Genomic DNA, 72,089 nt, shown 5'->3' with positions numbered 1-72,089 from the left:
CTTTTGTACCTTCACATAGAGATGTTCTCTTTATTGTGCTTTGTCCTTAGTCTTAGTTATTTAAGACCTATGTTCAAGACAGTGTATGGAAATATTTTGCACAAGAGAGGGTTCTACAACTAGTGATCCTTTTTAAGTCATTGTTATTATATATCAAGTAGATCACAAATTGCATAAATATATCATGAATTCTCCTTTTAACTTAGTGCATATCAAGAGAGATATTGATTGAAATTATATGAGGCACTAAGAAACATAAGGGTTAATTGAAGTTATTCAATGATCAAACAAACAACATATGCGATCAAAAGAACAACATAGGTGTTGGAGACTTGTTCTCAAATGCTATGAGTTAAGAACAAGGCAACACAGAAAATGTTAAACATTAAAGTCCTTCATCCTTCGAAGCATTATTTCCCTTGAGAGATAATGATTTTCGGACGAAGGTTATGAAAGACGTACCTTCATAAATATGACATATAAATAATGAAGAAGGAGACATATGAAATACAAAAGATAATATAAACAGTTTTGTATTACTATCAACTCATTTCTATTTAATTATTATGAAAAACTAGAAATGATAATGAATTACAAATGTACCTTCTGCTTGAAAGAAGGTAAAAGTACAAGCGTGACGCAAAAGCAAATGCCAAGTCAGCCTAAACAGTATGGGAGTACTGTTCATCTATTTATAGGCACGGGACGCAGCTCATGTAAAATTACACCCATGCCCTTTACATTTGCTAATAACTCTATAGTAATCCATCGAGGTCTAAATAGCCTTTTCATCTTTAAGTCGGTTTCCTTTTCTGCTATCGTGTCGAAGCTCTCCTGTGCATAGCTTCGGCTCTGCACCATCCTTCGTATTCCTTGTACTTCTTCATATTGTGGTTTCGATCCATGTCCGAAGGTACCTGTTTATGTATTATACTCCAGAAATATTGTTAAATCATGTTTTTGAGGACCTTCGGAAGCCGAAGGCTCCCAACAGTAGCCCCTCGCAATATTAATTTGTTAGAATGATAAATTCAGATTGCGATATGGACAAAGGCCCTCAGCCGAAGGTCCGAAAAAACACCTTCCCTTTGCTAGAATAGCAACAGTCAATGACAAGCGAGGCCCTCTTGTTTTCAACGTACTAGGCATATAAATAAGAGCACACCACGAGCTCATTTGGCACGCTTTTTGCCATCTACTCTTGCTTGCTCAATTTTTAGCTCTTGCGCACCAACACTTGCTTGGTTTTTTAAATTTTTTAAGCTTCGGCCTTGAGAACACTTTTTTCAACATTTCTGAAGATGTCTGAAGATAAAAAAAGTTGTTGCCGAAACGAAGCTGAGCCTTTCTGAGGAGAAGAATCTTGGGTTTCTTGAATAAATAGCAAAGACAAATATAGAGAAGATCACTAGGGAGATTTTAGAAGGTTTATCTGAAGACACCGGTGATAGTGACAGTTATGATGTGGAAAGTGGGGGCGAGGACTCCGAAGATCGACCGTGGCGACCAAGTCACGCAGTCTTCGGAAAATCAATTATTAAGCAGAGTCATCTTGACAATATGAGGGGGAGATATTTTCGAGATATGTCTCTGGTGAGGGCTGACAATGGAGACAAGACTGCGCCTACTCCCAAAGAGAATGAAGTCATGATCTTCCGAAGCTTTTCCAAAGCTAGGCTTTGGTTCCCCTTAAGCGGATTTGTGGTTGAAGTTTTAAAGATATTCCAAATCTTTCTTCACCAAATTACTCCCGAAGCAATCATAAGAATGGGAATCTTTGTCTTGGCCGTGAGAAGCCAGGGCTTGGAGCCAAATGCAAAAAGTTTCTGCAGTATGCACGAACTGTTATACGAGACGAAGCCCTGGGGTAAGGAACAGTATCATAACAATTTTGGCTGCTATAGCTTCGTTGCCCGTTCTGGCTCAAGCTCCCCAGTGTCGACTTTTCGGAAGACATGGCCCGGAGAATGGACGAAGGAATGGTTCTATGTGAAAAATGATTTAAAGGCACGAGAAGACATTAAAGAGATAATCATGCGCCCTATCTGGCAGCGCTTCGGCCTTCGGAAGCCGAAGGTAGAGATTGATGAGGCAGCAGAAGGATGTCGAAGAGCCTTCAGCACAGTTTGCTCTTTCATCGGGACAAGGGATCTAATCCAGGAGCATATAGCTTTTAGAGTATGGCCACTTGTAGAAAAGTGGGAAATGCCGAAGGAGACTGTCTGTTGGGGGCCTTCGGCTTACGAAGGTCCTCAAAAACAGGATTTAACAGTATTTCTGGAGTATAATGTGTGAACAGGTATCTTCGGACTCGAGTCGGTATCACAGTAGGAGAAGCTCAAAATAATACGAAGGTTGATACAGCGCCGAAGATGTGAGCGGAAAAGCTTCGGCGTGGTAGCAGAAAATGAAACCGACTTAAAGATGAAAAGGCTATTCAGACCTCGGTGGATTACTATAGAATTATTACCAAATGTAAAGGGCACGAATGTAATTTTGTATGGGCTGTGTCCCGTGCCTATAAATAGGTGAACAGTACTCCCGTACTGTTCACACGGATTTGGCATTTGCTTTTTGCGTCACACCTGTACTTTCATCTCCTTCCAAGCTGAAGGTACATTTGTAATCCGATGTCATTTCTGTTTCTTCATAATAATAATGCAAAAATAAGTTGATAATAATATATAATTGTCTATGTTATCCTTCATATTCCTTATGATTCATTCTTCGTTATCGTATACTGTGTTTATAAAGGTACATCTTTTATAACCTTCGTCTGAAAATCATTATACCCTAAGGGAAATAATGCTTCGAAGGACGAAGGACTTTACCGATTAACATTTTCTGTGTTGCCTTGTTCTTAACTCATAGCATTTGAGAACAAGTCCCCAACATTGGTGCCCACCTCCGGTGAACTCACTTCTACTCTTTGAGTTTTTGAACACCTTCGGCGATCATAAACCTTCGCTATGGCGCCGAAGAAAGCTTCACAACTGGGGCTGCAGCTCTGCAACCGCTGGACCACAATCAGGAGACTGTCTCCCTTCGGGAGGCCCGAAGCCAGAAAAGGAAGGCTGTTAGCCCGACACCGCCAGAGGATGAGATAGACCAAGAAATCAGAGACATGGAGATGCTTCATCAACAGGTGCAGAGGAAGAAGGAAAAGATGGCCAAGCTAGCTGAACTGCAAAGGCAGATAGACGAAGCCTCTGAAGAAGTTCGTCATCTTACTTAGGATGAGCAACACCGAAGGCCTCAGCACCAAGACCTTCATCAGGAGGGTTTCCTCAACGAAGATGACTGGTATGACAATTTCCATCATGGGAATTTTGTTTTTGATGATGCTTCTCCTCTGTCCGCTGAGCTGCAGGCTACACCTTGGCCTCCGTCCTACAAGCCACCTCAGCTTCCCATATTCGATGGCCACTCAGACCCGAAGCAGTTTTTGATGAGCTACGAAGCAACAGTATCTTCGTATGGTGGCAATGCTGCAGTCATGGCCAAATCTTTTGTTATGGCTGTCAGGAGTGTTGCTCAAACCTGGTATTCCTCCCTTCGACCAGGAACGATCACTTCATGGCAAAAGCTAAAGGACTTGTTGTTAACCAGCTTCCAAGGGTTTCAGACGAAGCCGGTCACTGCTCAAGCTCTATTCCAGTGCACCCAGGATCACGAAGAATACCTTCAGGCGTACGTCCGGAGGTTCTTGCGTTTGAGGGCACAGGCACCAACAGTGCCCAACGAAATTGTCATTGAGGCCATGATCAAGGGGCTTCGGCCAGGACCTTCAGCTCAGTACTTCGCTAGGAAGCCTCCTCAAACTTTGGAGAAGCTGCTCCAGAAGATGGACGAGTATATTCGGGCCGATAATGATTTTCGTCAAAGAAGGGAGGAGGCTTTCAGGTTTTCTGAAATGACCAGGGGCTTCGGAGGAAGATTCTATCCGAGGCACATTAGGTCAATCCATAACTCTACTCAAAATGATGATAGGGGGAGCCAGCAGCAAAGGCCACAGTGCTCCTCACAGGCTTCGGGGCAACATCAAGGCTCCTTCCGACCACCAGCTCCAAGAGGCAGAGGCGCCAGGGGCTTCGGCGGAAGATTTGGAGATCAACCAAGAAGAATTTTTTGCTTGTTCTGTGGTGAGAACAAGGGCCATACCACCAGGATGTGCCATGTTACCATCCAGAAGCAAAAGGAAATAGCCGAAGCTGCGGCACAACAGGCTCAGCCGAAGCAGGTCATGCACACTGCTTCGTATCATTCGCCTTACATCCCAGAATATGTAGGCAACCACCCTGCAGTTTCTGTTGCTTCGGCGAGTCAACCTCAAGCTTCCTAGCAACAGCCTCCGCCTCCACCACCGCTGCAACAAGGCCAACAGCCAGAAGGGAGCCAATATGCTCCACACCAAAGGGACTTCAAAGAACAGTCCGAAGCTCGCACAGTCAACAGCACTGTGCCAGAGTCGAAGCACATCTATTGACAAATATCCTACCTTGATAGCAGCCTTTTTCATTCAGTTTTGTTTCTGTGCAATAAAGGACATTTTTCAAATTTCATGTAATAGTTTCGTTGTTTGCCACAAGGAAAATATATTTTCTTCACAGGCTTAAGTCGTTGAAGCTTAAAGATTTGCGATAACAAGGAAGACCTTCGAATTATCAAAAAATTCTTCGAAGCAACAAAAAGTCGTTCTAAGGAACGCAGAGTAAGTTTGCTGAAGTCACAAAAAGCCGTTCCAAAGGCAGCGCAGTGTAAGTTTTCTGCTCCAAAGTCGTTTCAAAGGGAATGCAGAGCTTACAGCGAAAAGTCAACGCTGATACCGCCTAAGTAAAAGGCGAAGCGCGAAAAGTCAACGCGAATACCGCTGAAAGTAAAAGGCGAAGAAGCTCCTAAGGGAGGCTTACAGCGAAAAATAAACGCTGATTCCGCTGAAGTAAAAGGGGAAGAAGCTCCTAAGGGAGGCTTATAGCAAAAAGTCAACGCTGATTCAAAAAGATTATGTGTTTTATCGCAGGGATGTGTGTGTATCTTCGGAATAAACACCATCTTACATAACATAACATCATTGCATCATTTCGCATAGCATAAGCATCATACATCATGCTGCATATGGCACAAGAGGGGGACACAATATCGATCTTCAGAAGAATGTTTTGAAAAAGGGGAAAATCATGCTAAGTCGCAAGGAGATACACTATTGATCTTCGGAAATGTAGCTTCGGAAAATATCTTCACGAAGCTTGGATATTATTCATCAGAACACTACAGATATTGTTGTGACAAATAAAAATTCTTCTTCACGAAGCATGAAAAGAAGGGAAGGTGTTTTTTCGTCAAAGACTCAAAAACGGTACGCATGTAAAATTTCATGCATCGTAAAGAATTGAACAATAAAAACAGGTATATTACATTCAGGGTTACAAGATGTTTCACATGTTACATTTCAGAAGTTTTTACAATAGTACTTAATCTTCTCTCAGAACAACTTCCGCAGCGTCGTTCAGGAGCCGATTAACAACTTCATCCATGATAGCTTCAGCCATCTTTTTAATTTCGTCGTCTCCTTTCGGGTGAGGGCCCGGAGACGCTTTAGTAGGATCTGAAGGAGGACAGGATACGGCTACATTGCTATTACAAATTGCGAACGAAGTTTAAAACCAAAAATTACAACACAATAAAAACCATTAGTTAATACCTATTTGCCCTTCGGGCTCTGCGCTCTTCTCAGCAGCCTCAGCCACTTCTCTAGCATCATGAATTCCCTTCTCGCTTTTTTGGATAATTTCTCGAGCCATTTCTCGACCACCATTATCCCAGACATCGGTGAAAAATTTTCCACCAACCATGCTAGCTTCGGCTGAAGGATCTTTCGCATCTTCGAAGGACAAGGTAGCTTCGGATTGCGCTAAAATCTTTACATGCTCGCAGCCCTTTTTCTCCAAAATGGTGGCAATCCCCCTAGCACCCGAGAAAGCACATATGTCTCCGCGGCTATTTAAAATTTCCTCGAAGGCCTCGGCTTCGTGATTAATCCATTCGATGGGACCTTCGGGGTTGCCTCTTGTAAAGTTTTCTTCGCTCGAGAATGCGCCGACGCTGGCGAAGCTAGCTTTCAACTTCTTAACACACTCCATAGATTTGTTATAGCTTCTTTTCTTGGACGAGCGAAGCTCTTCAACAGTTCCCTCTAAATGATTTGCCCATTGGTCGCTAAGTTCTCGCTTCGTTTCTTCAAGTATGCGTTCCTCTTTGGCTCTAGCCAGTTGTTTTCGAAGATCTTCAATTTCACGCTTCTGAGCCTCAGCTTGACCTTTAAAAGTAGCTTCGTCTTCTTTTATTCTATTTATCAATGAATGTAATATTTTATCTTTTTCGAGACCTTCGTTCCTCAGTTCAATTACTTCGGAACGAAGGTTGCTCAGGGCTATAGCGCACCCTTCGTCTTCGGCATCTTTTTGGGCCCTGAGGGCATTGCTAAGTATAAGGCCCTGCAAAGAAAAATGTTTGTGCGTCAATAGATTTAAGCAAACGAAAAGTTTTGGTCTCAACAAAAAATACAAAGATCTCATTTTTTGCACCTTTAAGCTATTGTATGCCAGGCTGTCGGCCAGTTCGTTTTTCGACAGCACTGAGAGCCCGTCTTCTAGTGTTGGGAATCCGAAGCTCTTGCTCATCTCCCGACAGACAGAAATCTCCTTGTTGTCAGGGAGACAATACAAAAAGTCTTCTTCTCCACTGCCGTTGAATATTAATGCCCCCTTTGGATACTTCAGTTTTTGGGCGTAAAACTGAGCCTCTTGCTTCTCTTTTTCTGATAATTTTTTCCCCGAAGCATGACGAACAATATAATCAAGGACTTTGGGGGATGCTTCGGGGGCAACAGCACTGATTTCTTCAACAAGAATTGGCTCCGTTATTTTTTCTTCCTCGGTTTCCAAGGATTTTACCTTCGTAGGCGCTGAGGGCCCAGCTTCAGCTTCAGTTTCTTGCTCTGGGGCCTTAGTATCAGAAATTTCAGTTTTCGCTTCGGAAGTTGCAATAGTCTTCTTCGGAGTTGTGCTTGAGGACTTAATTGTTTTCAGAACATCTAACACATTAACCATTCTCTTTCTTTTCGGAGTCACCGCTGGCCCCTTTTGATTTTTTATTGTCTCAACATTTGCTGAAGGACTTAAAACTTCTGATATTTTTGATCCCTCGGATGGTCCTTTTACTTCTTCCATTTTTTCTGTCGATGGCGCTTCGGCCATCTCTTTGGTTTCTGGTAACAAAATCTTTGGTTCTTCCAATTCTATTCTTGTTGGCGCTTCGGCCATTTCTGCGACTTCTGGCAGCAAGGTTGGCTTGGTTGGCTTTTCAGCTTCGGTGGCCGAAGAGGTCTCTCCGGTGAACTCAGGCACCGAGGCTGGTTCAATATAGCGTGGCCGATGTGTGAGGACCTTTATCCTTTTTCTTTTCGGTGCTGGCTCACTAGGAGCAGTTGCAGCTTCTTCTTTCGCAGAGGTTGTGCTTTTTCTTTTCTGCCCTCGAATGGGATAACGATAGTCAGGGTAGACGAACCCGATTGCGTCAAACACCCGGTTCAGTCTTTTCTTTTTTCGGCCTTCGAAGGCTGCTGACAATGCAGTATCTTCGGCCTTCGAGTAAGCCCCAAGTAGTTCATCACTTAAATTTTCAATGCTTTTTAGCCAGTCATCATCTGGCTCAACGAATTTATCTCCGAACTTGAAAGTATACTTCAGCCTGATAAGTCCACCTTCGTCAGCCTCCTTTATGGTCTCTTGCGGCATTTCCCATTTTTCCGCGAGCGGCCATACTCTGAAGGCAATATGCTCTTGTACCAAATCTCTCGTTCCAATAAAAGAACAAATAACACCGAAGGCTCTCTGGCATTCTTCGGCAGTTTCATTCATTTCAACCTTCGGCCTCCGCAGGCCGAAGCTTTGCCATATAGGGCGCATAATTATACCTTTGATATCTTCCCGTACTTTCAGGTCATTATTCACATAAAACCATTCTGTCATCCAGTCGTCGGGCCATCTCTTCCGAAAGGTTGGCACGGGACAGCTTGACCCAGACCGAGAAACGAAGCTGTAGCAGCCAAAATTATTGTGATACTGTTCCTTACCCCAAGGTTTTGTCTCGTATGATAATTCGTGTATATTGCAGAAACTTTTCGCATCAGGTTCCAGACCTTGGCTTCTCATGGCCCACACGAAGATATTCAGCCTTATGATTGCTTCGGGGGTAAGTTGGTGAAGATAGACTTCGAATATTTTCAGCACCTCTACGACAAAGTTGCTCAGGGGAAATCTAAGTCCAGCTTTCAAAAAGCTTCGGTACACTACGACTTCATTTTCTTCAGGGTTCGGACAAGTCTTTTCTCCTTCGTCGGCCCTCACAACGGACAAGTCCCGGAAATACCTTCCTCTCATGTTGGCAAGATGATTTTCTTTGATACTTGATTTGCCGAAAACCGCATGGCTTGGTCGCCAAGGGCGATCTTCGGAGTCTTCACCACCACTATCCACATCATAACTGTCGTTGTCATCAGTATCTTCAGACAAACCTTCTAAAATCTCTTTGGTAATTTTTTCTGTATTGGTCTTCGACATTGCTATAAGAAACCCCAGATTCTTCTCTTCAGAGAGACTCAGCTTCATCTCGGCAGCAGCCTTCTTATCTTCAGACATCTTCGGAAACACTAAAAAACTGTTTTCAATACCGAAGCTTCAAAACTTAAAAAGCTAAGCAAATCTTGGTGCGCAAGAGCTAAAAATTGAATGAGCGAGAGCAGATGGCAAGAGAGCGTGCCAAATGAGCTTGCGGTATGATCTTATTTATACGCCCAGTGCGTTGAAAATTGAAAGACCCCGCCTGTCAGTGAATGTTGCTATTCTAGCAAACGGAAGGTGTTTTTTCGGACCTTTGGCTTAAAGCCTTCGTCCATGTCGCAATCTAAATTTATTATTTTAACAAATTAATATTGCGAGGGGCTACTATTGGGGGCCTTCGGCTTACGAAGGTCCTCAAAAACAGGATTTAACAGTATTTCTGGAGTATAATGTGTGAACAGGTATCTTCGGACTCGAGTCGGTATCACAGTAGGAGAAGCTCAAAATAATACGAAGGTTGATACAGCGCCGAAGATGTGAGCGGGAAAGCTTCGGCGTGGTAGCAGAAAATGAAACCGACTTAAATATGAAAAGGCTATTCAGACCTCGGTGGATTACTATAGAATTATTACCAAATGTAAAGGGCACGAATGTAATTTTGTATGGGCTGTGTCTCGTGCCTATAAATAGGTGAACAGTACTCCCGTACTGTTCACACGGATTTGGCATTTGCTTTTTGCGTCACACCTGTACTTTCATCTCCTTCCAAGCTGAAGGTACATTTGTAATCCGATGTCATTTCTGTTTCTTCATAATAATAATGCAAAAATAAGTTGATAATAATATATAATTGTCTATGTTATCCTTCATATTCCTTATGATTCATTCTTCGTCATCGTATACTGTGTTTATAAAGGTACATCTTTTATAACCTTCGTCCGAAAATCATTATACCCTAAGGGAAATAATGCTTCGAAGGACGAAGGACTTTACCGATTAACATTTTCTGTGTTGCCTTGTTCTTAACTCATAGCATTTGAGAACAAGTCCCCAACACTGTCACTAAGACTGGCGAAGGATAGCTAGTTTGGTTAAAGTACACCTTCAGATATGAAGGTAAGTTTGTTGAGCCGGATGATGACTGGTTAAAATGTATCAAAGCTACAAGTGATGAATTGGTTGGGTCGTACTCCAAAGCAGAAGATAACGCATTATCTACAGCCTTCGGGAACCGAAAAAAGAAGAGGTTAAACAGAGTGTTTGATGCTATAGGATTTATGTACCCTGACTACCGGTACCCACTACGGGGTCAGAAAAGAAAAGGTGCGGCTCCTGTGAAAGATGTTGCTTCGGCTGCCTCTGGTGAGGCTACGCAGAAGAGGAAAAAAGTGAAGGTTCTCACTCACCGACCGCGCTACACTGAAACGGCCACAGTGCCCGAATTTGGCGGTGAGACCTCTTTGGCTACTGAAGCCAAAGAAACTGTGCTTATGCAAAAGACTAAAGAGCCGGCTGCAACGCCGAAGGCACCATTGGCCAAATTGGGTGAGCCGAAGGTCGATAGTGTTAAAGAGACAGAGGTCGAGAGAACAAATATATTAGAAGTTACAAGTCCTTCGACAGAAGTGACAGTGCCGAAGGCACAAAAAGATCTTACAGTTACCCCCAAGAGGAAAAGGATGGTCAACGTACTAGATGTGTTGGAAACGATAAAAACTTCAAGCTCTACTCCGAAGAAGAGTGTCGAAGCTTCAAAAACACAAATTGAGGCAAAACTATCCTAAACCGAAGCTGCCAAGAGCCAGGTCGAGACCGAAGCTGAGCCTTCAGAGCCCGTCAAGGAGAAATCCTTGGAAATTGGAGAAGAAACGGAAAAAGAAGCTGCAGAACAAATTCTATCTAAAAAACTGTCATTCCTATTCCCGAAGCATCTTCCAAAGCTCTCGATTATATTGTACGACATGCTTCGGGAAAAAGGTTATCTGCAGAAGAAAAGCGAGAAGCTCAATATTATGCCCAGAGACTGAAATATCCAAAAGGGGTGTTGATATTCAACGGCAGCGGAGAAGAAGACTTCTTGTATTGTCTCCCAGACAGCAAGGAGATTTCTGTCTGCCGGGAGATGAGCAAAAGATTCGGGTTCCCGACACTAGAAGACGGGCTTTCGGTGCTATCAAAAGATGAATTGGCCGACAGCTTAGCATATAATAGTTTAAAGGTACGAGAATAAACTTTTTGTACTCTAAAAACAAAAGATTTTTTATTTGCTTATACTTAATACCGCACTCCTTCTACAGGGCCTAATTCTTAGCAATGCCCTCAGGGCTCAGAAAAGTGCCGAAGGTGAAGGATGCACTATAGCTTTGAACAACCTTCGTTCCGAGGTAATTGAACTAAGGAACGAGGGTCTTGAAAAAGATAAGATACTGAGCTCATTGGTGAACAAGATAAAAGAAGACGAAGCTACATCAAAATCCCAAGCCGAAGTCTAGAAATGTGAAATTGAGGATCTTCGGAAGCAGCTGGCAGAAGCAAAATTAAAATGTGCAATTGCCGAAGCTGACCGAAACGCCAGTGATTACTGGAAAAATTATTGGGAGAAAACAGCTGTAGAACTTCGGTCTTCAAAAGAAAGATGTTACGAAAAATCCATAGAATGTGTGAGAAAAAATAAGACTAGCTTCGCCAGCGTTGGCGCATAATCCAGCGAGGACAACTTCGTAAGAGGCGATCCTGAGGGCCCAATTGAATGGATCGACAGCGAAGCTGATGCCTTCGAGGAAATTTTAAGTGGCCGTGGAGACGTCTGCTCCTTCTCTGGCGCGAGGGGAGTTGCAGCTATCTTGGAGAAGATAGGTTGCGAACATGTAAAATCTTTGGCGCAAAACGAAGCTGCCTTATCTATTGAAGATACAAAAGACCCCTCAGCCAAAGCAAGCTTAGTTGGTGGAAAGTTTTTCACCGACATCTAGGAAAATGGCGGCTGAGGGATGGCCCACGAAATTATAAAGAAAAGTGAAAAAGATACACACGATGCTAGAGAAGCAGCAAAGACAGCTGAAAAGACTGCAGAACTTGAAAGGCGGATAGGTATTGCCTAATTGCTTTTGACTTTATGCTTTATTTTTGTGACTTTGGACTTATTTATGTTTTATATCGCAGCCGAACTATCTCCTCCCCCGGAGCCCTTCGAGTCACTGGCTGACCCCGAAGCAAAAAAGGAAGATGAAATTACTAAGATGGCTGAAGCTATTATGGACAAAGCTATTACTCAACTACTAAATGAAGCTGTGGAAGCAGTTTTAAAAGAAGAATAGTTGTTATTGTAAAAACATTTGGAGTGTAATATTTTCTGAACAAAGTGTGTAATATTTTATAGTTTTGAATGTAATATATAAGCTGTTTGTAATTCAATTCTTTACGATGCATGAAACTTTATGTACATACCGTTTTTGAGCCTTCGGCGAAAAAACACCTTCCCTTCTTTTCATGCTTCGTGAAGAATATCCATATTCCGTAAAAACATTATGCTTTGTAAGCAATAGACCTCCTTTGATATTAGAGTTGATGAAGCTGTAATTCTTCAAAACTTATTTTGTGCCTTGGCACAACTTCTTCGAAACAATTTCCGAAGATCAACATTGTATCCCCTTCTTGTGCCATTGATGCAATATGATGTATGATGTCATGTTATGCGAATGATGTGATGATGTTATGCTATGCAAAATAATATTTGTGCCGAAGATACACACACATTCCCACAGTAGAACACACAATCTCTTTGCCATTTATTTTTCGGCTTCACCGCTTATTTTTCGGTGTATCAGCGTTGACTTTTCGCTGTAAGCCTCCCTTAGGAGCTTCTTCGCCTTCTATTTCGGCGGTATCAGCGTTGCCTTTTCGCTGTAAGCCTCCCTTAGGAGCTTCTTCGCCTTCTATTTTGGCGGTATCAGCGTTGACTTTTCGCTGTAAGCCTCCCTTAGGAGCTTCTTCGCCTTATATTTCGGCGGTATTCGGCTCTGCATTCCCTTTGGAACGACTTTCGATCAGAAAACTTACACTGCGCTCCCTTAAGAACGACTTTTTGTAGCTTCAGGAAACTTACACTATGTTCTGTAGAACGACTTCGGCAATTTTTTGTAGCTTCGGAGATACTTGTGACTTAAGAACGACTCTTTTGTGCTTCGACAACTTTTTGGACTCCATGAGTCTGTGGAGAATATATATCATTATGGCAAGAACGAAGCTATTACAGGAAATTGAAAACAACAAAAGAACTAGGCTCTCAATGATTGTTCCTTATTAAAAAAGAAAATGATAACGAATATAAAAACTGTTTCAGGGGTAGGATATCTCTTAGTAGATGTGCTTTGATTCTGGTACAGTACTATTGACTGTGCGAGCTTCGGACTCCTCCCTGAAGTCTCGCTGCTGATGCGAATGTTGGCTCCCTTCTGGCTGCTGGCCTCGGGAATATGCAGGTTGTAGTGGTGGTGGTGGAGGAGGCTGTTGCCAAGATGCCTGCAGCTGACTGGCCGAAGCAACAGACGCTGCAGGATGGTTACCCACATACTCTGGTATGTAGGGCGAGTGATATGAAGCAGTATGCATGACCTGCTTCGGCTGATTCTGCTGGGCTACAGCTTCTGCTATTTCTTTCTGTTTCTGAATGGTGACATGGCACATCCTTGTAGTATGGCCCTTGTCCTCACCACAGACTAAGCAGTAAATCTTCCTAGGCTGATCCCCAAACCTTCCTCCGAAGCCCCTGGCGCCTCTGCCCCTTGGAGCTGGCGGCCGAAAGTAGCTTTGTTGCTGCCCCGAAGCCTGCAAGGAACACTGTGGCCTCTATTGCTGGCTTCCTCTGTCGTCATTCTGGGCGGAGTGGATTGATCTGACATGCCTTGGATGAATCCTCCCTCCGAAGCCCCTGGTCATTTCGGAGAATCTGTAAGCTTCCTCCCTTCTTTGACGAAAGTCATTATCTACGCGGATGTATTCATCCATCTTCTGAAGCAATTTCTCCAGGGTCTGAGGGGGCTTCCTGGCGAAGTATTGGGCCGTAGGTCATGGCCAAAGCCCCTTGATCATGGCCTCAATGACAATTTCATGGGGCACTGTTGGCGCTTGTGCCTTCAGACGCAAGAACCTTCGGACATACGCCTGAAGGTATTCTTCGTGATCTTGTGTGCACTAGAACAAAACTTGAGCAGTAACTGGCTTCGTCTGAAACTGGTGATCAGCATGTCCTTCAGCTTCTGCCATGATGTGATTGTTCCTGGCCGAAGAGAGGAGTACCAGGTTTGTGCAACATTCTTGACTGCCATGACGAAAGATTTCGCCATGACTGCAGTATTGCCTCCATATGAGGATATGGTAGCTTCGTAGCTCATCAGAAACTGCTTCGGATTTGAGTGTCTGTCATACATGGGGAGCTGGGGTGGCTTGTAAGACGGGGGCCAAGGTGTAGCTTGCAGTTCTGCTGATAGAGGAGAAGCATCATCAAAAGCAAAATTTCCATGATGGAAATCCTCATACCAATCATCCTCATTGAAGAAGCCCTCTTGGTGAAGCTCTCTGTGTTGTGGCCTTCGATTTTGCTCATCTTGAGCAAGATGACGTACTTCTTCAGTGGCTTCGTCAATCTGCCTTTGCAGGTCAGCTAGCCGAGCCATTTTTCCTTCTTCTTCTACACTTGCTGATGAAGCATCTCCATATTCCTGATCTCTTGGTCCAACTCATCCTCCTGGGGCGTTGGACTGGTGGCCTTCCTCTTCTGGCTTCAGGGCTCTCCAAGAGAAAGAGTCTCCTGGTTTGGATCCAGCGGCTGCAGAGCGGCAGCCCCTATCGCTGAAGCTTTCTTCAGTGGCATGACGAAGGTCAATGCTTGTCGAAAGTGGTTGAAAAGAGTTCACCCACGGTGGGCGCCAATGTTGAAGACTTGTTCTCAAATGCTATGAGTTAAGAACAAGGCAACACAGAAAATGTTAAACATTAAAGTCCTTCGTCCTTCGAAGCATTATTTCCCTTGAGAGATAATGATTTTCGGACGAAGGTTATGAAAGACGTACCTTCGTAAATATGACATATAAATAATGAAGAAGGAGACATATGAAATACAAAAGATAATATAAACAGTTTTGTATTACTATCAACTCATTTCTATTTAATTATTATGGAAAAATAGAAATGATAATAAATTACAAATGTACCTTCGGCTTGAAAGAAGGTAAAAGTACAAGTGTGACGCAAAAGCAAATGCCAAGTCAGCCTGAACAGTACGGGAGTACTATTCATCTATTTATAGGCATGGGACGCAGCCCATGTAAAATTACACCCATGCCCTTTACATTTGCTAATAACTCTATAGTAATCCATCGAGGTCTAAATAGCCTTTTCATCTTTAAGTCGGTTTCCTTTTCTGCTATCGTGCCGAAGCTCTCCTGCGTATAGCTTCGGCTCTGCACCATCCTTCGTATTCCTTGTACTTCTTCATAATGTGGTTTCGATCCATGTCCGAAGGTACATGTTTATGTATTATACTCCAGAAACATTGTTAAATCATGTTTTTGAGGACCTTCGGAAGCCGAAGGCCCCCAACAATAGGCATTAGATCATTATACAAGCTTAAAACAGGAGAATCCAGTAAATATGCTACTTTAATAATGAAAGCTACAATCCTTGATAAAGGTGACATTACTTTACCAAGATGGATTGATATGTAGTAGCATACTTTATGAGAAAATTGTTCTCATACATGAGACTATATGAGATTATTAAGATAAAGTGTTAGTCTCAATATAATCAAGATATAGAAATAGGCTCCCCCTAAAGATATGCATCAAGAAATTGAATGAGTTGGATAGATGTACTCACTTTTTAAAGTCAAATAGGGAGAAGCATTATTCATCTTGATCAAGGCTTACAAAATTTGCAATAAACAATTTATGCCTAGTATTCTCACAATGAAAAAGATTTAGAATGCTTACAACCACACCATTGATTGTTTTGAAGATCTCATTATCCAAGTAGGTGTTGTTGCTCTTGATGTCTTCCTTTTTCATTTGAGTGCCCTCCCTTTATAGTTGACTCTTTTTCCTTCCAAACTTATTGAAAATACTCAAGAGAGATGTTAATGGCACAAGGGAGTATATGATGAAGAATGATTTCTTTTAAATAAGGAATATAAACAATTCATCATTCACAAGTCACACAGACATGAAGTAAAATCCTTAACATTAGTGCACATTATCAGAAAAGAGGAATAAGCACCTTTTAAATATCTTGATCAATTATAGGACTTTTACTTCTTCATATTGAATTTATTATCATGACTTAAAAGCATATCAATATGAGAACAGATATAGCAAAGGCATGAATTAGATTCTAATGGACAAGTGCTTTTGAAGAGAATGAGATTGAATGCACATCTGGCTGACTTAAGTCCAATAAAGAATCTATTCTTCACATAGAAAGAATTTAGAGTAAATAACCATTGATGGGAACTATATTTGATTAAGAAGATGAGTTCCCATACCTTTGCTTTTACCTTTCTTCCTTTGGGTGAAGAGTAACCCTTGAGGCTTGCGGCTTGCACTTACTCTCTTGTAGATTTTCATAAGTAAGCTCAAGAGATATGTCATTAGTAACACAAGCACTAGTTTCCCTTTGTGTAATCATTTTGATAAGGAATGGAAAATATATTACTAAAGCATGGAAACTTTTATAATATGAACTAGGTTATTCCATGATGTATGCTTAATTTTGCTTACAAAACAAGCACAGATAATTCTTTAAGATTATGGGAATAAATCTAATTCATAACATGGAGAGCGATAAATATAGAAGAATCATATCCAACTTAAGCAAGAGGCAAAAACAACATAAATCATTAGATTGACTTTACTTTTCATGTTAGATTGTGCATCTCTAAAGGGAAACTTATTCTCTACATGTGAGACTACTTAGGTTATTTAGACAAAACATTAGTCCCACGATTTCCAGATATAAAGAGAGATTCCCTTTAAAAGTGTCCTAAATTCCTTACGTGACACCTTATTCTTTTAAGAACATGGAATATCTCTCTATATCTAGATCATGGAAATAATAGGATGATTAGTGTAAAGCATGCCATGAGATACTTACAACAATTTAAAGCATGTAGATTGCCATGGTATAGAAATGATGAATATACAAATCTACCATACGAGAGGAAATTTCTTCAAAGAATGGTGACATAATTTAAAACATTTGAAGTGCTTTCTTTTTCTATGTGACTACACAAGACACATAAGAAATGATAATTTAAGATACTTGCACTTTAAAAGCATAATTGTTACCATCCTTTGGCTTTCCTCCATGTTGTAGGCCTTGACTTTTCGGCATAGGATTAATTCTTTATTTCCTACAACATCAATATCTTCCCCGAGATGATATGAGTTTTAGATATAATTCAAAATAACTTTGGGTCAATCTTGGATATAGATCCTTGAAGATTGATAGCTTAATAAAAATTGAAATGACTCTCTTAAGCACCCCAAAGCTTCATACCATCTCCTTTTCCTACAAAGCTTGTCAAGCATATTTTGGTACCCATCGCTTGATGGGTCCATTAATGTTAGTCAACAAAGATCTAGGAACCCAAGAGTCCTTTGTGTTAGAATTTGGTAAACTCATTAGCTTTCTAGCACAAGTTGCAATTTTGGGTTGCCTAGTTACATGAGAAATAATTGACAAGCTAGAGGTGGGATAGTTACCAATGGGACAATCCTTGCATTGATGTCCCTTCTTTCGGCATATGTAGCAAAGGCGATCTTTAAGTCTTGAAGATTTCTTCTTTCCTTATTTCTTGCTTGCTACATGGTTAGTTAATATTTTCTTTTCTAACACTATGCCTTTTTGTTTTAAATAGGGACAAGACTTAATTAAGTGTCCCTTCATTGAGCATTTAAAACAAAGTTTATCATCCTTGTTAATAATCAAGCCATTTTTAATATGAGGACATGACCTAATCGAGTGTCCCTTTTCAAAGCATTCACTACACTTTTTACTTCTCTTAGTGTGAAGTGTGGCTTGATCATTACCTTGGATGTTACCTTGTATGGAGGCATGGTTGAGGCTTTTGGAAGAGGTATTGATTTTCTTCTTTTGTTCCCTCCTCTTGGCAATCCTCAAGTCTTTGAAATTTTCTTCAAGGGATTTAGTGCATGCCACGGTTTTTCTCCGTCTCAAGCTTCTTCACCATGTGACCACGATTATCTTGAGAAGGTTGAGCAATGCACTTCCCTTTAAGTTGTGTCAAGCTCATCTTTAGCCTCTCATTCTCTTCTTTGAGCTTTTGATATGTATCATCTTTTGTTCCTGCAAATTCTAGCTCAAAGGAAGATTTGCTTGTCGACGAACAACAAGCTTTAGCACATGGTAATATAGTTTCAATTTGAATACATGTGCATGAGTGAGGTTGTTGGGATTTTAAGTTTTCTATTACAACCTCATGAGCAATGTTTAATATGATATGGTTATCCATAAGATTTTCATTAGAATATAGAAGCATATCATATTTTTCTTGAAAAGCTAGATTTTCATTTTTTTAGCTTTTCCATTTGGTCCTTAAGCAAGGCATTCCAATTTACTAATTGAGTGATATAATGTAAAGAGTTATCTTGCTCAATTGAAATAGTTTCATACCTTTGGACCAAATCAACATGAGAGCACTTTAGCTCCTTATGTTCTTTAGTCAACTCGTCAAAGCATAGCATTTTCATGGAGAGAACATCTTCTAGCATTTGATGAGCTTCGCTTTGCTCTCTCGCTCTTTATAGAAGTTTGAGCATGACCGCCTTATCTTCTAGGCTTAGTTGAGCGTAGAGACGCATGAAGCTTCTTTCATCCTCCTCATCCTCATTTGTGCTTCCGCTTTCATTTTCATTAGCCACACAACATATATGGGAATCGAAATGGGAAGACAAACCTTTTGGAGAGGTGGATTCATCGTTTGGTCTCCAACGTTCATTTTCTTCTTCTTCCTTCAAAGGGTTAGTTTCACAAGAACTAAAGGAAGTTGAAGCATCATATGAACTATCATGTTTGGACTCATTAAATTTGCTTTTAATTCTAGTCCAAATACCATGTGCAGCATGAATAGGTTCATCATATCTAATTATGAAGGCATGATAGTCTTCTTTGCTAAGAGAATTACCTAAGATGTCAAAAGCAAGATAATTTAAGCGTAAACATCTTTGATCTTCCTCGGAAGTATTTTTCCCATTATAACTAGGGGGTATGATACTCTTGTCTAAAATTTGTTCTAATCGTGAGTCTATGGTTCTAAAAGCATTTATCACACTAGTAGACCATGAAGTATAATTAGAACAATCATTAAGTAAAATCTCAAGAGTTACCTCCTTGATTTTCTTCGGAGGTGTCTTCTTGTTCTTTTGGGATCTTCCTCGAGCCATTACTTCGAGTTGTTAGACTCAATATGAAGTGCCTTGGCTCTAATACCAATTGAAAGTCGCCTAGAGGGGGGTGGATAGACGAAACCTGAAAATTGTAACTTTACACCCCAACTAGATCCCTTGATTAGTGGTTAGAACAAGATTCACAATTATCGGAGTATAAAAACTAAGTCCTTTGCTTGCAACGAGTATTGTTATCAAAGAGTGCGGAATTTAATCAATAGCAATACTACTAGTAGAGAATAATGCAAAGGGGGGCTTAGTTAAGAAGAGAATAAATACAAGTTCTTTCTTGCAAGGAGTTGCTTCTCTAAATGAGAAATTACCTTGAAGCAACACAAAATAATATTAGAAAAGAGTAGCGCAAGAGAACTTAGAAAGGGAGAGAACAAACAAATCACAAGCAATAAACATACGAGACACAGGTGATTTGTTTTACCGAGGTTCGGCCCTCGAAGGCCTAGTCCCCATTGAGGAGTCCACTAAGAACGGTTCTCTTTCAACCCTTTCCCTCTCTCAACCGATCCCCAAGATCGGCGAGCTCTTCTTCTTCTCAAGGATCACTTAAGACCCCGCAAGGATCACCACACACTTAGGTGTCTCTTGCTAGCTTTACAAGCCTCCAAAACTTTGGAGGAAGTTCAATGGGAGTCAAAACTCCACGCACAAATGAACGCAAGACGTAGCACACACTATCTCTCAATGAATCTTACAAGGCACTAGAGCTAAACTCACACGAGAGGCTTTCTTTTGCTTGCTCTCTCTTTTGTGGCACTTGTGTGGGTTGTAGTGGTCTAAATCTTGTGTATAGGATGGATCAATGAATAGAAGAGGTTGGGAGGGCTTGGATATGTCAACTATATGACTTGGAATGTTGCTTGGGCTCCCACTCCTTGAAGTGGCCGGTTGGGGTGGTATTTATAGCCACCAACCAAATTGTAGCCGTTGGAGAAGGCTGCTGGCGAAAGGCGCACCGGACAGTCCGGTGCGCCACCGGACAGTGTCCGGTGCGCTGCCACGTCATCTTGTCGTTAGGGCCTAGATCTGGTCGATCGTTGGAGGCTTTGTCCTCATGTGGCACCGGACAGTCCGGTGCCCCTCTGACCTGCTGCTCTGACTTCTGCCGTGGAACTGTGCTGCACTGTTCATCCGTCAGAGTCGACCGTTGCGTGCAGATAGCCGTTGCTCCGCTGGTGCACCGGATAGTCCGGTGGTGCACCGGACAGTCCGGTGAATTATAGCGGAGCTACGCCTGGGAAATCCGAAGCTGAGGAGTTTGAGCTGATTCACCCTGGTGCACCGGACAGTCCGGTGCGCCAGACCAGGGCACACTTCGGTTTCCTTTTTGCTCCTTTCTTTGAGGCCTAACTTGTTCTTTTTATTGGCTTGTGTTGAACCTTTAGCATCAGTAGAATGTATAATCTAGAGCAAACTATTTAGTCCAATTATTTGTGTTGGGCAATTCAACCACCAAAATCATTTAGGAAAAGGTGTGAGCCTATTTTCCTTTCAACCCTGCTAAACTCCTCATAAGACTTTTTATTAGTAGAACCAAATATTATGTCATCGACATATATTTGGCAAACAAAAAGATCACCATCACAAGTCTTTGTGAATAGAGTGGGATCAGCTTTCCCAACCTTGAAAGCATTAGCAAGTAGAAAATCTCTAAGGCATTCATACCATGCTCTTGGGGCTTGCTTAAGTCCATAAAGCGCCTTAGAGAGCTTATACACGTGGTCAGGATACCTGTCATCCTCAAAGCCAAGGGGTTGTTCCACGTATACTTCCTCCTTGATTGGTCCATTTAGGAAAGCGCTCTTCACATCCATTTGGAACAACTTAAAGGAATGGTGAGCGACATAGGATAATAAAATCCGAATTGACTCTAACCTAGCCATAGGAGCAAAAGTCTCCTCAAAGTCCAAACCTGCGACTTGGGCATAACCTTTTGCCACAAGTAGAGCCTTGTTTCTTGTCACCACCTCGTGTTCGTCTTGCTTGTTGCGGAAAACCCACTTGGTTCCCACAACATTTCGCTTTGGACGTGGCACCAGGCTCCAGACTTCATTTCTTTTGAAGTTGTTGAGCTCTTCCTGCATGGCCAACACCCAGTTTGGATCCTGCATGACTTCTTCTACCCTGAAAGGCTCAATAGAAGAAACAAACGAGTAATGCTCATAGAAATTAGCTAATCGTGAGCGAGTTGTTACTCCCTTGCTGATGTCACCCAGAAACTGATCCATTGGGTGATTTCTTTGGAGTGTCACTCGGACTTGAGTTGGAGGGGCCTTTGATGCTTCTTCCTCCACAACCTGTTCTTCCTGTGATCCCCCTTGATCCTGCCCCTCTTCTTGAGGTACCTGTTCATCGCCTTGAGTTGGGGAATGCACCATCGTAGAGGAGGAGGGTTGATCTTGTTCCTGTAGTTCCTATGGTCACACATCACCTATTGCCATAGTTCGCATTGCGGCCGTCGGAACCTCATCTTCATCTACATCATCAAGATCAGCTTGCTCTCTTGGAGAGCCATTAGTCTCATCAAATACAACGTCGCTAGAGACTTCAACTAATCCTGATGATTTGTTGAAGACCCTATACACCTTTGTATTTGAGTCATATCCTAGTAAAAACCCTTCTACTTCTTTGGGAGCAAACTTTGAATGTCTACCTTTCTTTACCAAAATGTAGCATTTGCTCCCAAATACACGAAAATAGGAAACATTAGGTTTGTTACCAGTTAAAAGTTCGTAGGAGGTCTTCTTGAGAAGACGATGCAGATAGAGCCAATTTATGGCATGGCAAGTTGTGTTCACAGCTTCCGACCAAAACCGCTCAGGCGTCTTGTACTCTCCAAGCATCGTTCTCGCCATGTCGATTAGCGTCCTGTTCTTCCTCTCTACCACACCATATTGTTGTGGTGTGTAGGGAGCGAAGAACTCATGCTTGATTCCTTCCTCAAGATATTCTTCAACCTGTAGATTCTTGAACTCGGACCCGTTGTCGCTTCATATCTTCTTTACTTTTAGTTCAAACTCATTGTGAGCTCTCTTAGGAAGCGCTTTAGGGTTCCTTGGGTTTCGGATTTGTCCTACAAAAAGAATACCCAAGTGAAGCGGGAAAAATCATCAACTATAACAAGACCATACTTACTTCCCCCGATGCTGAGATAGGCAACGGGGCCGAAGATATCCATGTGTAGGAGCTCCAGTGGTCTTGATATCGTCATCACATTCTTGTTGTGATGAGTGCTTCCCACCTGTTTCCCTGCTTGGCATGCTGCACAAGGTCTGTCTTTCTCAAAACAGACATCGGTTAGTCCTAACACATGTTCTCCCTTTAGAAGTTTATGAAGGTTCTTCATTCCAACATGTGCTAGACGGCGATGCCAAAGTCAGCCCATATTAGTCTTAGCAATTAAGCATGCATCTAGATCGGCATTCTCTTTCGAAAAATCAACTAAATAGAGTTTGTCGTCTAATACACCCTTAAAGGCTATTGAACCATCACTCCTTCTAAAGACAGATACATCAATATTTGTAAATAAACAATTGTAGCCCATATGACACAATTGACTTACAGATAATAAGTTATACCCAAGCGACTCTACTAAAAACACATTTGATATTGAGTGCTCGTTTGTGATGGCTATCTTTCCCAATCCCAACCTTGCCTTGGTTCCCATCTCCAAAGATAATAGTATCCTGGGAATCCCTATTCTTAACATAGGAGGTGAACATTTTCTTCTCCCCCGTCATGTGATTTGTGCATCCGCTGTCGATAATCCAGCTTGAGCCCCGGATGCATAAACCTACAAGGTAATTAAGCTTGAGTTTTAGGTACCCAACTCTTGTCGGTCCTACAAGGTTAGTTACAATAACTTTTGGAACCCAAATGCAAGTCTTGTCTCCCTTGCATTTAGGTCCCAATTTTCTAGCAACTACTTTGGCATTTTTGCATAACAATACAAAAGAAAAATTACATGTTTGATACATAGTAGTTGGACTTGTGTAAACTTTCCTAAGTGCACGAGAAACAGTATGATTTCGCCTAGGCCTACTCCTCATGAGCATATGTGGAGCTCGATGCAAACATAGCATGTGAATCATGATAAGTAGGTAAAGCAGCATGATTATAATATTTATCATGATGAGAAACTTTCTTGACATGAGCATAAAGATAAGCATGGTTCTTTTGATCATGTGAAGAAGACGAGCTACTAGCCATAGGGGCCTTCCCTTTCTCCTTGTTGAGACCAGAAGTCCTTTGGCTTGATAAGTTCTTGGTTTCCTTTCGAAAACCAAGTCCATCCTTAATTGAGGGGTGTCTACCAACAGTGTAGGCATCCCTAGCAAATTTAAGTTTCTCATAATTATCCATGCAAGTCTTAAGTTGAGCATTAAGACTTACAACCTCATTATTTAACTTAGCAACAATGGAGGTATGTTCATTACAAGCATCAACATCAAAGTCTTTACATCTATTGCAAATAACAACATGCTCTACATATGAACTAGTTTCATTTACTTTCTCTAGCTTAGCATTCAAATCATTATTTAAATTCTTTAATTAAGCTAGAAATAGATTCATGACAGGTAGACAATTCAAAAGACAACAGTTCATTCTTCTTAATTTCTATAGCAAGAGATTTTTGAACACTAATGAATTTGTCATGTTCCTCATACAATATATCTTGTTGCTTTTCTAGCAGTCTATCCTTTTCATTAAGTGCATCAATTAACTCATTTATTTTGTCTACCTTAGTTCTATCTAATCCTTTATACAAATCAGTATAATCTACTTCATCATCAGAAGATTCCTCATCGCTAGAAGAAGAGTACTTAGGGGTATCTCGAATGCGTACCTTCTTCTCCTTTGCCATAAGGCACGTGTGTCGTTCATTGGGGAAGAGTGAAGACTTGTTGAAGGCCGAGGTCGCTAGTCCTTCATCTTCGGAGTCGGATGAGGAGCAGTCGGAGTCCCATTCCTTCCCGATGTGAGCCTCGCCCTTGGCCTTCCTATAGTTCTTTTTCTTTTCCCTATTCCCATGCTTTTCTTGTGCCAGGTCACTATCATTATCGGGGTATTGAGCTATAAAATGATCAGTCTTACCGCATTTGAAGTAGGAGCGTTTTCCCCTTGACTTGTTCTTGTTGGGGTACTCCTTGCGTCCTTTTAGTGCGGTCTTGAAGCGCTTGATGATGAGTTCCATCTCATCCTCATTGAGCCTAGCAGCCTCCACTTGTGCTACCTTACTAGGTAGCGCCTCCCTGCTGCTAGTTGCTTTGAGAGCAACGGGCTGCAGCTCGTAGACGGGAAGTGGATCGTTCAAGGCATCGTCCACATATCGTGCTTCTTTCACCATCATACGTCCGCTTACAAATTTTCCGAGGATTTCCTCGGGTGTCATCTTGGTGTACCTGGGGTTCTCACGAATAAGATTTACAAGATGGGGGGTCAATAACTGTAAATGACCTGAGCATGAGTCGGACGATGTCATGATCTGTCCATCTTGTGCTTCCGTAGCTTCAGATTTTGTTGACAAGGGTCTTGAGCCTGTTGTAGGTCTATGTTGGCTCTTCTCCCCTTATCATTGTGAATCTCCCAAGCTCCCCTTCCACTAGTTCCATTTTTGTAATCATGGTGGCATCATTTCCCTCATGTGATATCTTGAGGGTATCCCAGATTTGCTTAGCGTTGTCCAAGCCGCTGACCTAGTTATATTCATCCCTGCATAAAGATGCTAGCAAAATAGTAGTGGCTTGGGCATTTTTATAAATTTGTTCATTGATGAACACAGGGTTATCAGTACTATCAAAATGCATTCCACTTTCTACAATTTTCCAGATGCTAGGATGGAGGGAGAATAAATGACTACGCATTTTATGACTCCAAAAAGAATAATCCTCTCCATCAAAGTGTGGGGGTTTTCCAAGTGGAATTGATAGTAAATGAGCATTTGAATTGTAAGGGATGAGGGAATAATCAAAAGAGTAGTTCTGATTAACCATTTTCTTTTTCGATGAAGAGTCTTCATCGTCGTCATCCCTTGGTGAAGAAGAGGAGGCATCATTGTCGTAGTAGATAATCTTCTTGATGCACCTCTTCTTTTTCCCGTCCTTCTTCTTATGACTCGAGCATGAGTCAGTGGGCTTGTCGTCTTTCGGCTCGTTGAAGAGGGACTCCTTATCGTTGATCACCATCCCCTTGCCCTTAGGATCCATCTCTTCAAGCGATTAGTCTCTTAGATGAAGAGTACGGCTCCGATACCAATTGAGAGCACCTAGAGGGGGGGTGAATAGGTGATCCTGTAAAATCAAATACTAAATAGACAAAACTTGGTTATGAAGTGTTAGTGTGATTTAAAACCAAGTTGCTAAAGTGTGAACTTTAGAAGAAAACAAATCACAATGAAGATGAACACAAGACACAGTGATTTTTATCCCATGGTTCGGCCAATGCCTACTCCACATTGTGGTGACCTCCTTCGGTCAAGGATTGCACTCAATCCCTCTCAAGTGATCCAATGATCAACTTTGAGTACCACGGTTTCCTTTCTTTGCAGTCTTTTCCCGGTTGCGAGGAATCTCCACAAATTGGAGCCTCTCGCCCTTACAGTCTTTGATCACAAGAGAAGCACAAGAGTAAGAGAGGGAAAGCAACACATGCAAGACTCAATTCGCAGCAAACGCACACACTCAAGCCAAGACGTGAGCACAAAACACGGCGCAGGGAGTTCACAACTCAAATGGTGCTCAAATCTCTAACACACAGTGATCCGAATGCGGGGCGGTGGAGTCTAGGCGTCTAGGAATGATCAGAGAATGCTTGGTGTACTGCTCCATGCGCCTAGGGGTCCCTTTTATAGCCCTAAGGCAGCTAGGAGCCGTTGGAGATCCAATTGGAAGGCAATTCTTGCCTTCTATCGGGTGGTTCACCAGACAGTCCAGTGCACCACCGGACATGAACAGTAGCTGTCCGGTGCCCGATCTCCTTCCTTACTGGGCGAAGCCGACCGTTAGGTCTTCGGTCCCGTTGGCGCACCGGACACTGTCCGGTGTGACCAATCGACCGTTGGCTCGGCCACATGTCTCCCGTTGATCGCGCAGCCGACCGTTGGCCGTGGGCGCCGTTGACTCATCGAACAGTCCGGTGAATTTTAGTTGTGACGCCTTTTCTTTTTCTCGAGAGCGAAGAGTTCATCGCCGGGCCAACCTGGGCACCGGACACTGTCCGATGCACCATCGAGCAGTCTGGTGCAACATAGGTTGGTGCTGGTTTGGCTGAACTCAGCCAATTCTTCTCCAATTCAATTTCTTTTGACTTGGCAAGATTCCTCACACTTAGATAAATATATTAGTACCCAAAAAACAATTTACTAAGTCTGGATACATACCTTGTTCTTTGATTTGCATCTTAGCACTTATGAACCAACATATTTTGTGTTGGGCATCTAATCACCAAAACATTTATAGAAATGGCCCAAGGGCACATTTTACTTTCATCTGTAAATGCATGATATGGCAAACTCCGGATGCATTAATGTTCCAGCAGAGTTTAGGCGCCTTGATTTGAATCTGGCCCCCACAAAACGCAAATCCTTTGTAAAGGGAACAACAAAGGCATAGACTGCCTATTTTCATGAAGCAAGTGTCCAATTCAAGTAATTCACACTTGCACAGTAGTCCCTTGCAGTTAAATTAATTCCTGGCTAGTCATCCATTTTGACATGAACTTGTTCTCTCTTAGGTGTAGGTGTGGGATTATCGACATCCTGGTTGAGATGGATCATTTTCAGAGGGAAAGTCACATCAATCGTGTTGTTGCCCAAGTCGCTACAATGGGTGGGGATCCCTTGCCTGATTATTGTGTTACCTTTTTTATTCTGTGTTTCCTTTCTTTAGGACATCCACAAACAAATCCCGCCCAGGCCAGGCGAGGCGAGCACATGGTACTCCACACTCTTTCCTCTCATCCATGACTTGGTGAATGAGTGTAGCCTCTATATTTAAAGTAGTTCCACTCCACTTGGACTAGCAATATGGGACTATTTGTTCCACCATTCCCTAGCCATACCCATATACATGGGATTTTGAGATTTTTCTAGGATTTAATTGAATTTCACAATTGACCTAACCCATATATCCAACAACCCCCACCATATCTCAAATGCCCATCTGCGGTTTTGCCACTATTCACTACTTTTTAATATACTAGTGTTTTAGGAGAGACTGTTATGTTGAACTTATGCCTAGAACTCCAAGCTACATCAACCCACAACTCGGACAATGGATTATGCCTTGAATTGCAAGTTTATTGTGAATGGGTTTCACTCAAGGCCATAACCAGTACCTGGCTACAATTAGTCCCCTTCTGAGGTGGAGCATATACATCGTACTCCAAGGTCTCTTCATAAGTTTACTAGAGAGCACCCAGATCTCATAGACTATGATGTTAGACAGTCTAACTCATAGGTGTGTTCTTTCAAGAATGTTCTACAGGACAACATCTTTGCTAGTAAAAGCCAATAGAAACACATTAAGGCACAAAGCCAGTCTGCCTTACAACATTTGAGAGTATTGCATCTTTACTTAGAGAGGGTCAAAAGTTACTCTCCTTAGTTCACCAATGGCCTGTTCTTCTCATGACCTAATTCATGGGATCTCTAATCACATAGATTGGGTTTCCACCATGGCAACTTAAACAGGTCTCATACCCATCTCCCTCGATGCGATTTCTATCGTATTACGTGGTAGTCCCTTTGTAAAAGGACCTGCCATATTTTTAATTATTAAAATATAAGTCACACTTATAACTCCAGAGTCAACTTTCTGACAAACTTCAATCGTCTTTTAACATGTCTTGATGACTTCCCATTATCCTTAGAACTTGTCCCTTTACCAATCACTGTCTGATTATCATGGTTCATAAGGATAGCCGATATTGGTTTCTCAACCACCGGTAAGTCCATCAAGAGTTCACGCAACCATTCTGCTTCAACGGTTGTTGTGTCAAGTGCGGCGAGCTTGGCTTCCTTGGTTGACCTTGTCAAGATGGTCTTTTTGCATGACCTCCATGATACAGCGCCTCCACCAATAGTAAAGACATAACCACTGGTGGTATAATGCTCATCAGCATTAGATATCCAGTTCGAATCACTATATCCTTCAAGTACTGCATGCTGAGCAAAATAGTGGATTCCATAGCTTATTGTACCATGCAAGTAGTGCATAACCCACTCAAGTGCATGCCAATGATCAGTCCTGAGGTTTGACATGAACATGCTCAATTTGCTCACAGCAAACGAGGTATCGGGCCTTGTTGCACTAGCAAGATACATGAGTGAACTGATGATCTAAGAATATCTCAATTGGTCTAAACCAATTCTCTTGTTCTTTCGCAGTATCACACTGGGATCATAAGGTGTTGGAGAAGGTTTGTAATTAGACAAGCCAAATCGCTTCAAAACCTTTTCAACATAGTGAGATTGTGAGAGAGTAATCCCACCATCTGCCTTAATCAGCATGATGTTTAGAATCAAATCAGCTTCTCCTAGATCTTTCATATCAAAACTCGTTGATAGAAAAGACTTGACTTCATTGATCACATCAATGTTTTGTGCCAAATATCAATATATCATCAACATATAAGCACGTTATAATTCCTTCGCCCCCACCATAGCGATAATATACACACTTGTCTGATTCATTAATGGCAAAGCCTGCAGACATTAGAGTCGTGTCAAACTTCTCATGTCACTGCTTTAGTGTTTGCTTCATACCACACAAAGATTTCAATAACTTACACACCTTGTTTTCTTGACCCAACAAATCCATCAGGTTGTTCCATATATATTCTCTCGTCCAGCTCCATTAAGAAAAGCTATATTCACATCCATCTGATGGACAAGAAGACCATACGAGACAGCCAAGGCGAGTAGTACTTAAATAGTAGTCATTCTAGCAACAGGTGAGTAAGTATCAAAGAAGTCTTCTCCTTCTTTCTGAGTATAGCCTTTAGCTACAAACCTGGTCTTGTACTTATCGTTTGCACCATCAGGCTTAAACTTCTTTTTAAATACCCATTTACAACCCACGGGTTTATAACCATATAGGGTCGATCAGTGGTCTCCCACATACGGGGTTGGGTCGGGGCGGGGTGGCGTGGGGTGTGCCACGAGGAGTGGGGTAGACCGGTAGGACCAGTTTGGGTGAAGCTTCACCCTAGGTGATAAATAACGTAGTCCTGTATATATATGTATGCATGCATGTATGCATTAGAGTCGGTTACTTATTAAACAAATACGTATTAAACAAATACGTGACGCACATAAATCTTTTAGTCTTTCAGCGGTTTTCTAAACGTCTCTATAAATTTTCATCGGGGCTGGAGGCCGTGCGACGGCAACGTCTGGCTAAGACGCGTACACGGGAGCTGGTGGTTTGTTCTCCTTCCCTTTCGTTCGCTTCCCTGCTCGGACAGATCAAAATTAAGCATGTGATTCAGGGACTATTGAACAGAAGTCAGCTGTAGACTGTAGTTGATGGCGCGCGAAAAGGCACGATGCTCTTCGGGCGATCGCTGTCAAAGCGGCAACTATCGAGTTCAGAATATCATAAGCGAGCAAATGAAGATCGTGAACTTCACCGCCGCCTTTTGCATTCGCACTCCCAAGACCTGTTTAGCAACTCCCTAGATACTGATACAACATACAAATTTAGGGTCACTTTTTTATGTAACGAACTCTTTATGTGTAGTCTTTGCAAATAGTATAGTTTGTTGGTAAAAACTTAAGCAAGACGACTCGACGAGGTTGGGCTTTAATTTTAATGTTTCAATTAAGCATGCAGACCTGAAACTGAAAAGTGGTTGCTCCTTGAAAACATCGGTGGTACCAAGTAAAAGATGTGCAAGTTACCGTATGGTGAGATTGATGAACTTTGTGCAGTTTTCTAGACAAATTTTATGCAACAAATACTGGATAATAAGAAAGGGCCTCTAAAGTCGGTTAGGTGGTCTGAGACTTTGAGTAGCAATCATCAGGTCTGGGTTTGACTCTTCGTGCGAGCTTTCAGACTGTGGTTAAAAAAAATCTTCTCGTCTATTTCACGCCAAAACACAGGTCTAAGGTCCGGTGCCGGTCTCACATGGGCTATGGTGTTGCTGTTTATGGGTGGGGACATGGTTTCAAAGGTTTTCTCGACCTATCTTAGAAAGTCTTCTTCTTAATATAACGTCTGGGGGCTGTCTTACCCCGCAGGTCGAGGTATTTTTAAGAAATACCGGAGAATAATATATGGGCATATCATACGGGTGTAAAAGAAGGAAACTTTGAAGTCATGCATTTTTTTAACAATCAGTTCATTAGTATAATATTTATAATGTTTAACAATCATATGATGGTTGGCTACAAACAGCACGTAGCAAAGACCAAACTCGTTGATAGTTTGTTTTCATTGTCATCTTACAAAATATAAGCAAATTAATTGAATTACTACGGTCTTGATTTTGAATTGGCTACTAAACATCTTAGGGCTATACTAATTTGGGAAGTTCATTTTCCAAAGAATTCCTATTTTTAAGAAAAAACGAACTAATTTCTCTTGTGAAGATAGAAATCCATTGAAAAAATAGATTCCCAAACAAAAAAAAAAAATTGCTCCTCCCCATGGGTTAAACCTCTTTGAGTTGAGGCCGTGCTCAATTCTAGAATCTAGATGGGCAGGTGGAGTGGAGCACATCGATTAGCACGTAATTAAAAGTGGCGACGATGTTGACATTCTAAATTGGCATTCTAGATGGGCAAGTGGAGTGGAGTGCAACCTCGTCACCGTTTCACAGTGGCATATGATCAAGCAACGATATATCCATATGAAGTGCCTGTGATAGATGAAGTCTATATTAGAGAAGCGAAAATTACAGGTCATTGACTCGTTGTCTTGCATTCCTCTCCGTGCCACAGGTATGCAACAGGGTCGGATTTTGATACAGGGCCAAGCCTAGTAGGCCCCACCTCCCTTCGCTATATGGGTATCTTAATTTTAGCCGGGTAAAACACCAAAAAGAGATTAAAAAAACTGAAGCAGGCCACTAATCTACCGTTTAGTCCAACGGAAAGCAAAATGCCAATAGTCTATACCGAAGAAATTCTACAAAGCTGAAAAGGCTTTTGAAGTTAATTACTTCTTTGTTATGGTTGATATGGCAATTACATTATCGAAAAGTAGATTTGAAGAACTTCAGACATTTTAAAAGTATATTTGGATTCTTATTAAGCTCACAAAACCTGGAGTCACCAAATTATGTTGAGCTGGAAGATTGTTGCTCTAAGTTTTCACAGACATTTTCTTTGCATGGTTCATCTGATATTGAGATAAATGATGTAATACTTTAGTCGAGGGTTCTGGAGTTAAGTTTGCTAGAAACATCATGGTTCTTATAGATTTTTTTAGTATGCCAAAAATATGGGTTCTTATCCTAATATATCTACTACTTTTTAGGTCCTATTTATTCTGCATGTGAATGTGGCATCAGCTAAAAAAAGTTTTCAAAACTAAAATTGTTAAATAACTGTTTAAGGTCTACAATGTCTCAAGTACGACTGAACAATTTGAAAACTTTATGTATTGAGAAGTAATTATTAGATGAGGTTGATATCAACTCCATCATTTATGTCTTTGCATAAAAATGTTGGAATAAATGAATAGTTTGATATATTTTTTTTATATTATGTTAGTTTCTACTGATAAAAATTATATGTGTATTAAATAAGTTAAATTATATTTATATAGCAGAGGCCCTCCTCTTTGAGTCGGCTCTAGGTCTCTAAAATATTAGCTCCAACAGTAAAAATTATTGGATAGACATGTCCCTCCCTTTCTGTGTATATGTGACAAATTATCATGGCTCTTTGTAGTCGACCTTTTAGCACATTCGTATAGTGGTTAGCTCTGTACAATTAGTGTAGGACCCCACTTATCTCTTTCACAAAGTTTTTTTGTTTTTGTGTCTATGCATGTTTAGCATAGGCATGCTCCACTCAAGAGCAACTCTGCTCCAAAATTCTAGGTGAAGCACCTCTGCTCCAAAGTCTAGTTTGCCCTGTGGAAGTGGCGAGTAAATACCTTCGAAGTCCATGTCTAGGTTATTTTTTTGAAGAATTTTAGAGTAACAAAAGAGCTACTCCAAAAATCTATATTGTAGCTCTCAAAACACCATGGAGTTGTTGCAACTCTGGAGTATAGGATGTTTGGCTAGCTCTAGCCAACTCTTTGTTGGAGTTTAGGCATGCCAAAACCTCTTAAGCTGGTTGTAAGTTTACCACTCGTTTCTCCTCTCTCCTTTTTTTTCTCTCCTCCACCTCAACATTTATTAGACTTGTTCAAGGGGTGTTTGGTTTCGAGCAACTAAAGTTGAGTACGTACCTGTGAGTTTGTCACACTGAATCTTTAAATGATAAGTACGAATATCAAATATAATCTAATTATAAAACTAGTTACTTAGGTGAAGACTAAAAGACGAGATGAATTTATTAAACCTAATTAAGTCTATATTTAATATTTCCTCCGTCCCAAAGCATAGTTTGTATATATATTTATATTTATTATTATTTATTTAAATATCAATTAAAAAATAAAATAAAATATATTTTAGGATAGAGGAAGTACTAATAATTGATATTTAGGCTGCATGGATTTTAAGAATCCAAATTTTGTGAACCAGAGAATCACCACTAGTGGTGTTTGGATGCTTGGATTGTTGCTTGGATAAAGAGCCAACCCTCCAGTATCTCAAATTATGAAGCTTTCGATAGATTCTCGGATTTTGCGTTGGGTAAAGTGCTCGCTATGAATTCTCAGAATCCCCGGTGAACCAAACGGCCTTTAAACATTTGAGAAAATCTCTTTAATGCCATCAAAATTTATACCGATCTTTTCAATGCCATCTAAAATTATACATTTCCTTCAAAGCCACTGGTTTATATTTCCATCCCTTCAACGCCATTGTTGTTACATGTCGCTGTTAAATGGTGTACGGGTCCACGTGTCATAGCCTGTGTCATAGCCTAGCGACGTGCCTCGCTAGAGCTAGCAATGCAAGATGACGATCGCATGCTGCAACGTATCCATTGCATGCACGAGAGAATGACCAGCTCCAGCTGATCTGAGCTGCCAGGTGCTAATGCCAGCAGGCATGGATCCATCAGACTGCACCAATACGAACCAACCATCATGTAGTATACTTGTACGTACAGTCCCCTCCTGTTCTCTTGTTCGATTCTCAACGTCTGCCACTCGCTGACAAATGCATGAGACGCGCTTCTTCTAGAGCAGATACACTCCCTATCTGATTCGATCCTCTCACACGTCGCGTCGCCGTTGCACGCACACTTCGTTCGATCACGTACGCTCGAGCTCGAGGCTCAGGCAGTTGGCCGCCTTTCGGATTCCATACATGCAGATTGCAGATGCAGGTGTAGGCAGTCTCGCCTCGCGTGTGCCATCCACCACCGGCCACGAGGTTACAACACGTACGCACAGGACCGGTCGGCCCGCATGCTCGCTCGATCGCTCGGACGCACGCACACTCGACGGGAGGGACATGCACAGATGGATGGATGGCGTCGATGATGTGATGGTTCACCATTTCATGCAAGCAAGGTGTTTGACGAGCGGGCTTGCGAACGAACGTGGAAGTACCGGTCTGCCTCGGCTTGGTCCCCGTCGCCGTCGAACAACCTTGGCTCGCTTTGGCCTGGTCCCCGACGTCGAGTTGAGGTCGACAAGACCACCACGCACGCTCTAGGTCGACGGGGGCGCTGGGCGCGGCCCATGCTGCTTCGCCTTGGGCCTTACCGGTCATAGCAAACAGAGATGATGGGAGGGGGTTAGTGCATGCCATGTGGGTCCAGCTACACCAACAAACGGCGTTGGCCGGCTTGTTGACCGCAATGGCACAGAGGGGAACAAAATCTAAAATTGATGGTATAGAAGGAATGCTATAATTTCTAATGACACGTAAAGTATCAGTATAATTTTTAGTGGCATAGAGGGAATTAACTCTAAACATTTGATACGTCACAAACTAACCAAACACCGGGGTAGCAGGTGGCGAAAGGTTCGATTCGGACATCCTGTCCCTGACCGGCCGGCCTGGGCACGTTTGCGTGGGAGACAGGTCCACAGCCGCCACTGGCTGACGACTTCTTTTCCCTCAGCCGTGACGCTTGGTCGGATAAGCAAGCAAGGAAAAATGGAGGCTTGGAAAGATCCACGGCCGACAAATCCCGCGCGTGCAAGTCTTTTTTTTTCTTCATTTTTTTCCCCATTTCTGGAATCTTACCTACGGCAAGCCGATAAACTGCAGAAATACCTTGACAATAGTAGCGTAATAGTGATGGTATTTGGGCATGAATAAATAGTATCCGAATAATAGAACCTTCTAACTAATGCAGTGGTGTCTGGTAACGAACGGCAGCGGCCACACGCAAATGCAGCTCCCCGCGGCCACGTATCGGCGACGGCGGACTAGACAGCAGGACACGACATGAAGCAGAGCATCATCACTTGGCACACGCGGTTGTGAGGAGGCCGATGAGGGCGAAGGAGACGATGACGATGGCCAGCGACGCCGCCCGCGCCAGCTTGCCGAAGCGGCGGGCGAGAGCCATGACCATGACGCCGACGGACACGCTGACGCGGTGTTTGTAGAGGCCGCCACCGAGCGTGGGAAGGAGGACGAAGGCGGCGAGGACAAACAGCCCCACGACCGCGAAGCCCAGGATCCGGGTCGAAGCAGGGGCGGCGCAGAGCACACGCCTGACGAAGGGGATGGCGGCGGCGGCGGCGACGGCGACAAGGGCCGATACCACACCGCTTTTCCCGGCGAGGACGTCGACAGTACGGTAGAGCAGGCCGCCGGCGCCGGGCGCGGTCAGGAAGAGGCACGCGGAGACGAGCAGGGCAGCGCCGAGGGACACGACGAGAGTCAGCAGGGCGAAGAGGTCCGCGCGCGGCGCGTCACCGCCCACGCCCGCGGCGGCTCCGAGTCCGCCGGGCGCCTTGCGGACGAAACGCGCCAGCAGCATGGTGCCGAGAGCGTAGGCCGTGGCCACGGCCATGGCGAGCACGCAGGCGGCGATGTCGAGGAGTGGGCTTCGCGGCCGCCCCGCGACGGCGTCGAGCAGCTGGCGCAGCGCGTCGGGGAATCCCAGCGCCCCGGCGCCGAGAGCCAGGACGATGACCCCCGGAATAGGGCCGGTGCCTGCCATTCGTTCGCGCTGTTCCCCCGTTCGTTCTGCTCACCTGCTGCTCAGTGTGAAGTTTATAGGAATCGGATAGCTTGTTTCCCAGAGACGGCCATCTATTATTTATACAAGATGCAGCCTGCAGGCAGAGGCTGTATGCCACTATGCCTGCCCGGCGGACAGGACATGCCGGCGGTGCGGTGGTCCCCACTTTGCCTTCCAGTCCGTGTCCCAGGAACCGAACGTGCACGATCCACGTGCACCAGTTTTGATCTCCAATTTTCAAAGTACAGGCACGTGTCCAACACGGCAACACCAGCCCACCACCGGAAGTTGTGCGACGATGTATTGCTATTGCTATGTAGAGGCACCACGGTTTAGACTGTCCGTAGCGGTTCCTCTAAATTTCTCTCACAATATCAAATTTTCGCGTTACATCATCACATTTTATCTTATACTTTTTTATTTCCCGCAGAAGTCTTTTCTATATTCTTCCACTATATCTCAATACAATTATAAAATATCATTATCCAACCCTATTCATCATTTATTACCATTTTTTTCTTCACAAATTAAAAAACCACCGCACAAATAAACGGTGAAAGGGGCGGCGGACTCGCTGGCAGCAACGTGTTTCTGTTCACTTCCGACGCCTCGGGGGCTTTGCCCCTGTTTGTTTCGGCTTTTCGCAGCTTCTAGCCACCAAAAGCTAATGCGAACTGCCAAACACTCAGCTTTTCAGCTAGCTTCTATAAAATTCGTTTGGATAAAAACCATTAAAATCAACATAAACATATAATCGGTTGAGTCGTCGCAATAGTAGTAATCCATCACTTTATAGATCCTGAGCCCCATGGACAACTTTATCTTCCTCCGTACGTAATCTTAATGATACTCAAATTCTCTACATAGTCGGATTCTCTCCACAGCTAGATTCTCGGAAAAGCCGAACCAAACAGTTTGCAGGGTACCGTGCTGCGCGCGCAGGGGCGCCCCTGTCAACCACTGCGGTTAGTCTGACTCTCAGGACTAGTTTAGAAATCCTAATTTTCTAAAAGATTTCTATTTTTCCAAGAGAAAATGAATTATTTTTTTTTGAGAAAATAAAAATTTAATATAAAATTAGGGTTTCCAAACTAGCCCTCAGTGTTGACGAAAGGCTCGGTTTTATCTCTTGGCCTTTACCGGCCGCCCCCTAGCCTCGACAGGTTTGTGTGCCAGAGCCACTGGCCGACTGAACGACTGCATTTTCTCCCCCACATTCGCTGGCTTGGAAAGATCTGTCAGGTCGTTGATGGCGAACCAACTTTGCTTGTTTGAGAACAAGAGAAGCCAACCGCAGAATCTCTAAGTTGTTTTTTTAATTTTAGTGTAGACTGTACCTTGTATTTGAAGCGATATGGGAAGAGATCTTTGTTGGTCATCTATTTTAGTTCCTGAAAAAAAAACAGGACAACACTATTTATCTTCCTACCGAGGGATAAGATGAAGTGACGAAGGTTTTTTATTCATGAATAATGTATAGAGGGGAAGATAACGAGATTGGATACGAAGGTGTGGCGGTCAAGCCCTCTCTTTCATTATTGTTCTTTTGTCTACAAGTACTTACATCAGTACCTTCGACTACGACCACAGTAGCACGAAGATGAAAAATACGGCTTCGGAGGTCGACGGTTCTCGGCCCGAAAAATCTAGTCCTCACGCATATGGCATGTACTCCTACTTATAGTGATGGCACAGTGTCAACTTCATATAAAATTATAAACATACACTCAGTTTCTATCAGAGGCGAGCCCCATTAAATTCAAGGGTATTCAAATGAATACCCATTATTTTTGGCAAAATAACTTCAATATATATACATGTATATAGTGTATGCATGAAAAATAAAAAAATGAATCAAATAAATAAAGGAATTCTGTTAATTTAGACTAAAATATCTCCTTCCTACCTTTCATACCTAACTAATCCAATCGTTTGTCGTGGATCATGAAGCCCAATAGAACGACAAAGTCCATGTTAGTACCTCATGACAAAAAAATCCACAAACCCTATTGTAGTCGCACATTGGCAGAGCCACCAGATGCGCCAGCAACCAAGTCGTGGTCACATCTTGCAGCCCCACGTGCCATGAAGACACCAGCACCTCCGTTGAGACATCGTGGCTCCGCGTCGTAGCTAGGTGTCCAGACTTGACTGACTAACTGTCATTGCGTTGCATCTGGCCTCGTTGTTGCGTCGTATGTCGTCCGTCGTCCGAGGCTTCAATCCACCCTCAGGCATCACCGCATGCAAGGACAGACAACTAGGAGCAAGGTCCCATCGTACCAATGTCCAAGCCTACCTAGCTAGTGGCCACCCGACCTGACCTCCCCTGCTTTGCTGCTTGCAGTACTGGGCTACAAATAGGGCATTAGCGATTGGAAAATGCTAAAGAGGACAAGCAGCCAGCTAGCAACTGAGCAAGAACCAAAAAATGCATTTCGATTTAAAATTTTTGAAATAGTTGTATGAAATTTGAGTTTAGTAGACTAGTTATTGAATCAGTTATGACCATAGCGTGTGTGTTTAATTATAGGTTATACATATATATAATTAACTATATATGTCGATAGACATGTTTTAATCTTCCAAAAAAATCATCCTATAAAAAATTTGAATACTCACTCTCTAAATCCTGGGCCCGCCATTGGTTCCTATACACATAAAGTATAAAGTCCCGCGGGGACCTCATCACCCTTTCACTTCACAGATGTGTTAATCAAGCTTCTAGATCCTTCTCATTCACCTTTGCTCAAATTCCGGTATTGCAGAGCCAAAGTTCCCTCCTTCGTCCCTGTGCACACGCCGATCCCATAGAGCTGAAGCTTCGTAGCTTTGCCTTTTGATCACACACTGCTTCCGACGAAGGATAGCTTCATTACCACTTTGTAAACTCACTTGAGAGTGATTTGGTAACACAATGTTTTTAGGATCTTCGGCAAGGACATTCCCCCAACAATAGCCCCTCGCAGGATTAGTTCGTTTTTCTATAACGTGCTCATACCACGAAATAAATGAAGGAATTGTGCTGAAGATCCGAAAAACACTTTCCCCGAGCGCATTATCAAAAACAAGATGCGAAGCGTTCTAATGAAAAGTTATATTTTTCCGGTCCACAAGACAGTGATTAAGTACACGATGTTGCCTTGGCTTCTACGCTCGCTTGTGTATCTAAATCTGACGGTCCCATGTGAACCCACAACATTTATTGCTTTTCCACCTAATTGTTGCTGCTCACTTCTCTGCCTCTGAAGCTTTCTTGCACTTGTTGAGTCCCTGTGAGCTTTGGAAACTCAGATGGCTAGGGTTCGCTCAACTACAAGGTTGGCCACCCCAACTTTATCTGAGGCTACCCAGAGGGACGAAGATGCCCCTGAAATCATGGTGGTTGGGGGCGTCGCCACGATTTCCAAGGTTATGAAGGCATAAAAAGAATTGAAGCAAGGTGAAGTTGCCGAGGATGTAATTGAAAATGCTTTTGGTGCTGAGGAAGAGGAGTTTGAAGGGCAGCCCATGAAGCCAAGTTATATCAACATCAGTCGATCCATCATGAACCCTGATGATTTGAAGGTTATGAAGAAGCTTGGCTACTGAAAGGGAAATAGGCTTACACCTTTTCCTAATTGATTTTGGTGGTTGAATTGCCCAACACAAATAATTGGACTAACTAATTAGCTCTAGATTATGAGTTCTACAGGTGCCAAAGGTTCACAACAAACAAATAAAAAGACCAAGAAAGGGTTCAAATAAAAAGAGCAAAAGACAACCGAAGTGTGCCCTGGTCAGGCGCACCGGACAGTGTCCGGTGCACCAGGGAACCCAACTCTGAACTTGCCACCTTCGGGAATTCTAGGAGCCGCTCCGCTATAATTCACCGGACTGTCCGGTGTAGCACCGGACTATCCGGTGCGCCAGCGGAGTAACGGCTACACAGCGCCAACGGTCGTCTGCAACGAGCAGTTAATGCGCTACAGTGCGCACAGAAATCAGAGCAGAGCCAGAAGGCGCACCGGACAGTGAACAGTGACTGTCCGGTGCACCACCGGACTGTCCGGTGGCCCAGCTGTCAGAAGCTCCAACGGTCAGAATCCAACGGCCGGGTGACGTAGCTGCGCCATGCGACAGCAGCCTCCACCAACGGCTCCTTTGGTGGTTGGGGCTATAAATACCCCCAACCACCCACCATTCATTGCATCCAAGTTTTCAGCCTTCACACCTCATACAAGAGCCATAGCATTCAATACAAGACACAAACAAGAGATCAAATCCTCTCCCAAGTCCAAAGACAATTCCAATCAAATAGTGACTAGTGAGAGAAAGATACTTGTGTTCATTTGAGCTCTTGCGCTTGGATTGCTTTTCTTCTTCCTTCTTTCTTGATTCCAACTCAATTGTAACCAAGGCAAGAGACACCAATTGTGTGGTGATCCTTGTGGGGACTTAGTGTCCCGTTTGATTGAGAAGAGAAGCTCACTCGGTCTAAGTGACCGTTTGAGAGAGGGAAAGGGTTGAAAGAGACCCGGTCTTTGTGACCACCTTAACGGGGAGTAGGTTTGCAAGAACCGAACCTCGGTAAAACAAATCACCGTGTCATCCGCTCTTATTCGCTTGTGATTTGTTTTCACCCTCTCTTTCGGACTCGTTTATATTTCTAACGCTAACCCCGGCTTGTAGTGTGTGCTTAAGTTTATAAATTTCAGATTTGCCTATTCACCCCCCTCTAGGCGACTTTCAATTGGTATCAAAGCCCGATACTTCATTAGAGCCTAACCGCTCGAAGTGATGTCGGGAGATCACGCCAAGAAGGAGATGGTGACCGGCGAGAAGCCCGCCACAAGCCACGGGAAGGCTCCATCAAGGGAGTCCGGCAACAAAAAGAAGGAGGGATCCCCTTCACGCATTAGGACGCACAAGAGTGGCGAGAAGAAGAAGAAAATGAAGAAAGTGGTCTACTACGAGACCGACTCTTCATCGCCCTCTACATCGGGATCCGACACCGCGTCCATCACTTCTAAGTGCCAAGAGCGCAAGAAGTATAGTAAGATCCCCCTACGCTACCCTCGCATTCCTAGACATACTCCATTACTTTCGGTCCCATTAGGCAAACCACCGACATTTGACGGTGAAGATTATTCTAGGTGGAGTGATATGATGAGATATCACCTAACCTCACTCCACAAAAGCATATGGGATGTTGTTGAGTTTGGAGTACAGGTACCATCCGTAGGGGATGAAGATTATGATGAGGACGAGGTGGCCCAAATCGAGCACTTCAACTCTCAAGCGACTACTATACTCCTCACCTCTCTAGGTCGTGAGGAGTATAATAAAGTGCAAGGGTTGAAGAGCGCCAAAGAGATTTGGGATGTACTCAAAACCGCGCATGTAGGAGATGAGGTGAATCACCAAGCGGGAAATGATCGAGGGGGAGCTCAGTCGCTTTATGCTCAACCAAGGAGAAGACCCGCAAGCCATGTACAACCGGCTAAAAACCTTGGTGAACCAAGTGCGCAACCTCAGGAGCTCCAAGTGGGATGACCATGAAATGGTCAAGGTTATTCTAAGATCACTTGTATTTCTTAACCCTACTCAAGTACAATTAATTCGTGGTGATCCTAGATATAAGCTAATGTCTCCCGAGGAAGTTATAGGAAAATTTGTGAGCTTTGAATTAATGATCAAAGGCTCCAAGAAGATCATCGAGCAAGACGCCACCTCAACACCCGAGGTGCAACCCGTCGCCTTCAAGGCAACGGAGGAGAAGAAAGAAGACTCTACACCTAGTAGGGTCCCCATCGACGCCTCCAAGCTCGACAATGAGGAGATGGCGCTCATCATCAAGAGCTTTCGCCAAATCCTCAAGCAAAGGAGGGGGAAAGACTACAAGTCCCACTCCAAGAAGGTTTGCTACAAATGTGGTAAGCCCGGTCATTTTATCGCTAAATGCCCTTTGTCTAGTGATAGTGATAGGGATAACAACAAGAAGGGAAAGAGGAGAGAAAAGAAGAGGTACTGCAAGAAGAAGGGCGGTGATGCCCATGTTTGCTGGGAGTGGGACTCCGACTCCTCCTCCTCCGACTCCTCCTCCGACGAGGACGCCGCCAACATCGCCGTCACCAAAGGACTCCTCTTCCCCAACGTCGGCCACAAGTGCCTCATGGCAAAGGACGACAAAAGGAAGAAGGTAAAATATAGAGCTTCCACTAAATATGCAACTTCTAGTATGAGGCTAGCTCTAGTGATGATGATGATGATTTGCTCACCCTTTTGCCAACTTGAACATGCAACAAAAAGAAAAATTAAATGAATTGATTAGTGCTATTCATGAGAAGGATGAACTCTTGGATAGCCAAGAGGACTTCCTAATTAAAGAAAACAAAAAGCATGTTAAGGTTAAAAATGCTTATGCTCTAGAGGTAGAAAAATGTGAAAAATTATCTAGTGAGCTAAGCACTTGCCATGATGTTATTTTCCAACCTTAGAAATGAAAATGCCAAATTAATTGCTAAGGTTGAGAAATCAAATGTTTGTGATGATTCAATTGACAATCTTAGAAATGATAATGCTAGTTCAATTGCTAAGATTGAAAAATTGAATGCCTCTCTTGCTAGCCTTAGAAATGAGAATGAAAAATTAATTGCTAAGGCTAAGGAATTAGATGTTTGCAATGTTTCTATTTCCAATCTTAGAGATGAGAATGACATTTTACATGCTAAGATTGTTGAACTAAATTCTTGCAAACCCTCTACATCGACCGTTGAGCATTTTACTATTTGCACTAGATGTAGAGATGTTAACATTGATGCTATTCATGATCACATTGCTATGATTAAACAACAAAATGATCATATAGCAAAATTAGATGCTAAAATTGCCGAGCATGAGTTAGAAAATGAAAAATTTAAATTTGCTCGTAGTATGCTCTATAGTGGGAGACGCCCTGGCATTAAGGATGGCATTGGCTTCCAACAAGGAGGCAATGTCAAACTCAATGCCCCTCCTAAAAGATTATCTAACTTTGTTAAGGGAAGGCTCCCATGCCTCAGGATAACGAGGGTTACATTTTGTACCCTGCCGGTTATCCCGAGCACAAAATTAGGAGAATTCATTCTAGGAAGTCTCACTCTGGCTCTCATCATGCTTTTATTTATAAGAATGAGGCATCTAGCTCTAGGCAATCAAACCGTGCTAAATTGCCTAAGAAGAAAACTCCTATTGCATCAAATGATCATAACATTTCATTTAAGACTTTTGATGCTTCCTATGTGCTAACTAACAAATCAGGCAAAGTAGTTGCCAAATATGTTGGGGGCAAACACAAGGGGTCAAAGACTTGTGTTTGGATACCCAAGGTGCTTGTTTCTAATGTGAAAGGACCCAAGACCGTTTGGGTACCTAAAAACAAGGCCTAAACTTGTTTTGTAGGTTTATGCATCCGGGGGCTCAAGTTGGATCATCGATAGCGGGTGCACAAACCACATGACAGGGGAGAAGAAGATATTCTCCTCCTATGAGAAAAACCAAGATCCCCAACGAGCTATCACATTCGGGGATGGAAATCAAGGTTTGGTCAAAGGATTGGGTAAAATTGCTATATCTCCTGACCACTCTATTTCCAATGTTTTTCTTGTAGATTCTTTAGATTGTAATTTGCTTTCTATTTCTCAATTATGCAAAATGGGTTACAATTGTCTTTTTACGGATATAGGTGTTACTGTCTTTAGAAGAAGTAATGATTTAGTAGCATTTAAGGGAGTGTTAGAGGGTCAACTATACTTAGTAGATTTTGATAGAGCTGAACTCGACACTTGCTTAATTGCTAAGACTAACATGGGTTGGCTCTGGCACCGCCGACTAGCCCATGTTGGGATGAAGAATCTTCACAAGCTTCTAAAGGGAGAACACATTTTGGGACTAACCAATGTTCATTTTGAGAAAGACAGGGTTTGTAGTGCATGCCAAGCAGGAAAGCAAGTTGGTGTTCACCATCCACACAAGAACATCATGACGACCGAGAGGCCGCTTGAGCTACTCCACATAGACCTATTCGGCCCGATAGCTTACTTAAGCATCGGCGGGAGTAAGTATTGTCTTGTAATTGTGGATGATTATCCTCGCTTCACTTGGGTGTTCTTTTTGCAGGAAAAATCACAAACCCAAGAGACATTAAAAGGATTCTTGGGACGGGCTCAAAGTGAGTTCGGCTTAAGGATAAAAAAGATTAGAAGCGACAACGGGACGGAGTTCAAGAACTCACAAATCAAAAGCTTTCTTGAGGAGGAGGGCATCAAGCATGAGTTCTCTTCTCCCTACAAGCCACAACAAAATGGTGTAGTGGAGAGGAAGAATAGAACTCTATTGGACATGGCAAGAACCATGCTTGATGAGTACAAGACTTCGGATCGGTTTTGGGCCGAGGCGGTTAACACCGCTTGCTACGCCATCAACCTGTTATATCTACATCGAATCCTCAAGAAGACATCGTATGAACTCCTCACCGGTAAAAAGCCCAATGTTTCATATTTTAGAGTCTTTGGTAGCAAATGCTTTATTCTTGTTAAAAGAGGTAGAAAATCTAAATTTGCTCCTAAGACTGTAGAAGGCTTTTTACTAGGATATGACTCAAACACAAGGGCATATAGAGTCTTTAACAAGTCCACTGGACTAGTTGAAGTCTCTTGTGACATTGTGTTTGATGAGACTAATGGCTCTCAAGTAGAGCAAGTTGATCTTGAGGAGCTAGATGATGAAGAGGCTCCGTGCGTTGCGCTAAGGAACATGTCCATTGGGGATGTGTGTCCTAAGGAATCCAAAGAGCCTCCACATGCACAAGATCAACCATCTTCCTCAATGCAAGCATCTCCACCAACTCAAGATGAGGATCAAGCTCAAGATGATGATGATGAAGATCAAGAAGAGCCACCTCAAGAGGAGGACTATGATCAAGGGGGAGATGCTAATGATCAAGACACGAAAGATGATGAGAGTCCAAGACCGCCACAGCCAAGAGTCCACCAAGCAATACAACGAGATCACCCCGTGAACACCATCCTCGGCGATATTCATAAGGGGGTAACCACTCGATCTCGTGTTGCTCATTTTTGTGAATATTACTCTTTTGTCTCCTCTATTGAGCCACACAGGGTAGAGGAAGCACTTCAAGAGTCGGATTGGGTGCTGACAATGCAAGAGGAGCTCAACAACTTCACGAGGAATGAGGTATGACATTTAGTTCCACGTCCTAACCAAAATATTGTAGGAACCAAGTGGGTCTTCCGCAACAAGCAAGATGAGCATGGTGTGGTGACAAGGAACAAAGCTCGACTTGTGGCCAAGGGATATTCACAAGTCAAAGGTTTGGATTTCGGTGAAACCTATGCACCCGTAGCTAGGCTTGAGTCAATTCGTATATTACTTGCCTATGCTACTTACCATGGCTTTAAGCTTTACCAAATGGACGTAAAAAGTGCCTTCCTCAATGGACCAATCAAGGAAGAGGTCTATGTTGAGCAACCCCCGGCTTTGAAGATAGTGAGTACCCTAACCATGTTTATAAACTCTCTAAGGCACTTTATGGGCTCAAGCAAGCCCCAAGAGCATGGTATGAATGCCTAAGAGATTTTCTTATCGCTAATGGATTCAAAGTCGGAAAAGCCGATCCTACTCTCTTTACTAAAACACTTGCAAATGATTTGTTTGTATCCCAAGAGTTGAAGTATTTCTTAGGATTTCAAGTGAAGCAACTCCAAGAAGGCACCTTCATTAGCCAAACAAAGTACATTCAAGACATACTCACAAAGTTTGGGATGAAGGATGCCAAGCCCATCAAGACACCCATGGGAACTAATGGGCATCTCGACCTCGACACGGGAGGTAAATCCGTAGATCAAAAGTTATACCGGTCGATGATAGGTTCTTTACTCTACTTATGTGCATCTCAACCGAATATTATGCTTTCCGTATGCATGTGTGCAAGATTCCAAGCCGATCCTAAGGAAGTTCACCTTAGGGCCGTAAAGCGAATCTTGAGATATTTAGTTTATACTCCTAAGTTTGGCCTTTGGTACCCCAGGGGATCCACTTTTGATTTAATTGGGTATTCCGATGCTGATTGGGCAGGGTGTAAAATTAATAGAAAGAGCACATCAGGGACTTGCCAGTTCTTGGGAAGATCTCTGGTGTCTTGGGCTTCTAAGAAGCAAAATTCTGTAGCTCTTTCTACCGCCGAAGCCGAGTATATTGCCGCAGGCCATTGTTGCACGCAATTGCTTTGGATGAGGCAAACCCTTAGGGACTATGGTTACAAATTAACCAAAGTTCCTCTTCTATGTGATAATGAGAGTGCAATCCGCATGGCGGATAATCCCGTTGAGCATAGCCGCACTAAACACATAGCCATTCGATATCATTTTTTAAGGGATCACCAACAAAAGGGGGATATCGAGATTGCATATATTAACACCAAAGAACAATTAGGCGATATCTTTACCAAGCCATTAGATGAGCAAACATTTACCAAACTTAGGCATGAGCTAAATATTCTTGATTCTAGGAATTTTGATTGATATTTTGCACTCATGGCTCATTTATATACCTTTGATCATGTCTCTTTCATGTACTATGACTAATGTGGTTTCAAGTGCATTTCATGCTAAGTCATAGATTGAAATGGAATTGGAGTCTTCGGCGAAGACAAGGCTTCCACTCCACTCCATCGAATTATTCATCCTTCGCCGTCGCTCCAAACCGCTCTCCAATTTGGTATAATCTTCACTCATATATTATTTACCATACGAGGAGAAAAGTAGTTAAAAGGGCTTATATTTCACTCACAAGTATCCGTTTTTGGCGATTCATGCCAAAAAGGAGAAAGTATTAGCCCAAAGCAAAAGGACCGCACCACCACCACCAATTTCAAAAATATAGTCTTTCAAATTTGTGTTAAGAAAAGATTTTTCAATTGGTATCTCATTTTTGATATAATTTCAAATTGGTATACCCTCTTCAAAATTAATATCTAAAACCCTCTTGAACACTAAAAGGAGGATTTCATTAAGGGGGAGTTTTGTTTAGTCAAAGGAAAAGCATTTGAAATAGGGGGAGAAAAAGCATTTGAAACAGGTGCCAAAGGTTCACAACAAACAAATAAAAAGACCAAGAAAGGGTTCAAATAAAAAGAGCAAAAGACAACCGAAGTGTGCCCTGGTCTGGCGCACCGGACTGTCCGGTGCACCAGGGAACCCAACTCTGAACTTGCCACCTTCAGAAATTCTGGGAGCTGCTCCGCTATAATTCACCGGACTGTCCGCTATAATTCACCGGACTGTCCGGTGTAGCACCGGACTGTCCGGTGTAGCACCGGACTGTCTGGTGCGCCAGTGGAGTAACGGCTACACATCACCAACGGTCGTCTGCAACGAGCAGTTAATGTGCTACAGTGCACGCAGAAGTCAGAGTAGAGCCAGAAGCCACACCGGACAGTGAACAGTGACTGTCTGGTGCACCACCGGACTGTCCGGTGGCCCAGCTGTCAGAAGCTCCAACGGTCAGAACCCAACGATCGGGTGACGTAGCTGGCGCACCGGACAGTGTCCGATGGCGCACCGGATTGTCTGGTGCGCCATGCGACAGCAGCCTCCACCAACGGCTCCTTTGGTGGTTGGGGCTATAAATACCCCCGACCACCCATCATTCATTGCATCCATGTTTTCAGCCTTCACACCTCATACAAGAGCCATATCATTCAATACAAGACACAAACAAGAGATCAAATCCTCTCCCAAGTCCAAAGACAATTCCAATCAAATAGTGACTAGTGAGAGAAAGATACTTGTGTTCATTTGAGCTCTTGCGCTTGGATTGCTTTTCTTCTTCCTTCTTTCTTGATTCCAACTCAATTGTAACCAAGGCAAGAGACACCAATTGTGTGGTGATCCTTGTGGGGACTTAGTGTCCCGTTTGATTGAGAAGAGAAGCTCACTCGGTCTAAGTGACCGTTTGAGAGAGGGAAAGGGTTGAAAGAGACCCGGTCTTTGTGACCACCTCAACGGGAAGTAGGTTTGCAAGAACCGAACCTCGGTAAAACAAATCACCGTGTCATCCGCTCTTATTCGCTTGTGATTTGTTTTCGCCCTCTCTTTCGGACTCGCTTATATTTCTAACGCTAACCCCGGCTTGTAGTGTGTGCTTAAGTTTATAAATTTCAGATTTGCCTATTCACCCCCCCCCCCCCGTCTAGGCGACTTTCAGCTACATCAGAGACGATGACATGATCCGCCTTGTTAGCGAGGAGACAACTCCCGATCCAAAGGATTATAAAATTGTCATGTTCAGGAGCTTCTTCTGAGTAGACTTCGGCTTCCCATGTATAGAATTATTGCCAAGGTTTTACACAAGTATGAAATTTATATGCATCAGTTGACGCCAAATGCCATCATTAGGCTTATCATTTTCATATGGGTCATGCAGAGCCAGGGTGCTCGCACAGATGCCAAAGCGTTTTGCAGAGTGCATGAATTGCATTATCAAACGAAGGCTAGGCCTTCAAACAAACTTCATAACAACTTCTATTGTTATAACTTTGCTTACCGTAAAGATTCATGTTTCTCTGTGCTGGCTCATCGGATGAAGTGGCCAAGTGACTGGACGCAGGAGTGGTTCTACATCCAAATAGACATAAATAAAAGAGATGAATTCAAGTCTATCATGATGAGGCTGATGGAAGTGAACTTTATCTTGAAGAGATTGCTATGCAAGATGAGCGGAGCTGCTAAAGACGCCTTTGGCGCATATAGTTTTGTGGTTGACAAGATCGAAACTCGGGACTTGGTTCAAGAGTTCCTTGCATACAAGATATTTCCCACACATATTGGGTGGAAGTTGCCAAAGATTTCAAAGAAAAAGGGGGACGATAAAGAAGTAGATCCTCCAATGTTTGTAACACTGCTTTACAAGTTTAAAGAGCATCCCATATTTAAATGCCCATGCAAAGAATGGCTATAGGTTATTGAAGCAATGTGTTGGGTACCTAGGAACATGGTACCTGAAGTAGGCCCATGACCACCTTCTGACCCATTTCCCAATAAACCCTACGACAGGGAGCAAACGACTAGGTCCACGCCGAGCAAGCCTGCGAGGCGGAGCGGCCGATAAATTATTTGCTGAACTAGCCTGCGAGGCAGAGCGGTTGACCAAGTCCCCGCCGAGCAACTCGGTGAGGCGGGGGTCCTGTTGGGGGCCTTCCTCCTCCAAAGGTCCTCAAAAACGTAACTAACCATATGTCTTCAGCATGACATAGATTATTGTAGGAGGCTTCAGCTTCGGAATAGAGATCTTCTTCTGTGATAAGAGTAGAGGTGTAACCCGAAGATGATAAAAATGGGCGATGAAGCTATAGTCAAAAGGACTTCGGCTCGGGTTGATGACGAAGACCAAATACAACAGTAACCAAAAAAGGATGAAGACTATTTAGTCCTTAATGTTTCGTATTATAATTGTAGACGGATGACAAGGACATAAATGTACTTTTACTCGGGTCGTGTACTGTGCCTATAAATAAGTGAACAGTAGCATCGTACTGTTCACGCTGGATTGTAATCGCTCTCCCGCATCTTCACCTTCGAGCAAACCGAAGGTATCAATGTAATGTGGAATCTGTTAATATTCATACATGTTTTGTGGAATGCAAATATAGATAAATCAATGAGATACAATTATTGTCGACATTCTTTTGCATTCTTATTCATATAATAAATGATGAAGGTATGTCCTTCTCGACCTTCGTCTAATGAGTATTATACCCATGAGGAGATAATACTTCGGAGGACGAAGGTCTGTTATAATTAATAATTGTGTTGCCTTGTTCTTGACTCACAACATTTGAGAACAAGTGACCAACATTGGCGCCCACCTCCGGTGAACTCACTTCCACAACCTTCGACAAGCATTCACCTTCGTCATGCCGCCGAAGAAGGCAACAGTGCCAGGGGCTGCCCTGTAGCCACTGGACACAAATCAGGACACACTCTCCCTGCGAGAGGCCAGGAGCCAAAAAGAAAGGCCACTAGCCCAACGCTTCATGAGAAGCAGCTTAACCAAGAGATCAGGGATTTAGAAGCAATCCACCAGCAAGTACAGAGGAAAAAGAAAAAAATGCTTCGGCTGGCCGACCTTCAGAAGAAGATTGACGAAGCAGCTGAGGAGATGCGTCATCTCACTCAAGATGACCAAGATCGAAGGCCCCAATACAAGGAGCTTCATTAAGAAAGCCCAATCAATGAAGATGAATGGTACGACTTTCATCATGATAACTTTGCTTTCGATGAAGCTTCTCCTCTAGCAGCAGAATTGTAGGCTACCCCGTGGCCACCATCCTACAAGCCACCTCAGTTACCCATGTATGATGGGCATTCAGATCCAAAGCAGTTTCTGATGAGCTACGAGGCAACAATATCCTCGTATGGGGGTAACACTGCTATCATGGAGAAGTCCTTCGTCATGGCAGTCAGAAGTGTGGGTTAGACATGGTATTCCTCGCTTTGGCTAGGGACAATTACGTCGTGGCAGAAGCTGAAGGACATGCTAGTCACCAGCTTCCAGGGCTTTCAGACCAAGCCAGTCACTGCTTAGGCCCTATTTCAATGCACGCAAGATCATGAGGAGTACCTGCAGGCGTTCGTCCGAAGGTTCCTGCGTCTGAGAGCTCAAGCGCCTACAGTGCCCAATGAGATTGTTATTGAGGCCATGATCTAGGGGCTTCGGCTAGGACCCACAGCCCAATATTTTGCAAGGAAGCCACCACAGACCTTGGAGAAACTCCTTCAGAAGATGGATGAGTACATCCGGGTTGATAATGACTTCCGCCAAAGAAGGGAGGAAGCATATAGGTATTCTGAAATTACTAGGGGACTCAGAGGAAGACTTCATCCCAGGCATGTCAATACAATCCACAATCCCAATGCCAAAGACGAAAGGGCCAACAATGCTCAGAGAAGTCATCACAGCTCACAGTCTTTAGGCATGCAGCAAACTTCTTATAGACCACCAGCTCTGAGAGGCAGAGGAAGGAGAAGCTTCAGTGGAGGAAGGTACGATAATCAGCCGAGGAAATTGTTCTGCCTTTTCTGTGGCGAGGACAAGGGATACACAACGAGGACGTGCCAGGTCACAATCCAAAAGCAAAACGAAATTACTAAAGCCAAGGCACGACAGAATCAACCAAAGCAGATCATGCATACTGCTTCGTGCTACTCTCCATATATCCCCAAATACTTAGGCAATCAACAGCCTACAACTTCTGCTACTTCAGCAAGTCACTCTCAAGCTTCCTGGGCTCAATTACTACCACCACCCCCACTGTCGCCTGCCCCAAGTCATGATCAGCAACCAGAAGGGCATGTTCGGCCTCAGCAACAATGCGACCTTCAGGAACAGTCTGAAGCTCGCACAGTTAACAGTACTGTGCCCGAGTCCAAGCATATCTACTGAAGATGACACCATGTTTTGGCCAAAAGAAAGCCCCGATTTGTTTTATTTCTACTCTTTTTGTTTTTATGTTTCCTTCACAAAAGACAATACATGAAGGTTTAACCTTCAGCTCGATATAATAAACCTGTGGTTACACCATTGAGTGTGACAAGACCAAGTTCCGAAGCTCCAAAGTCGTTCCTAAGGGAGCGCAGAGTAAGTTCCGAAGCTCGAAAGTCGTTCCTAAGGGAGCACAGAGTAAGTTCTGAAGCTCTAAAGTCGTTCCTAAGAGAATGCAGAGCTAAAATACCACCTAAATTAAAGGTGAAGAAGCTCCAAAGTCGTTCCTAAGGCGATGCAGAGATGAAATACCACCTAAGAAAAAGGTGAAGAGACTCCAAAGTCGTTCCCATGGGGATGCAGAGTCTGGGTCTATGTCCGTATGCTTTCTTACTTTTGGCACAAATAGCATTCCGCATCATACCATTATATCATATCGTATAGCATCGCATCATACATCATTTTGCATCACCAAAAAGGTGTGGGGTAACAAAGGAGAGTTGCTCTTTCGAAATAATTGATCGGATTATGAAAAGAAATACTACAACACAAGTCATGCCTTCGGCAGATATATATACTCCTACACGAAGTAAATCTTCGTCAGTAATGGCATAATGAGAATTTTTTCTTTGCGACGCATGAAAAGAAGGGAAGGTGTTTTTTCGCCAACGGCTCAAAAACGGTACGTATGAAGGTTTCATGCATCACAAAGAAATATATTACATTAATATACATACAAAAACTTGATGTTTGTTTCTTACATAAAGCGACAGCCATACACAAACATTACATTTTCAAGCATGCAAAAATTTAGTCTTCCTTCAACACTTTTTAGCAGCTTCATTTAGTAGTCTATCGACGGCTTCGTCAACAGCTTCATTAGCGATTCTTATTATGTCTAATGCTTCCTTCATGGTCGGGTCAGCTTCGGGATTATACGGCTCCGGTGGTGGTGAAAGTTCAGCTGCAATAAAGAATATGTTGGTTAATTCCGAAGCTAAAAACAAACTCCGAAGCTGAATCATAGTAAAAGTACATATAAGCCTTGCGCGCTCAACAGCTTCTTCAGCTCACTTAGCTTCTTCTTGAGCATCGTGAGATTCTTTTTCATTTTTTATAATCGCTTCATCAGACATCTCACGACCGCCCTTCATCCACATATCGGAGTAGAATCTGCCGCCCAACGTAGAGGCCTCACCCGAAGGGTCCTTAGTGTCTTCCACTGAGAAAACAAATTTCGGCTGAGCTGCAGCCTTAACATGATCACAATCGGTTTTCTCTAAGGTCACCACGACCCCTCGTGCACCAGCGAATGCATAGAAGTCTCCCCGATCACTTAAGATTTTGTCAAAGGCTTCGACCTCTCCGCTGATCCACTGGACGACACCATCGGGGTCGCCACAGATGAATTTTTGCTCGGAAGAATAGGCTCCCACCTTTGTAAAACTATTCTTTAAAGTTTTGGCGCATTCCAAGGATATCTTGTAGCATCTTTCTTTGGAGTCGTGGAGCTCTTCGACATTCTTTTGTACCCTTAATCTTTCAACTAGGTAAATACCCGTGCGTTGCAACGGGAAAAAATAGTGCAATAATAACATATGTATAAAGCCTGGACGAGTAAAAATATGATTTAGAAAAAGGTCTAGAGTGGAGTTTCTAAAATTCAGAACATGTTGCTTGTTTAAGATTTGTTTTTGTGTTGCACAGTTCCTTGTTGGGCAGAGAACTATTAGATACTGGTTTCAGACATAGTCTAACTTGTTTATTAGCTAACACAAATTGGAATGGTATGAAGACCCGAGAATTGCAGAAGTATTAAGTTTTTAGACATAGCCACATAATTCGAAGGTTGTAAGGAAAAGTGAAACCCAAGGCAACAATTACCTCATCAAAGAGGGCCCTGTATGAATTTAGGTCATGATACAAAGGCCTTCCCTCAGTGCTACAATACTGCAGTGCTTCAGTGATGTAATATGCAACTTTCAGGGAAATATTTCATCAAAGGCCTTCCATCAGAGCTACAATACTCCAGTGCTTCAGAAGCATCTTCAACAGCTGAAACAAATAGAAGTGAATATGAATCAAGCCTAAAACTTGACCATAAAAACACATTCACAAATTATGTAATGGAAGAACGGATATGCTTCAGTTCTTAAGACAACTCCTTACTATTCTATATATAGAGTATTAAATATTAGCATATGACGTACAACTGAGCGAGCAGTTTTAGTTATGGCTTTTATGTCCTCATATCTTGTCCACACCTTGGGCATAGAGCCAGCATCTCTACTAAACTGTGTTGAGGACCTATAAATTTGCTTCAATTTAGTATACATAGAAGAAATATATGTGAGTTGAGCACAGTTCACCTATACTTCATGCAAATCAAAACTCTTCCAACTTCTTATTTTTGCCTTTGATTCAGGAACAGTCCTTCCATGCTTCTCCAGCTTACTTTTCTTAGTTGGTTCATGCAAATCAAAGTTGCAGTACAGATTGCAGAGGAAAACTGGGAACCAGGTGAGACAGACATAATCTACCTTCTTTTCAGAACTGTAGTGTGTGTATGAATTATTTAAGTAATAACCTCATGATTACTTCTGGTTAAAAATTAGCTACACCGACACACACGAATGTAATTGTCAACTGATCAATTAAGATCTCAAAGAATGACAGAGCTCATCTAATATAGCAAATAATTATAACATTAGTAATTCCATTCAACTGCACATAAGCACAAGATGAATGGAAATAAGTACTAAACCATCTCAATGGAAATCAGACAATTAATGCAACTTGTGGGACAACGGGAGAAATAGTTGAACAACACTACTATATTAAGAATGGTCAGAAAGGAAAATGATGTAGGTCTTTCAATTTGTCATGCTAGTAAATGAGGCATTGTTTGGATTTCAAACAAATTACGAATTCTTTCATTTTGCAATGAATGATCTCTATATTCAAATAGTTTCCTTGGATCTATTTCCTCGAAGAAAACAAATTCATCAAATTGACACCAGCTGTACTGGACAATCTATTACCCATCAAGGCCTGCCTGTACATGCTGCTAAGCTGGCATATTAGTTCTGTTCGTTTATAATGCAACTATTTTCTGTTTAGGGTGTTCTAGTATTGTCCTTTTCCTGTCCTCACGAAGGATCAAGCAATCGCATGCATCCATCCATGGCTGTTAGAGGCACAAATGCAAGATGATTGCAGCAGATTCACAATGTACCCGGTCAGCGATCTAGAGCTCGACGACCTAGAAGGCCACCTCGAACTGGTCGCAGGGGATGGCGTCGCAGCCCGGGTAGGCCTTGGCGGTGACCGCCTCGCTGTAGGCGCCTGAGACGCCCTAGTACGCCACGCGGAGCTGCGACCCGTGCATGGGCATCGGGTACAGGTCACTGATGATGAGCGGGCGGGGGAGATTGGACACGGGCACCACATCCAGCTCGTCCAGCGTCGGCGTCGCCTCCAGGGCTGGCGGGGGCTTCTGGCCATTGACCCGCGGCGCTGGCTGCGTGTTGCTGCTGGCATTGTGGCCGCCGCCGCCCGTGCTGTTGCTGGCGAGGATGGCGCAGGCGGCCTGCCAGTCGGCGCGGGCGAATGGGGCGGTGGCGCGGCACGCCTGGGACGCGAAGCGCGTGGATCTGCACGAGGCTGTCGGGCGGAGCTGGTGGTGCGACGCGGTGGAGAAGGCGTCGAGCACAGCTGCGGCGTCCATGGAGAGAGGCACACCATCTCCGCAGCTACTGGTCCCATCATCCGCGGACGCTGCCACCACCCTCCCGCCCCCGGAGACGCTCCTCTACCTCAGCTCCACGCCAACATAGGTCACGCAGCTCGCCGTAGACCTTTCTGCATCTGAGATCTGGCACACCGTCTCCGCAGTCGACTGCTCATCATCTGGGACTGCTTGACGGGGGGAGCGGGACATGGGATCCGAGCGTTGTTGTCTAAGGTTTTGGATCGGAATAGAGGATGTGGAACGGGTGTAACACCTCAGGTGTTACCATGGCTAGAGCACACCTTGGTACTAAGGACTGGGATCACATGTGATAGAAACTTAAGGAGAACATAAGAACCTTGGAGACCATGTGTTAACCAAGATTTCTAATGACCTAAGAAGTATTACTCAAACCTTTGTGCACTTACTACCTTGGGCAAGAGGAGGGAAAACCCTAGACCTCTCTTGAACCCTATCTCCCAAAGCCATGGTTAAGGGGTGGAGAGAGTGAGCAAATGTGCAAACCATGAGTAATCTTTAACCAAACTTTAAGCAACCTTATAACCAGCAATTGTGGGAAGGAAATATTGCAAAAAGACCCCTGGAGAAACCCCAAATTCATTCCCTAAGTAGAGAGAGAGCTAGAGCTCTCTAATTCTTCCTAAGTTAAAAAACTACACCTACAGTAAAGATCAACCATGTTCACCTCGAAGCTGGCACCAAAACCACCTAAGTTCTATACCAAAAATGTGGCATACCACCTAGGGCACCCACTGGAAAAAGCTGAGCCCGAGACCTTGACGTTTGACATGCCTTGGCATGGTCTTTGTCACGAGGTGGGCAGAGTGACATACCTGATTTGGCGACCGAAGATCTCCCTACCTAGGCCATATCTGCCATGGCAACTCACGGATGAGAGACAACCCTAGGTGCCAGAAAAAGACTCGCGCCGGATTTTTGCCAAGATTCGCACGTTTGCGACTTGGGTGAGCTGTGGAACACGGGCAGAAGAAAAGCTCCACGTGTCCGACACGCTCTGTGCACGCCAGAGCACGCCCGCGCGCGCCCCGCGTCGCCCCAACGGCCAGCCGATGCCATGACCCGCGCCCGCGCCTATAAAACCCGCTCAGGTGTCGACCACACTCTTCCGCGCACGCTCAAACCTCACCGGAGCTCAGCTCACCGTCGTTTGCCCGTTCGCGGCGTGTCCGCGGCCACCCGAGCCCCTGCCGCCGTAGACCGGCCAGCCCAGCCTTTCCCAACCCCGTCCGACCCCCGGAGACGACTGAGCACACCTCAGTGAAGCTCCCCGAGCGAGGAATCGAAGCCTGCTTCGCCGGAGAGGCCAGTCCACGGTCGCCGGAGTTCACAACCCCGCCGGAGTGCGTGGACCGGGTAATCCACTGAACCATTTTCCGGTTCCTTGTGCACACGGTCTCTACGTCACCCCGTGAAACTCACCGTGCCATTGGATTGAACTAGGTCGCCGTGATTTGGCCGGCACACCCGCCGCCGACGAGGACACCCGCCTGCGCACGTGGACCGAGCGATTCCGGCCATCCCCGTCGTCGAGCCATACATCGCTGTGACCGCCAGAGCCTCCCCGAGCCAACCCCGCCCCTCGCCGGACCTCTCTCGCCGCCGGTAAGCCGCGCCACCCTTTTCTTTCTTGCAGGTACTGTTTAAACCTAGGGAAGGACCGCGGGGGAGAAGGAAAGAAGTCTGGGGGGTTTTGTGAAATGTCAGTGACTCAAATGAATAGTAGCACGGGGTATAACTGAGAGAGTTAGTTTGGAAATACCCCAGGGTCCTCGGTGTAAACTGCTTTTCCAGAAAACCTTTATTAAATCTGATTTTAAATTTGAGCAGAAACTTTAATAATTCATAACTTCTGTTTAGTTCATCCAAATTTGGTCAAACCAATTTTGTCAGACTTTAAATAATGTAAACTGCTTAGGAAAAATATAAAACCCTTAAGTACTACAGAAAACCATAAGGTTCTGATTTAATTATTGTTTTGGCCAAAAGCTAAATAATAGGGCTAAAAATAGTTGCACTATTTAACTAGGGTTAGAAAAATTTGGAGAAGTTTATATCCACCTACTGACCTGTTTAAAAATGCTAAACCTCTCTGTCCAACCCATTAAGTTAGTTTTTGCCATTTAATTTACAATATGCTTAAGGTTAAGAAAAATAGAAAAGGTGACTTAAATAATGAACCAGAAGGCACCCCTATTTTTGTTAGAGTATACTTATTCAATGTAGTTTACTAGAAAAATCTATTTTGCCCTGGTTTAGTATAAAATGAGTAGGATACCTTTTATTTTAATAAAACAAAGAAAACTTAGGAAAACCCTACAACAATAACCCCAAGGTGAAAACACCCCAACTCTTGGGATAATTAATGTTTTGTTATTAAGAACTTAGGAAAAATATGAAATCTGCTGTTTGACATTTTTCAAATAACAATGTAGTAGAAAGTGCCTTTTAGGCATTAAACTTTAGAAAATCATAACTGAATAACCATCCCTTAGCTTTCTGTGATTTTTAGCACAGAAGCCTATTATTACTATTAGATGCCAACAAAAATAACCTTTAGGACAGAACCCACCCCTAATTAAGAGTTGTAGTACAAAGTGGCCCATTTACACAACTTTTGTTATTTTTGTCTAAAGCATAGCCTTTTTATTTTGAACCTCAATCTCGTAGAACAGGCTATAATGACCAATGGCAACCCACTGTAATTTTTACAGAATTTTTGGAAAATATTAAACCACTGTCGTAGTTTAAACCTACACTAGAAACCATAAATAGAAAATAAAGAAAGGGAAATATGAATAATAAGAAAATTTATGTCATCCTAAAACTCTTTATAACTTGTCCACTGAAATATATAAAGGCAATACCAATTACCTATGCCTATCCCTAGCAAAACCTAAACCTCGAAGTGTTAAGCATAAACCATTAAAAGCCACATATGACCCAGAAACCCTAAGTTACTCATTAACTTAGTTTTTCTTCTCTTAGCATAATGTTATTAAATCCTGCATAATCATGACATACATGTTCATTGAATTTCGATAGACTGTAACCTTGCTGACGGAGAGTACGTCCTCGTGCCGGAGCAAGGAGCTGCTCAGGAGGTAGCCCCAGATCCAGCACCAGAGCCTGCACCAGAGGACCTGCCTGCCACTGCTTTGGAAGGCAAGCCCCAGTTTATGCATAACCTGTTATTTATGCTATTTTACTACACTTATTGATTGTAGGATTGAATGTGCACTTAAGTGTAGGAGTTGTGTGAAACCCTAGTTGCATGATCTCAGGAATCCTGTTGAGATGAATACTAGTATGCTAGGTCGAGTAGCTGCTTTATTAAGTAGGATCTCGGTAGAAGTCGAGTGATTTTTCTAGCACTCGCGCGAGGTCAGGAAATTGGTTGTATCCACTTTCTATCATAATGGTGATGGTTGGTGGACAACAATCCATGGGGATTGGTTGTCCACGAGATAAAAATTGGAATAAGGATTAAGGTGTGGTACCGTGTGTCAAGCGTTTGAACGTACTAAACACATACCGAGAAATATGGTAAATCGGTAAGCCTAGTACCTGAGTGAACCTGCCCGCAGATTTCCCTCCTCACGCGACCTGAGACGTGGTCTCCCATTCCGGTTATGGTGGGTACAAGTGCGGTCACTGCACGACGGCAGTCGGGATCAGTGAGGCATTGTACGCCAAGGCGGTGAGCCCCTTTCTGTTGCCAGGGAATCGATGGGGACGGTTGATGTGTGTGGGGACAGAGTGCCCCTACATGTCGTGTGTTTAGGTTTACCTTGCAAGGATAAAAACTCGATTCGAATCGTCTGCTTCTCGCAGCTAATGAGACTGCTTGATCCATGCTGCTACATTGAGTAAAAAGTGAAATTGTGATGAGATGATACAAAAATGTTGACTGCTAAAAATGTTTGATACCATGTATGAGTAGATAGTACAGCCTTAAGAGAGTCACACTTAAACTTGACAAAGCTAAAACTTGATTTATAAACTCAGCTAGTGCTTTTGGCAACCAAACCCCACAGCCAAACAGCTGCATGTCTAGAGGTAGAGGAGTAGACTCCTCACACCGGGTAAGTCTAGCTAAGTATTAGTATACTCAGCCTTGCTTGTGGCATAATTTTACAGGTTCTCTGGAGGACATGGTTGCTGGAGTGACTTGGCCGTCCATCTTGCCACCGGGTTGGACTGTCGAGTGGGACCCCACCTCGGCTGAGGAGGAGCATGAGGAGTGATGGGACAGGCTTCCCCATCTCTCGGTTTATTTACCGTTAGTTTATTTCCGCTGCACTTCGAACAATGACGACTACTTTTGCAAAACTCCGATGGTAATGTAATAATTTTAATACTCTTACATGCATGGTTTTATGCTTTATTGTATTTGCTCTGTGACTCACCATCGAGTGAGTTTGTGGTACCTGATCCTGTCAGTGGCCGTGTCGGACTAGATCCGAGGGATCGACGGGTTATTCCCATTTAAGTGTGGTCTAGCCTCTAAGGCAGGGCTTAGGCACTTAAGTTGGAATAATTCGGGCAGTTCCGCCACAATGGGGTCACGAGCGGGTGTGCGTGGAGGAGAAAGTGTGCCCATCTGAAAGAAGAGAGACTCTAGGTCGTATTGGACGGTTGAGATCGTCGGAAGGCAGAACAAATTAGAGGCAGGCTACCCCTTAGAGCCTTAATAAGTAGTAATAGATATAGATATTATAAACTACAGCTCCACGCTAGAGCTGGAACCGGAGCCATCCCAAACATCCCCATAATACAACGATAACTTGTATATACAAATATGTGTTATAATGTTATGAGAAAAGGTCCTCGGCCACCTGGTTGGCCAGGGCGACGGTAGCGTCGCCGGCGTGGCAACGCACGAGGTCGCACCACCAGAGTAGGTTGTTGCGGCCCTCGGCCCGGGTGGTGGTTGCGAAAGCGAGGTAGTTTCGGTGGTGTAGGGAGGTGAGGGCGAGGGTTGCAATTGTCCGCGTACGAGAAGAATGGGGTGAAGGGAATGGAACGGCCGAGCGCTCGAGCCGAACGAGCGGGACGAGCAGAACTGTTGGCGTGGAGTTCGCGGGGGAGGGCGACGACGAGGTTTCTAGGGGGACGAGCGGGCGGGGACAACAACCGAGAGTACGGGGGCGCTGGGGCAAGGGCATGGCCTCGCCCCTATGCACACCACCCTCTTTTGCCCCTTAATAGGAGTAGAGATATATTTTTTATGAATAATATAAATTATCTTACTGTCTTAAATGCTCATCCTATAAATAATGCACTAAACCAAATTCTCATACAACAGATGTTCAACATAGAATCCATGATGGTTTATACTTGCCTGTCGAGAGAATAATGATAGCATTGCAATCTTCACCAGCTTCTCGAAGCAGAACTTATCATGGTAAAACAATTTCATGGCCTAAAATGCATCACGAACAATTTCAAACACAGTCATAGTAGTAAGGTAAAACCCAAGTTTGCCAATGTTGATCTAAAGAACTTAACATATGCCTAAATCTCTTGGCCTCAGTTACAGACAACTAATAAAGTACAGTGCGAACCAAATCAAACAGAGAGCACAAGTTCTCCTTATTCAATGAAGAGCTGTGAGGAGCAGCCGCTAATGAATTTGTCTGCATAGAAGCTCTCAGGAACCACAAATTTGCAGCACTTGAAAGAGGACCATCGCAAATATTTTTTTGCAAGAGTCTTAGCTTCCTCCGGTCTTTCTAGTTTCAAGTAAAATGATATGTATTGGCAAGCAAGATCATCACTAAGACACCCACATGATTCTGCATTTTTCCTAAACTTTCGGTATGGACGAAGTGAACTCTAAAGCATCAAATTCATAATCCTAGAATAGTGTGATGGAATCTTCTCTCTCAGGATATTGAATATCCATCCAAAGCTTTGCATACAATGACTACATTTTGGAAGTTTGTAGCCATCTACTACATTTTGGAAGTTTGTAGCCTTCTGACAGCTTCATCATAAACCTAGAATCCACACCACAATATAAAATTAGAATGTTCAGAAAAGTGTGTCAGATCTAGTGTGCAGTGTAGCTGGCAGATCTTGGCTATGAAATGGGAAAAGAACCATTGTGCTCTAAACTGCAACAGACGGACATACTACAAGGCTATTACGCTATTACGAAGGGACAGTTTTAAATGGTACACTATATGCTATACAAGTATAAATATTTGTCAAACTCTAATATTATAACTGCAAATGGCATTAGAGAGTTTCCCTAACAAGCATATAATAAAAATTTGCTCACAAACAAATTCGGTACAAAAGCATATAATAATCACAGATGTTTATATTTGTACGAAAGCGGGGATATAGTTCCTTTACCTGAATTGATCTATTCAACTTATTTGATATAGCATCCTTTCTATTTGAAATATTGGAACTGTTCAAGTTGCTAAGCTGAAGCCTAGAAAACCAATCTCAGTAGTCCTCGATATGAGAGAAATCTCTCTTAAGATCATCGAGGACCTCCAGTTTCAACTCATCAGAATGTGCCAGGTCAACACTGTTTAATATCTTTAAAAATTTCTTCTGCAAGGTTAAGCTTGATGGAAGAGCTTCCACCACGCCATCATATATGGTCTGAATGATTGACAATCCTTGACGCCAAAACAGGTCTTCCTTCTCCATAGCATCTCCAGCCAAGCCCAGCTCCTTGTGATCTTCGTCCTGGTCATTCAATGGCATTAATAGTTCCTTGTTTTTTCTCTTTCCACTGGCCTGCGTCATTATCGTTCTTTTGTAGTGTCTTGACATCTTCTCCAAGATCAACCTTCCGAGCCTTCAGCTTGTTAAGGTAGGTAAGCTCCATGTGAAGATACTCGATCCACATATCCTCTGACTGAGGGCAGAACCTAAGACCGCTCTGCATCAGTGCACGTGCTACAACGACGTTCAGGTTTTAATCGAATTCCCATGCTGCCGCATAGATCCAAAGCCCAGGAACCTTGTGATGGAAGCAAATAGCTTGTGCTAGAACCTATAGTGACGAGACAAGTGCAAGGACAGACAACATTAGACTTTCCAGTGTATGCAAATAAAGGTCTTCGTCCTGATCTTAGCTCAAAATTGAAGTTTTCTACTTGGTAAGAAATACATGAAAGAATGTGCAATGCAATTTATAATTGGCTAACTTGTTGGCCAAATTACAGTATGTAATCCCAAGTTGTGAAGAGCCTGAAATAGATTATTATTGGCACAGAAAAGTGTCGACTTCCCCATATTTTTGTGAGCATCAATTTCAGCATAAAGGGGAACAAATATTAGAATTGGAAAGAGGAACAATAAGTAACAGGTGTGAAAATTTGATCTTAAATGGGTGGAATGCAAAGGTTACAACTTTTCCAGATTACCGTGTGTGGCTGTCTTAGTAAATGTGTAGCTAGAATATAGCACATTATGGGCATAGAAAGGTTTCATCCTTCCTGGTTCCCTATGAACACAATGTCAATGTAGTACAGTCCAAGACGAGAACAAATACTGAAATTGAGCAGAGCAACGTCAAGTATAGAGCCTAACTTTGAAGTTAACCAACCGAAGATATTAAGGAAGTATTGGATCCAATTCGCAAACTAATGATAATAAAGGAATCGATCTGGTGTTGGACTACTTGTGGTGGTGGCATACCTGCTTCATCCTGTCGTGCTTGTCGCGGTAGACTCGAGGTAGCGCAACGAGAGGTCAAGATTGCCGTTGAACCTGATGGTGGCCATCCATTAAAATGCATCTAGGAACTTCCGTGTTTGGCAAATGAAGCAGGGTAAGTAATATTCTGGCTTATCTCATAAGACAGGGCAGAATTTAGTTGGCACTAAAAGGAAAAATGCATCCAAGAACATATGGCTGTTTAGGGAAGTGCATGTATCACATCACCATCTCTTATACCAAATCCACGCAATGTTGCCTTGTCATCCGTCATTCTCACATCGTTGAAGCATAAGCAGAAGTGACTCATTCCTACAACAAGCAAGCAACAACCTTGAAGTTTAAGTTGCCAACATCATTCAGATTCTAGAGTCGCATTTAACCCAACAACCTCAAATTTGAAATTGATAACCACAGAACACAATTTCGTGGTAACACAATGTAAACCCAACAATCTCATGCTGACCATCAATGGAAGACGAACAAAACCAGAAAAATCCATGGGCACGTACCAAGAGATGTCTTCTAGGTCTCATTATAGAGGGCGGAGAACAAGTTCTCGATGGTCACCTTGAGCTCCTACAACGTGGCCGAGAGCTCGATTTCAATCCGGAGGGTACCAAAGAAGGAGTCGTCCAGCTTCTGAACGATGAGGCGGAGGCGTGACTCCGGGAGGCGACGTTAGGAGAACCTGCTCCATCTGTCGCAGGCGAGTGCGCCAATGCAGTATGTGCCACCGCCTGTGGCGAGGTCTGTTTGGGACAGATCTTGTTGTCATTCGCCCTGTCCCGCGCAGACGTCGCCGCCGTGGACCAGAACCTGGAGGTGTCGTCGAGAGGGAACCGCCATGTCACCCGTGGGAGCGCCTTCGAGTCAGTCTGGTCACTATTTATCTTCATTGTTGCACCCTCAAGCGGTAGAGGTGGAGGTTGTGGACTGGGATCGTGCTGCACGCCGAAGGGAGAGCAAGGCAGTCCGTGGTTGCGCCGAGATGCCCGAGCTTGACGAGGAACAGGAGAGCACGAGGTGAGACCAAGAGAGCAGGACCGCTGGGCTGGGAAGGAGGTGGTAGAGGAGGATTTGGTATGGGTCGCAACAACCAGATGGGCCTCCGAGGACGCATGCACTTTGTATTTGCAAGCTAAACTTAGTACCACATCGGCCACTGAATTGTGCAGACACATGTTTATAAGTTTTTGTGTGGAACATCTTGTGTATTCTTACCTGACCATTGCTGTCACCCCAAATAGCAGGCTTTTTTGGTCAAATGCGCGGTGCACGGAGACAAGGACCCCACATGCAAGACCAGGGGTGTGGGACCCACCTGTCAGACGTTGTACGACAGGGTGTGGGCAGAACCAGGATGGGAATGGAGAACAAGCCAGGAGTGTGGGACTCCATATGTCAGACGGCCAAAAGTGTGGGACCCGCTATACGATAGAGTTGTGGGCAGAACGAGGATGGGAATGGGAATGGAGAACAGGCTAGGGGTGTGGGACCCCACATGTCAGACGTTGTACGGCTAGGGTGTGTGGGCAGAACTAGGATGAGAATGGGAATGAGAACGTGAATAGCAGAAAACCAGGATGGAATGGGAATGGCAGAACCAGGAATGGCAGCCTACCCCTTACCTTCTTAATAGTAGTAAAGATTTCACTTATCTCGTGCTTCGCATTTGTAACTTCAAAATTTTCATTCATTTCCGCAAGCTTCTTCTTTAAATCTTCAACTTCGACCTTGTGAGCTTCGACTTGTGCACCAAGTTTGGTTTCGCTAGTTTTCAGCCTGTCCACTAAGGAAAACAATATCTTATCTTTCTCAAGAGCTTCATTCCTTAGTGAAATGACCTCTGTCCGAAGATTCCCAAGAGCTATCTGATAGCTCTCGTCTCCTGCTTCCTTTTGAGCCTTTAAAGCCTTACTTAGAATTAAGCCCTGATAATAAAAATATATGAGAACATAACGATAGCAAGAAAAGCTACAAATATAGTTTATTTTACAATAAAGGTATATATACCTTCAAGCTATTATAAGCAAGGCTATCTGCAAGATCATCCTTCGACATTGCAGATAGGCCGAGTTCAAGCTTCGGGTACCCCATGTTCTTCATCATTTCCCGGCAGACAGAGATCTCTTTATTGTCTGGTAGGCAATAGAGAAAATCATCCTCATCATTGCCGCTGTACACTAAGGATCCTTGCGGATACATCAGATCCTTGGCGTATTGCCTTGTTTTGGCAATCTACTCCTCTGATAATTGTTACCCCGAAGCATGTCGCACAATAAACTCCAGCTCTTCGGCAGGTGCTTCGGGAGCAGGAGACTTGGACTTCTCAGGGGCACCTTCTCTTTCCAAGATTAGTGGTGCAGTCTCCGAAGGTCTTGCTTCGGCAAGAGCTAAGGGTGCAGCCTCAGAAGCAGCTTGCGTCGTATCAGTTTCGTCAGATTTCCTTAAAATTTTGCCTTCTATACTAGGCGCTTCAGCAGAAGCAGGAGTTGATGCCTTTACAGATTCCATGACAGCGTCTAGCATGCTGGCCATTCTCCTCTTCCTCGGAGTTATTGCAAGGACCCTTGATGCCTTCGGCAATTCCGTCTCGCGCGGTGGACTCAGGGCCTTCAGCTGCTCTGCCTCCTTCTCCGGTATTGGCCCTTCAGCCGGTCCTATCTTAGCTTTGACAGGCACAGAGCAACTTGGCTCAGATATAGAAGCAGACCCTTCAATTAGCTTCGGCACTTCGGCAGTTTCAATGCGCTTGGGCCGATGTGTCAAAACTTTAACCTTCTTTGACTTCGACGCGCTAGAAGTCACCGAAGTAACAGTCTTTCTTTTCTTTCCTTGCCTCTACACTACCCATTGGTGAGGCAGGCGTAGGCTGCTCTTTGGCCTCGATTGGTGGAGCCAGTGCCTTGGTGGCTAGATCTTGTGCCCCTAGTGCTGGGGGCCTTAATCTTCCGAAGGTCCTAAAAAACACGACTAATATGTTTTCCAAGTATAATACATTCACAAGGACCTTCGGCCTTGGGATGAAGCTGTACACGATATGAAAAGCATGGTCTAGGAGAAGGATGAACCAGTTCTGAAGATACGCGTGGAGAAGCTTCGGTTTAGCGATGGAAAATCAAACCGACTTAAAGAGGAAAAGGCTATCTAGTCCTCGATAGATTGTCCTTAAGTCAATAGTAAATATCAAGGGCATGGATGTAATTTTACACAGGCCGCGTCATGTGCCTATAAATAGATGAACAGTAGCACCGTACTGTTCACGCTGACTGGTATTCACTCGCACGTCGCATTTGATTTCTTACCTTCTGTAAAGCCGAAGGTACAAATGTAATTTACTGTTATTAATATTTGTCCATGATTGGATAATGAGAATATAAATAATCTGATGATTTAATGTGATTATTCATGTTATTTTCTATGTTCCTTATGTTCCTACTTTCATTATTACATACTGAGATGATGAAGGTATGTCCTTCATAACCTTTGTCTGTAGATCATTATTGTCGGGTACCGTAATTAGGGGTACCCCCAACACTCCTAAACACGGCTAGTAACCACCCTCAGCACAAACCGCAAAGACTTATGGATGTGGTTCAGGTCAAGGCCTCGTCTACCAAGGGACGCAATCTCGCCTTGCCCGAGCCCGGCCTCGGGCGGGAACAGTAGTCCCAGACGAATTCACTCCTCGCCCGAGGGCCTCCTCAGGCGGTGGGCGCACCCTCGACTCGCCCAAAGCCTACCTCGGGCAGGCTTTGTTGTGAAGCAACCTGGGCCAAATCGCCTCACCAACCGACCGTATCGCATGCACATTTAATGCGGGAATCGCTTGACACCTTATCCTGACACGCGCACCTCAATCGGCAAGGTCGAAGTGACCGCAGTCACTTCGACCTTTGACTGACCGACCTGACAGGAAAACAGCGCCGCTCGCCTCGCTCCGACTGCTGTGCCACCCATCGGGGTAAGACTGACAACAGCCGAGTTCAGCCTCGGGCGCAACAGGAAGCTCCGCCTCGCCCGACCTTAGGCCCCAGCCTCGGGGGGAGGTCTCCGCCTTGCCCGACCCCAGGACTCGGCCTCGGCCTCGGGAGGAATCGCGTCCTTGCTCGACCCCGGCCTCGGCCTCAGGAGAAGTCTCTGCCTCGCCCGACCTTGGGCTCGGACCGACCGCACCACAGGGGATACATCATTACCCTACCCCTAGCTAGCTCAGGCTACGAGGGAACAAGACCGGCGTCCCATCTAGCTCGCCCCGGTAACAGGTAATGATGGTTCCCCGCGTGCGTCCATGACGTCGGTGGTTCTCAGCCCCCTATGGAAGCAAGGAGACGTCAGCAGGATCCCAGCAGCACTGACAGCTGTGCTTCTACAGGGCTCAGGCACTTCTCCGACGGCCACGTTATCGCGTACACAGGGCTCAAGCACTTCTCCGACAGCCACGTTGGCATGTACACAGGGCTCAGGCACTTCTCTGCCAGACACGTTAGCGCATAGCTACACCCCCCATTGTACATCTGGACCCTCTCCTTGCATCTATAAAAGGGAGGTCTAGGGCCTTCCTGCGGAGGGGGTCGCGCGGGGACGAGCAAACGAACAGGCTCTCTCTCTCTCCCTCTTGCGACGCTTGTAACCCTACTACGAGCATCCCCTGGTGCGAGATAATACAAGCCGCATTCCCCCTTGTGTTCCGTCTTGCGCCAACCCATCTGGGCAGGGGCATGCAGCGATAAAATTCACTGGTCGGCTCGGTTGAGGGTCCCCCGGGTCCGAAACGCCGACAGTTGGCGCGCCAGGTAGGGGCCTACTGCATGTTAACGAATACTTTCCCGTTGAGTTTCAGATGGGTAGTCTTCAGCAACCTCTTCAGCCCGGGATGGTGCTCCGCTTCGAGAGTCTCGAGTTCATGTCCCTCGACGGCAGCTATGACATGGTACTCCTCCCTTTGCGGCACGACAACAACGACGGTCGTCAGCTCGCCCGGCGGCGGCGAACTCGACGATGTCTTCCCCCCATGGCGGAAGAGCATCATCCGGGTTTGTCCCGCCACCCTCCTCGCCACAAGAGGAAGCGAAAGGGAAATGTGCCCTTGGGCCATTTCTAAGTATTTTGGTGATTAAGTGTCCAACACAAGTGCCTAAGTGTTAAATTGTGCCAAGGACTCAAGAAGTGTAAATCAAGATTAAAGGTATGTTTCTAGACTTAGTACATTGTTTTGAAGACTAATGTATTGTGTCTAAGTGCTAGAAACAGGAGAAACAATTATGGAGAAGTTGGCTATGTTCAGCCAAAAGGCTGCTCGGTCTGGGTGCACCGGACAGTGTCCGATGCGCCAGGCTGGCGTCTGTCAACTGGCTGCTCTCGGGACTTCGATGGCGGTGTACGGCTATAAATCACCGGATTGTCCGGTGGTGCACCGGACTGTCCGGTGAGCCAACAGTCGGCCCAGCCAACGGTCGGTCGCGTTATCCGCGCGCGACGCGTGGCAGAGCCAACAGACAGAAGGGGGCACTGGACTGTCTGATGTGCACCGGACAGTGTCCGGTGCGCCAACGGCTCTGAATCTCCAACGGTCGGCTTCGCCAAAGAAGGAAAGAAATCCGCACCGGACAGTGTCCGGTGGTGCACCGGACTGTTCGGTGCGCCAGGCGACAGAAGGCAAGAATTGCCTTCCTGGAAAGCTCTCAACAGCTCCTAGCTGCCTTGGGGCTATAAAAGGGACCCCTAGGCGCATGGAGGAGTACACCAAGCATTCTCTAAGCATTCCTAAGCACCAAGACTTCAATTCCGCGCATTCAATTCTTTGTGATAGCAACTAGAGCTCCATTTGAGTAGAGAACTCTTTGAGTTGTGTTGAGAGCTCGTGTTGTGACTTGTGTGCGTGTGTTGCTCTGATTTTGTGTCTTGTGTGCGTTGCTCATCCCATCCTTACTCTGTGCTTCTTTGTGAACATCTTTGTAAGGGCGAGAGGCTCCAAGTTGTGGAGATTCCTCGCAAGCGGGATATAGTAAAGTGAAAGCAATACACCGTGGTATTCAAGTGGGTCTTTGGACCGCTTGAAAGGGGTTGAGTGCAACCCTCGTCCGTTGGGACGCCACAACGTGGAGTAGGCAAGTATTGGACTTAGCCGAACCACGGGATAAACCACTGTGCCATCTTTGTGTTGATATTCTTGTGGTTATCGTGTTGTGCAAGAACTCTTCTCTAGCCACTTGGCTTTATTGTGCTAACTCTTAATCAAAGTTTTGTGGATTAAGTTTCAAATTTTTACAGGATCACCTATTCACCCCCCTCTAGGTGCTCTCAATTGGTATCAGAGCCGTTCTCTTCAAGAAAGGGACTAATCGCCCGAAGAGATGGATCCTAAGGGCAAGGGGATGGTGGTCAATGATAAGGAGAAGGAGTCCTTCATCAATGATCCAAAGGATGACAAGCCTACTGACTCAAGCTCGGGCCACAAAAGAAAAGACGGGAGGAAGAAGAAAACAAGGCGCATCAAGGAGATAGTCTACTACGACAGCGATGAATCTTCCTCTTCCCAAAAGGACGACGACAACGACTACGAGAAAAAGAAGATGGTTAATTCAAACTTTTCCTTTGATTATTCTCGTATTCCGCAAAGTTCCAATGCTCATTTGCTTTCCATTCCCCTCGGTAAACCCCCCCACTTTGATGGAGAGGACTACGGATTTTGGAGTCACAAAATGTGTAGCCACTTGTTCTCTCTCCATCCAAGTATATGGGAGATAGTAGAACATGGAATGCACTTTGATAGTACGGATAGTCCCATGTTCATTAATGAGCAAATTCACAAAAATGCACAAGCTACTACTGTCCTTCTAGCTTCATTGTGCAGAGATGAATACCATAAGGTGAGCAGCTTGGACAACGCCAAGCAGATTTGGGACACCCTCAAAATCTCACATGAGGGGAACGACGTCACCATGCTCACCAAGATGGAGTTGGTGGAGGGCGAACTTGGGAGATTCGCAATGATCAGGGGCGAGGAGCCAACCCAAACGTATAACCGGCTCAAGACCCTCGTCAACAAAATAAGGAGCTATGGAAGCACGCGATGGATGGACCACGACATCGTCCACCTAATGCTAAGGTCTTTTACTGTCCTTGATCCACATCTTGTGAACAATATTCATGAGAATCCTAGGTACACCAAGATGACGCCCGAGGAGATACTTGGAAAGTTTGTAAGCGGGCGGATGATGATCAAGGAGGCAAGATACGTTGACGATGCGTTGAACGGCCCAATCCATGAGCCTCAAACCGTTGCTCTCAAAGCAACGAGGAGCAAGGAAGTGGTACCTAGCAAGGTGGCACAAGTTGAGGCAGCGAGACTCAATGAGGAAGCGATGGCCCTCATCATTAAGCGTTTCAAGACGGCGCTAAGGGGTCGCAAGGAGCATCCCAACAAGACCAAGACGAAGAGGAAGCACTCATGCTTCAAATGTGGTAAGATTGGTCATTTTATCGCTAGTTGTCCTAATAATGATAGTGACCAGGAACAAGGGAACAAGAGGGAAAGGAAGAAGGCTTACAAGAAAGCTAAGGGTGAGGCACACCTTGGAAAGGAGTGGGACTCGGATTGTTCGTCGTCCGACTCCGACAACGAAGGACTCGCCGCCACCGCCTTCAACAAGTCGGCCCTCTTCCCCAACGAGCATCACACCTGCCTCATGGCAAGGGAAAAGAAGGTAAGCACTCATAATACTAGTACTTACGCTTCCTCAAGTGATGAAGAATCTAGCGATGATGAAATAGACTATTCATGTTTATTCAAGGGCCTAGATAGAACTAAGGTTGATAAGATTAATGAATTAATTGATGCATTGAATGAGAAGAATAGGTTATTAGAAAAGCAAGAGGATCTTTTGTATGAAGAACATGATAAGTTTGTAGAGGCACAAAAATCCCTTGCTTTAGAAATTAAAAGGAATGAAATGCTTTCTTATGAATTGTCTACATGTCATAACTCTATTTCTAGCTTAAAGAGCATAGATGATGATTTGAGTGCTAAGTTAGAAATAGCTAATAAATCAACATCTTGTGTAGAACATGTTGTAATTTGCAATAGGTGTAAAGATTTTAATGTTGATGCTTGTAGTGAACACCTAGTTTCAATTTCTAAATTGAATGATGAAGTGGCTAGTCTTAATGCCCAACTTAAGCCTAGCAAGAGTGAATTTGACAAACTAAAATTTGCAAGGGATGCCTACACGATTGGTAGACACCCCTCAATTAAAGATGGTCTTGGCTTCAAGAGGAAAGTCAAGAACTTAACAAGTCATAAGGCTTCCATCTCCGCCAAGGAGAAAGGGAAGGCCCCTATGGCTAGTAGTGCTCAAAAGAACCATGCTTTCATGTATCATGATAGGAGACATTCTAGGAATGTTTATAGAAGTTATGATGCTTTTGATTCTCATGCCATGATTGCTTCTAGTTCTTCTATTATGCATGATAGAAATTTGGTTAGGAAAAATGTTGTTCATCACAGGCCTAGAAGAAATATTGTTCATGTTCCTAGGAAAGTAATGAATGAACCTTCTACAATTTATTATGCTTGCAATGTTTCCTTTGCTATTTGTAGAAAGGATAAGAAGGTAATGGCTAGGAAATTAGGGGCCAAATGTAAGGGAGACAAGACATGCATTTGGGTCCCTAAGACTATTGTAACTAACCTTGTAGGACCCAACATGAGTTGGGTACCTAAGACCCAAGCCTAAATTTGCCTTGCAGGTTTATGCATCCGGGGGCTCAAGCTGGATTATCGACAGCGGATGCACAAACCACATGACGGGGGAAAAGAGGATGTTCTCTTCCTACGTCAAGAACAAGGACCCCCAAGATTCAATCATATTCAGTGATGGGAACCAAGGCAAGGTGAAAGGGTTAGGAAAAATTGCTATTTCATCCGAGCACTCTATTTCTAATGTGTTCTTAGTTGAGTCACTTGGATATAACTTGTTGTTTGTAAGTCAACTTTGTAATAAGGGATATAACTGTTTATTCACAAATGTAGATGTGTCTGTCTTTAGAAGAAGTGATGGTTCATTAGCTTTTAAGGGTGTACTAGACAACAAACTTTATTTAGTTGATTTTGCAAAAGAGGAGGCCGGTCTAGATGCATGCTTAATTGCTAAGACTAGCATGGGCTGGCTGTGGCATCGCCGTTTAGCACATGTGGGGATGAAGAACCTTCACAAGCTTCTAAAGGGACAACACGTGATAGGTCTAACTAATGTAACTTTTGAAAAAGATAGACCTTGTGCAGCTTGTCAAGCAGGTAAACAAGTGGGAAGCTCTCATCATGCCAAAAATGTGATGACAACTTCAAGACCCCTGGAGTTACTTCATATGGACCTCTTCGGACCCGTCGCCTATCTAAGCATAGGAGGAAGTAAGTATGGTCTTGTTATAGTTGATGATTTTTCCCGCTTCACTTGGGTATTCTTTTTGCAGGATAAATCTGAAACCCAAGGGACCCTCAAGCGCTTCCTAAGGAGAGCCCAAAACGAGTTTGAGCTCAAAGTGAAGAAGATAAGAAGCGACAATGGGTCCGAGTTCAAGAACCTTCAAGTGGAGGAGTATCTTGAGGAAGAAGGAATCAAGCACGAGTAATCCGCTCCCTACACACCACAGCAAAATGGTGTGGTAGAGAGGAAGAACAGGACGCTACTAGACATGGCAAGGACGATGCTTGGTGAATTCAAGACGCCCGAACGGTTTTG

At 43.9% G+C, this 72,089-nt stretch overlaps 1 protein-coding gene and 2 pseudogenes across 2 annotated transcripts; all 3 read right to left on the bottom strand.

The window, feature by feature from the left end:
* Positions 1-34,367: 34,367 nt before the first annotated feature.
* LOC103626973 (uncharacterized) lies at positions 34,368-35,446 on the bottom strand. Its single transcript, XM_020537726.2, has one exon. The coding sequence runs from the start codon at positions 35,346-35,348 to the stop codon at positions 34,641-34,643; it is 708 nt and encodes a 235-aa protein (XP_020393315.1). The 5' UTR covers positions 35,349-35,446; the 3' UTR covers positions 34,368-34,640.
* An 18,800-nt stretch (positions 35,447-54,246) lies between these two features.
* Positions 54,247-54,618, bottom strand: LOC103626972 (arogenate dehydratase/prephenate dehydratase 6, chloroplastic-like; annotated as a pseudogene). The gene has a single exon (NR_168878.1). The product of NR_168878.1 is annotated as an arogenate dehydratase/prephenate dehydratase 6, chloroplastic-like (transcript).
* Positions 54,619-59,944: 5,326 nt separating this feature from the next.
* LOC103628504 (uncharacterized) lies at positions 59,945-62,411 on the bottom strand (annotated as a pseudogene).
* Positions 62,412-72,089: the final 9,678 nt, after the last annotated feature.

Source organism: Zea mays, chromosome 5, assembly GCF_902167145.1.
Source record: "Zea mays cultivar B73 chromosome 5, Zm-B73-REFERENCE-NAM-5.0, whole genome shotgun sequence".
Classification (NCBI taxonomy): Eukaryota; Viridiplantae; Streptophyta; class Magnoliopsida; order Poales; family Poaceae; genus Zea; species Zea mays.
Note: the sequence above shows the minus strand (reverse complement) of the source record. Positions and strands in the feature narration are given on the sequence as shown.

Coding starts and splice junctions, on each gene's coding strand:
- LOC103626973 (XM_020537726.2), bottom strand. CDS start 35,348: ATGGCAGGCACCGGCCCTATTCCGGGGGTCATCGTCCTGGCTCTCGGC.